At 41.7% G+C, this 72,089-nt stretch overlaps 1 protein-coding gene and 1 pseudogene across 3 annotated transcripts; both read left to right on the top strand.

Annotated features, from left to right (window-relative positions):
* Positions 1 to 15,248: 15,248 nt before the first annotated feature.
* Positions 15,249 to 66,124, top strand: LOC119806624 (broad substrate specificity ATP-binding cassette transporter ABCG2). 3 transcript variants are annotated; one of them, XM_038318435.2, is made up of 16 exons: positions 15,249 to 15,364; positions 32,301 to 32,501; positions 39,624 to 39,683; positions 40,455 to 40,569; positions 41,135 to 41,287; positions 43,399 to 43,556; positions 48,318 to 48,469; positions 50,019 to 50,123; positions 52,457 to 52,707; positions 54,543 to 54,625; positions 57,847 to 57,936; positions 58,873 to 58,997; positions 60,034 to 60,188; positions 63,287 to 63,376; positions 64,190 to 64,278; positions 65,921 to 66,124. In XM_038318435.2, exons 2-16 carry the CDS (start codon positions 32,305 to 32,307, stop codon positions 66,069 to 66,071), a joined length of 1,974 nt encoding a protein of 657 aa, XP_038174363.1. In that variant the 5' UTR covers positions 15,249 to 15,364; positions 32,301 to 32,304; the 3' UTR covers positions 66,072 to 66,124. The 3 variants fall into 3 exon arrangements, with proteins under 3 accessions (XP_038174363.1, XP_038174361.1, XP_038174362.1); XM_038318433.2 differs by having other exon boundaries at positions 15,294 to 15,444; XM_038318434.2 differs by lacking the exon at positions 15,249 to 15,364 and adding an exon at positions 18,600 to 18,933.
* On the top strand, positions 46,412 to 48,436 carry LOC119806625 (annotated as a pseudogene).
* Positions 66,125 to 72,089: the final 5,965 nt, after the last annotated feature.

The following is a 72,089-nucleotide window of genomic DNA, read 5'->3' as shown; positions in this document are numbered from 1 at the left end:
TTAAAAGTCCTCAAATTCAATGAAAGTGAAAACCCAACATATCAAATCCTTGGGACAGGTAAACTTAAGTCAGGCTGTGGTGGCACATACATTTAGTCCCAACACTGGGGAAGCAGAGGCAGGCATGTACCGGCAAGTACCGGCGGTACCGGCGGTTGTACCGGCGAGTACCGGCGGTACCGGAGGTCGGAGGAATTAGGAAGTGACCAAGATAGTCCTTTTATAATAAATCAGTTTTAATAAAAGGGGGAATAAGGGAACTTACAGAACCAAGGGTCCAGCGGAGCAGCGGGTGACGCGGGGAATAGCAAAACGGGCTCCTCCCCGCGCCCCGATGCTATTTAAGGGGTATCCTACCTCGCTGGGGCAGCCATGCCCCTGAATGCAGGGATTGGGCCAGCTACCCCAACACAGGCAGATCTCTGTGAGTTGGCTAGATCCAGGACAGGCTCCAAAGCTATAGAGAAACACTGTCTTGAAAAACCAAAAAAAAAAAAAAAAAAAAAAAAAAAAAAAAAGAGGCAAGTTTAAACCTATGATTTATTGCACTAAAAACAGAAATCACAAATGCATAGCTACTCCTTAGCACCTTGGAAAAGCTAGAAGAATCCAAATCCAAAAGTTGCAGATGTACAGAGATAATTGTGATCAGGATAGAAGCTAATAAATAGAAATAAAACAAAACTAACAAAAAACCAACCAGACAAAAATACAAAAAAAAAAAAAAAAAAAGAATCAACGAGAGGAAGATTTAATGGTCCTTTGAAAAGACAAGACAAATCCTTAGTTGGCTAATCAAGAGAAAGAAAAAGCCACAAATTAATAATAGAGATAAAGAGGGAGACATTTTGACAGACCAATGGAATTCATGAAATTGTTGGGACATACCTGTAAAATCTATATTCTGATCAATTAGAAGAGTTTAAAAGGATTGGATGAAATTCTAGACAATATGACCTACCAATATTAAATCAGGATTAGATATGCCACTTAAACAGAACTATGAATAATGGGACCAAGATAATCCACCTAAGAAATGACTAGTCCTAGGTGCTGCAAAATACTCAAATAAGTATTGTCATTAACCTTCAAGCTCTCCATAAACTAGGAAGAAGAGGAGTGATACCAAAATCTTAAAACAAAAATTAACAAAAATGTTCCAAGAAAGCCAGTATAACCCTAATACCCAGACCAGATAAAATACATAGCACACACATTGTCAGCCAAGATAATTATAAGTCAATCTCTCTACTGAACACAAATATAAAATTTCTCAAAATACTTGGAAACTGAAATTAAGAACATATCAAAATACATGGGAATCAATGCATTTAAGAGAGAAAATTTCCAATCATCTCAATAGATACATAGATCATCTTAGGAAAAAAAATCCAATGTTCCTTAATGATAGAAACCTTGAAGAGATAAATCAAGAAGTGATCAAATCTCAATATAATGAGGGGTATAAACAATAAACCTGTGTTCATATTATACTAAACAAAGAAAAATTCAAAGCTACCCATCTTGTCTAGACTTCTTCAGTATAGTGCTTAAAGTCTCAGAGCAATAGGACCAGAAAAACACATGCAAAGGGCACCAATAGGAATGTGTGATGGTTGGTGTCATTGTCCCAGAATCTAGACTCACCTGGGATAGGGGCTCCTAACATGTCTGGGGGATTCCTTTGATGTGTTCATTGATGTAGGAAGACCCACATTGACTATGAACCAGACAATTCCCTTGGCAGGAACCACACAAAACAGGAAGAGGAAGGTGGGCCCTAAGAGGCATTTCTAGCTCTGTTTCCTGAAGGTGGATGCAATGTGATGAGCTGCCTCAAACTTTGTTGCCTGGACGTTCCTTCCATGAAAGACGGTACCTTGGATTGTGAGGTCAAAGCTGTTTCTGTCATGATATTTTACCACTGCAACAAGAACAGGAACGAAGACACAGAAGAAGATTCAAAGTATCTATTTGTGGCAATGTGATTCTATAATGAAGAGATCCTGTCGACTCCGCCAGGTAACTCTTGGAGCTGTCTTTGAGCAAACTGTTAGGGTACAAAATAAAAAAGACAAAATCAATAGCTTTTCTATATCCCAGTGACAAACAAGTTGAGAAAGAGCTCAGGGAAATAATCTTGTTCAAAATTTCCTCAACAAACAAAACTCTAAAAAACTTAAAATCTGGTAATAAACATAATAAAGGGAAAATACATTTAAAACGAAGCAGAAAGAAACTGAAGGAGACACTTGAATATGTCTTCTTCATGCTTGTGAACTGGAAGAATGAAAGTTGTGAAAATGGTCATCTTATCAAAACCACTGAACAGATTCAAGGCTAGCCCAATCAAAATGCTGTTTTCGTCCTTCATATGAATAGCAAAAGAAATGTTGAAATTCATTTGAGAGCATAGAGGACCTTGGATAGCCTAAGCGATCCTGAACAAAAATAGTAATGCCTGATTTCTTGTTGTACTGCAGAGCCATTACTATGTAAAATCAGTTGCCAAAGAATAAATTAAATTTTAAAAGTGCCAATGAATCTTTCTAAAATTGTTTCAAAAATTGTAAATGAAGTCTTTTTATTGTATGAGGTCAACATTACCCTGATACCAAAACTACACAATAGTATAAGAAAGAGAATCATAGAGCAATGCCTTTTTTAAAAAAATTATTATATGTGTCTTTTACATCATGTATCTTGATCCCATTCATTTCCCCATCCCTTCACTTCTGCCCTCCGCATCTGCACATCCCCCAAATGAAACAAAATTTAAGAGGAAATAAAATAAAACAAAAGGGGTAAAGTTAAAAAGTCTCGACATAGAAGTTGCAGTGTGACACAATGAGTCACCCCGTGTACCCCTTTGTCCATTTATCTTTACTTACTAGTGTTCATGACAAAGAGTCATTGACCTGGTTCATGGTCTCTCGTTTCTACTACACTTCAGATGTTGTGCCCTCACCAGGGCTCCTCCTGAACTTCCTGTTGTTGCCCTGTGCTGTGGAGGTCCTGGTCCTGCAGCTTTGGGTCTACAGGTCAGGTCCCTTTACATGCACTGGTAGATCATAGCTGGGGTGGATGATGGGATGGCCAAGTCATATCCTGGGGTCTGGGCCTGGGCAGCTGTAGGGTTGGTCCACCAGGTGTGAAATGGGGACAGCTCTCTCATGCTTATAACTCTGGGGCTGACTCACCCACACCTGCACTAACAGGGTTGGCTCTTCCACTCTTACGATCACAGGGCCAAGAGCAATGTCATTTGTAAGCACTGGCACAAAAGCCCTTGACAACATACTAGCAAATCAAATTCAGTGACATATTAAAAAGATCATACATAGTGGGGTTTAACTATGGAATGGGAGAATAGTATTTCTGTCTGCTTGCTTGTTTTGACAAAGGTAGAAAAATACATCTAAAGTGTATCTAAATATAAAGGATTTTAACTAGCTAATGCAGTGTTAAAAAAAAACAAAATGAAGAACCCAAACTTTTTATTTTAAAATTTACTACAAAACCATCATAACCCAAACAAAATGAACTTAATGAACCAATACTTTTGTTTCTTGTTTCCAGAGCCTTTTATAAAAAGTTCTTTTAACTACCTGGATTTTGTCATCAAGTAACTTTTTTTGGACTAAGATTCCTTTCTTGTGTGGCCAAGAATATTTGCTATTATTTGACAAGGTTTATACTTTTTGTGTAGGGTTAAGATAAATCCAGGGTCTCCCACAAACTAGGCAACTGCTCTACCACTAAGCTATCCGCCAGATTTATTCCCTTCCACAGACAGACCATGGAAGACAGAAGAGTCTGATGGTGACACTATGGAGAGTCAACCATAAAGAAAATAGCAATAGCAATATTGTTTAACTTAAATAAATTATAAGTCTATTTCCAGTCATAACAAAATAGCATAGACTGGGTGCAAATGATAGGAATTTGTATCTCAAAGTTTTAGTCTTGAAGATCCACATCAGTGTGGTTAAATCCTGTTTCTCTTATTTGCTTGCACATGACCATCTGTGTCTTATGGTCACACATCTTTTCATGTGCAAGCATCACTGGAGTCTTTGTGAGTCCAGATTTCCTCTTGTGAGGACACAAGTCAATGTGAATTAAGACTTACCCTAACCGGTATGAGACAATCATGGAAATTTGAATAATGACAGAATATTTCATGAAATTAAGGAGACATAGTTCTTGTCTGGCATGCATGAGACACAAGTTCATCACCTTCTCTGTTGCTGTTGAAGTGAGATATTAGTGTTACCAGAGCTTTAAGGGTAAAAATGCTGCCACCTTTGCTCAATAGGCCAATTAAACAGACAAGTAATAAGAAAAGCAGGCACAGATTTACTCAGTGTGACCACAATGGGAAGAGAACAAAATAAAGATGCCCAGTGCCATGCCTCCTAACTCCATCTTTGAAGTCCTGACCTGAGGTTTAGTGTAAGTGGAGGGCAATGGGTGTGGATAAGTAATCAATCAATCTTGGTCAAGATGCAATCCTGCTTATCATTGACCCATTTCTGTCTTGTCTCCTGGTTTCTAGTTTGTCCTGAATGTTGTTTGTACTGGGTGCGACCCCTTTCTGAGAAACAGCATTCTTCTTTGGCTAGCACCAGGGCCCTGCTCTTTCCTTTCCCAGCATTAGACTCCTGGGGAAAACTCCATGAGCCTGAAGTCTGACAGCCAAAGAGAGGGTGTTTTTGTTACTTTTCTGTTTCTGTGCTAAAATATCATGACCAAAGATACATTATAGAAGAGTTCATTTGGGCTTAGGATTCCAGAGGGATAAGAGTTCATCGTGGTGGGAAGTCATAGCAATGGGCAGGCATGGTGGCCTGAGCAGGAAGTTGAGAGATCATATGCCATCCACATGCATGAGCAGAGAGAATGATGTGGAAGTAGCATGGGGCTTTTGATTCCCAAGGCTCACCTCTAGTGACATACATTCCTTTAGCAATGCCACACCTCCCAAAGCCCCCCAAGCTAGGGACCAAGTGTTCAAGTGTCTGAGCTTATGGGAGACATTTCACATTTACATCGCCACGGAGGAGGCACAAGTGTTTCTTTTAGAACATCATCTTTCTTGTCAGGATGGCTACATTAGTATTGGAAGTTTGCTTGGGAGATATAGTCATCTTTTTCATAGATATAGCTGAAATTATTTGTGAATTTCAAATTAGCTCTTTGAAATATGTTTCAAGAACAGTTTATGAGAAAGGGGGAAGGAAAAGTAGTATCAATGAAGCAAAGATTGGCCACTAGTTGATGATATACACAAAGTAGTTCTGTATTCTCTTTTCTCTACTCTTGGGAGGTTTTCATAGTCAGGAAAAATGAAAAGGACAGCAGAATCATCCTGATGATTCTCCTCCCTCCATTCTCTTAGCTCCCTCCCACCCCTGCCTACCCCTTCTCCTCCTACAGGTCACTTTCCCATACTCTTGTTTTATTTTCTGTACCCTGCTTAACCAGGGCCATCTGCCTTACCATGGGCACAGAGCCACCCAGTGGTGCCTGGAGTGCTTACCAGTGTGTACACATCTGAAGGCAATGGCTCTCTCTTTTTCAGAATTCCTCAATAGCCAGTGAAGAATTTTATAGTCTTACTTAACATCCCAAGTGAGTTGACTCTAATATAGTAAGCTTGAAGAGCCTTACATTAGCCATTTAAAGGGAGATCATGTCAGTCTGTGAAAGACTCGACCTGGGCCAGCAACATGGCTCAGTGGGTAAAGGTGTCTGCCACACAGACTGCAGGGTAACTAACTCTGAAGCGAAAGGAGAGAACCAAGTCATCAGCTGACCTTTGCAGGTGCACTGCAGCAAGCACACAGCCCCTACACATTCACATACACGGACAAAAAGGAAATGTGATTTTACTTTTTTCCTTAAAAAGAATCTGCTTTGAAGGGCTTTGTGGGGTGGGGGTGGTGGGTAGGGTGTCGGGGAGGGAGTCTCACAAAGGGAGAAATGGCAGTCAGCCTCTGGGATGGGAAGTGGTCCAAGCTGGCAGTCAGCAAAGTCATATGAACCCGGTGTAATCCAAGGGAACTCAATTCTACCAGTGCTTGGAATCTATTTGAAAACAACTGATTCAGATAAGAACCACCAGCAGAAGCCAGCTGGTTGACATATTTGCCGAACCTATTGTGAAATCTGATTGTCAGATTCAAGAGATAGGTGTTGTTTTAAGTAATCTGTTATTTGTAAATAGAAAGCAAACATACCTGCCTTCCATTTCTATAATCCAAGCCCTGGGCTCAAAGGCTGGATTGTCAAACCTGAAATGTCAGCAATCAATCGTACACCTTAGCCTTCTACTGAGCTGTTTGAGCTTCCCAGGGACCCTCCATGGGAAAACAACCACATTTCTTATTCATTCCCCTTGCTCTGTTCCTCTGTTGCCTTACCCATCAGTAGAACCATATTGTCTCAGGGTTTCTCCTGCTGTGATGAAAACACCAAGGCCAAAAACAATTTAGGGAGGAAAGGGTTAATTCGGCTTATCCATTCCTAGCAAGGTCCATCACCAAAGGAAGTCAGGAGCAGGAACTCAAAGTAGGCTAGGAACCCGGATACAGGAACTGAAGCAAAGGCCATGGAGGGTGCTGCTTACTGGCTTATTCCCCATGGCTTGCTCAGCCTGCTTTCTTATACCAGCCAGGCTCTTTTGACCAGGGATGGCACCACCCACAGTGATCTCCAACCTCAACCATCAATCAAGAAAATGCTTCACCTGTTTTCCCACAGACTAATCTGGTGGGAACATTTCCTCAATTGCAGTTCCCTCTTCCCAAATGGCTTCAGCTTGTCAAGTGGTCAACATGCGTATCTCGGAGTTTATTCAGTCCTCTCTCTCTTCGCATGTCTGTGAAGGGGGAGGCTGTGCTCACTGTGGTTTTCATGCCCTTACGCTTATGGTCTTCAGTATTAGGGCCCCTGGGAGGCTCTGTGGTCTGTGTACTTTACTAGTTGTTAAAAGCAAAGCATTTTTTTCCTCAGCCAATTGAGGTCTCAGGTTTGAGAACCTGCAAATGATCCTCGAGTAGACAGGTTAAATAATAGGGGGGTAGTGAAGATTTATCTACATGCATACAGGAGCATACAGATGAAAATGCTCTCTGAGTAGCTAGAGCTAGAAATTTGTATTCAGAGTTAAGAGGAGAACGGATGTGGAAAATGTTCTTCTATGGAGAAAAAAAAAATGGGCATTTGGAGGAACAAATAGAAGGGACCACAGACTATGATAATATTTGGCTAAGGAGTCACTCAAGTAAATGTGCTTAGTCCCCTTCCTGGCACAGATGTCTTCCTGCCAACTTTTATCCTAGTCCAAGAAGTTATGACCTCTGTGCACTTGAGCGCATGCACACTACAGCGATTCTGCTAGAGCGTTCACATCTGTACGCTACTCACCAGTCAACTCAAATTTCTGGAATTGTTTGGAATCTAAACGTCTCAGCTCCAGTGGTTGACAGTGCCGGTGAGCTCTGGTTCCAGCTCTCCCTCGGTTTGTTGGGGAAGTCGTAGGATGCTCCACTCCTGTAGCTTTGCCTTGGCCACCTTGCTGTGGCCTTTAGTTGCTGGGTCTTAACTGATCCTGTTAAAAGTGTTCAGGGCTGTTTGTACCTTCCTCTTTGGCTACTTCAGAAGAGGACCGGGAACAATTAGGAGCAGACACAAGTGTCCGGGTCATGCCCTAGCTGGATAACCAGTAATGCTTGATGTATGGATGAATCTGAGACTACTTTGTGGCTGTTACCTGCCCCATAGTCGAGTCTATTTGGAGGTCCAATCTGCATGTTTAAGCTCTTAGCCTAACTTTAGTGTGCCACATATAAAGTTAATCTCAGATTTGGAATTACCCTAATGCTGGTTTGGGGAAAATGCCAAAAAGTTATCTTACTTTTTTTTTTTTTAAACCAAGCTGGGTCCTCTTTCTCCTCTCCCCATCTGCTCCCATCCCTGCTAGATGAGCTTGGGGCAGAGGGCGAAGCTGACCTGCACCCCCTATGTGGCCTGTGGAGCTACTGGCCACCCTGGTGTCATCCCTCCCAATGCCACCCTCATCTTTGACGTGGAGCTGCTCAAATTAGAATGAAGGCAGGAAGGAGCTCGAGGTGGCTGGAGATGTTTCCTGCTCTCTGTCCTAGCCTGCTCTGCCACTGGGACGGCTTCTCCTATAATCAACATAGATTTCTGTAACTTTAGAGCTATATAGGTTCTTTCTAGCAGCAAGATAGTCGTGAATGCTTTAACAGACACAAGCTAAATTTATTCTGACTAATTTTACCTCCGATGCTGGAGATATCATCACTGAGATCCCACAGGCTCAGTCTTCTAGACAAATTCTACTTCAGATCCATATCTTTGAAACTTTTGACTGAATGGCTAAAAGTTCCCACGGCTCCATTCCTAGGCTCCGTTAATATGTTATGGTGGCTAAGCTGAGTCGAGGAAATGAATACACATCCGGATGAAGAGATACATATCAAGTGATATCTGGGATGCGCCACTCATTCGGCACACAGATGAGTTCTCTTTGTGTCCAGCTGTCCTGAAGCTCTGGACCATGCCATCTTGTGTTTCCATGGAGACTTCATTGCATAGGCACAACTGAAGCATGAACAACTGTGCGGATGAAAAGCAAATGACCACACTTTCAGGTAGATGCTTCAACTTCGGGGAAAAGTCTTAGTTACCATCCCTTCATTTCAACTTTCTCTTTTCCCTAATTAAAACACTTACCTTGGACCACGAGATGGCTCAGCAGCTCTTACTATCTAAGCCTAATAACCTGCATTCAATTGCCTGGAACCACACGGTGGAAGGAAAGGACTGACTCCTTTAACTTGTCCTCTGATCCTCTATATGTGCACTGTGGCACACGTGTATACACACACACACACACACACACACACACACACACACACACACAATTTAACTGAAAAGGAAAAGAACCTGTAGCTCAGATGGTAGATGCCCGCCCACCTTCTCCAGGACCCTGAGCTCTCTTGCCATTGCCACATAAACCTGGGTGCCATGAGTGTCTGTAATCTCAGTACTTGGAAAGGTGGAGGCAGAGGGATCAGAAGTTCAAAGTAATCCTGTGGCTACATGCAAGTTTGAGGCCAGCCTGGGCTGTGGGTGAGACCTGTCTCAAACTAGAAAACAAAAATAAAACAAAACAGAGTGGTGTTTAGATAGCGCAGTGGTAAAAGTAGCTCCAAAACCTAAGGACTTGAATTTTATCTTCACCGTGGAAGCAGGCCGCTGTGGATGCATAGAACTGATTCCTAAATGCTGTCCTCTGATCTCCTTATAAGTACCCACCTGTTCTCGTGTGTGCAGTATATTAAAATTAGACTAAAAAAAACAAAAACAAATACCACTTAACTCTGTGAAGAGACACCTGACTCATTTCCCTTCTGCCACAGTGTACGTAATGCCAGCCAAGTGCTGTAACAGACATACTGTAGTCTCAGCTACACAGGAGGCCAAGGGAATAGCTCAGTGGTAGCGACATTGGTGTGTTAAGGCCCTGGATTAGAGCTGCGGCATCTCTGTCTCTTCCTGTCTCTGTCTGTCTGTCTCTCTCTCTCACACACAGTTTTTTTTTCTCATTTCACTTCTATTCTGCTTTCTGCGTCACTTTCCCAATAGTATAACAACATTATAGGGTAATGAACTTAAAAGGAACAAAGGGCCCTGGTTGTGGTTCCCAGTTCAAGGTTGCTTGGTCTTGGTACCTTTTGCCCTGTCGTGAGACATCGTTGTGGAAGGGTGTGGTAGAGGAGGGCATTTTCCTTATGGCGTCTGTAAATCAAAGAAACAGGGAGGGGCTAGGTCCCCATTCAAGGACATGACCTGATAATCTAAGTGCATTCTTAGGTCACACATCTTAATGTTTCCGCTGTCCCTTGACAGAACCAAACTGAGAGCCAAGCCTTTAACATGTGGGCCACATTCCTGATCCCACATGGTAGCACTAAGGGACCTGATACAGCCCTGCCTTTCTTTTTCATAGCTTAACCTCTTGGTCTTCTCACATGTTCCGGCATATCTATATATCTATGCCAAATTAAAGAAATACGGTCTGTGATTCCCAGAATAGCCTCTAGATATACATCCCCCCACCCTCCCCCTGGTCCCATACTTCCTTAGTGGTAAAACTTTTGGGAGGACTTTAAATCACCTCCATTGAAACCTGTCTCAAAAAAATAAAAAATAAAATAAATTTGTCATCACTTGGACCATTATAGAAAACTTTTACCAAGTACATCAGGAGTCTCTGAAAGCTGTAAATAAAAGCATGGGAGAAATATTGTGCATATAATCCATCTTTCAGTCTTTTTTAAGTTGGAGTGATGCTGAAGACAAATATACTTGCATACAATATTAATATCAAATGCTGTCAGTCCTGTGAGAAGCCCTGTTGGAAACCTGGATCCTTGGAAGTCTGCCACAGTCACTCCTCTCTCCCTTTGGAACATATGACATTCATCATGTTGAAATCCTCTGACACAAGAGTGTGGTTGCTGGTCTGTGTCCTCCTTATGAACATGGTGACATCCTGTGAAGTGCTTGCTGGCCTTAGTCCCTTTACAAGGAGCTTGGTCAGTGCTTGATACGATCCTTCTGATGTAGGGAGCAGGTGCTTTCCTTGCCTAGACAGGGCTGTGATTGCCTGTAACAAGAATTTTCAGTTTATAATCTGAAGACCAGCATACAGACAAAAAGTGAAAAATACCATAGAGCTGAGGGCATGAGAAACAATGGAATAACTGTGTTTTTAAGATGTAATGACGTTCTCCAGAGCAGTCCCTGTGTCTGCTTCCATACCTGCTGGTTAGGTCAGTAGCCCTCCTTACGAATAGCTTGCTCAGCATTTGGCAATAGTTGTTTGATGTAGATAACAGGTGTTTCTCTTGCCTAATTTTTGGCCCTTTGTTTTCTGAGTTAGGCACCCTTACTGAGTTCTAACTCAGAAAACTTTCTTTATCCCTTCCCCACTTCTTTAAAATTTTTTTTAGTTTAATTTTTATTTATATGTTTGAATGTTTTGCATGTATGTATGTATGTATGTATGTATGTATGTATGTATGTATTATGTATGTGGACCAGGTGCATGCCTGGTGCCCTGAGAGTTCAAAAGACGGTGTCAGGTCCCTTGGGGTTCTAGATGGCTGTTAGTCACCAAGCCCAGATCTTCTGTATGAGCAACCAGTGCTCCCAACCACCTAGCCATCTCTCCAGCCCCTCCCTTCCCCACTCTTTCAATCTCTTCTACCCTGGACCTAGAGGAAATCTTAAATCTCCTTGTTACTAGAATCATTAGGGTCAGATCCTGGCCCTGGCAGCCCTCACAGCCCAGGCTTGGCCAATAATCAATGAAAGAAATAACTAAGAGCAAAAGCAGAGAAAGAAAATTTATTCATTGTGTCCACATAGGAAAGATAAAGAAAAAACAAACAGACAGTGACCCCCCCCCCAAGTTCTATCCTCAGGGTCCTGACATGAATTAGATATGAATGGAAGGGGGAAAGGTAAGCAAACCAAGCAGTCCTGGCCAAGTGTAGTCCTGCCCATCACTGTCTGGATCCAGACTCTCCCAGGGTCTGATAAGGGAGAAGTGCGTGCAGTCTTTGTCCTCCTCAGGGTGGTGCCAGGCTTCAGCCTCTTCCTGCTCCCCAAATGAGATTCCTGAGGAAATTCCAATTTCTTGGGGACCATTGTTTCAGCAACAGTCTGACAGCCAAAAGGAATGACCCTCGCTTCTCCTTAGAATATCTTCATTCCTGCCAGGATGGTTACAAGCTTGTCCTGACAGATGGGAAACACTCACTGTCTTGAGTTCTTCCTCTCCCACATGGGGGACATGCAGGTGTCCAATGCAGAGCCTGGCAGTTATTCTACCTCCCAAAAGCAGAATGTTTCCACCTCTCTCCTGATAGGTGCATTGCTCTTCAGCTGCCCTGAACTGTCCTTTCCTCTAACTCCAATGACGTCATCCTTGAGCTCCCTCCTGATTCTATTTTTAAATTATTTTATTAACAAGACCAAGATATGGAAAGGTAACTCTGTCGGGGTGGAGGAGTAGTACGTTTATCCAGCCCTAGTAGCTGTTGAATTCCAAAGGACCGCAACCCACACACTATCAGGGATGAAGTTTACCCAAACTTGTTTCTTAATGAGAACTACAATTTCTCCTGTTTAAAATATTTCATTGCTAAGCTGACCCTTGTAGAGACCAATCGTGCACTTCTTTTTCTCAAATAAAAAATTTACAGGTTTCTGAGAATAATTGAAGGGGAGGCAGAGAGATGACTCAACAGTTAAGAGTGCATACTGTTCTTACAGAAGACAGGAGGTCAATTCCCAGCACCCATGGAAGGCTCCTCAAAAGCAGCTTCAGGGGATCAGCTCCTGGAAGTCCTCAGGCACTGGTACTAACATCCACATACCGTCCCCCTCATAAACACATAAATAAAAATTAAATTAAAAACATTCCTAAGATATCCAACATCAGTTTGGGATTTACAGTTTGAGCACAAAACAACGCAGTGATTAAACAAACAACCAAACAGAACAGAAAAGAAAAAGTGTGCCTGTATTCTCAGGGGCCTGAGATTAGCGGTGCAGTGTGGAGAACTCCTGCTTTTCTATTGGCCCAAAATGAGGCTGTATCGCAGGCTTGGAGGCCTTTGAGGTCCTGGTTGACTTTGAAACCACCTCCCATTTCCTTGTTTCACCTAGAAAAGTTAACATCAGCTCTGTTAACATCACCTGTCACTCCTTGGAATTGAAAATAGCATATGAAAAGGTGGGGATTTATGGTTTTGTTGAGGCCTATTGAGGCAAAGCTATTTCTTGGTCAAAAGAACAGAGTATCTCTGGCCTTGGGATGTGGCATTCTGGTCTGCTCCAGAGATTAGATCATTACCTACTATTATCTCCTCCCTTAAGAGTTAATTCAGGTGTATTTATCAACCGTTCCTCCATGTACCCTAAGCTCTGCCAAGTAGAGAGGAGGGGTCATTGTTCCCTTTGGGAAACAGTGTACACCAGTGGCTTCTCTTGGGTTCTCTAAGGGGTCGCCAGCCCAGTCACACAGTATCAAGCCTCAGCTGCACTCCATGAGCAGACCTTTCTCCTCCAGTGCAGTCCCTAACAGAGCTTCATTCTTGCAAACACTGTTGAACTTCCCCCTTTCTTCATTCTTTTTCTTTCTGATGCTGGCAAAGTCCAAGTATGCTTTTCCAGACACCTTGGGTTTCCCTCCGTCCCCTCCTTACCAAGCATGGCTGCTTGGTGACCTCCAGTGAAAACGGAGTGCCTTATTCTCTTCCTTGTCTGTCTTCCTTCTGTCCACAGACACCATGGCTTCAGCTTGCCTAGCTTATCAGTAGTTATCCTGGCTCGATAGAGTCATGGATTGGGAAGCTCAGGGGGAACTTCAAAGAGGCTGTTGGGGCCATTTACTACTTTGTATTAAGAGTCTATGGTTCTGGTCAGTTGGGGCTGAAAAATCAGCTGTGATTAACAGGATACTAGAACCACTGAATGAAATCTTTGCTTTACTGAGACAGTTGATGGTGGTCAGCTGGAAGTAAGAAATAAGAGGTGATTAAGAAGAGACCAGCATCCTCAGGTAAAATCTACTGGAAAGGGTTTCACCACACTGGAACACAGAAGCTGTGTTTCAAAGGCAGCCAAGGTTGTATGCAGGGCGGACAGCAGAATTTGGTAGTCGACGTGTTACTAGCTGGTACTGGTTTTGAAAGCTTGAAAGGGCAACTGAGGCTAGGCTCCGTGTGTCTGGGGTGGAGTCCGGGAAGAGAGCCTGGGAGAAGCTATTGGTGAAAGCCCTGTTGCAGCTGAAGACCCCAGCATTCTGGAGACACCAGTACCATGGGATGACGGGGAAGGACATCAGTAGCGCTAGAGTGGGGAAGACCTGAGGCCACGAGACCGGCTGTGTGTGCTGTGGCAAGCCGTTTGGAGAACCCCAGAAGGTCATGCACGATTCTCCCATGAATCCAGAAGTCCGGCACTGAGCATTACGTGGTTGGACTTTGGTTTTGTTTTGATCTGATTGTGACTGTGCCTGGTTCTTTCTTTTTGGAGTAAGAAAGGATGGAACTTATTTTGACTCTGTAGGAGCCCACAGTTAGAGACTTTGAATTAAAATTTTTTTTTAAATTGTTTGAATTTGTAGATTCTGTCTGACTTTTAAGTTTGTAATGAGTTTTATATTGTCATATTTATTAATATGAGATATTGGGGAAGTAAAAAGAAAAGGTTATTGTTAAATAGTGTTGTTTTGGTGTGTTAAGTTTACAGTGAATCAATTGTCCGGGCTATTTTTTTGTAAACTTGACACAAACTACAGTCATCTGAGAGGGCAAAGTCTCAGTTGGGAAAAGGCTTCCAGAAGATCTGGCTGTAAGGAAGCCTGCAGAACATTGTTTTTTTTTTTAAATTAGGGATTGATTGGAGGGCCCAGCTCTTTGCAGGTGGGGCCACCTCTGGATTGGTGGTCCTGGGTTCTAAAAACAAGCTTAGCAAGTCAGTAAGCAGCGCCCCTTCGTGGCTTCTGCATCTTCTCCTGCCTCCACATTCTTGCCCTGTTGAGTTCCTACCCTGAGTGCTTTCAATGATTGACTGCGGGGTGGAGGAGTAACATTTCTCCCCAAGATGCTTTTCGATATGGCATTTCAACGCAATAGGAACTCTAAGACTGAAGCCATAGCGGGTGCCTCTTTCAGGATTGCCTGGTTGTAGAAGGTTCACCGTCACGAGAGATGACTTTGGTGTCTTCCAGCTCATCTGTTTTTTTTTTTTTTTCCCTAAGGCATTGAACCACGCTATTCTGTACATCCACTTAAGAAAAGTCCCCATCTTCTAGCATAGGATCCTTCCATTCTTGCCAGTTGCCAGATGAGGGGCCAGACCCTTCCTCTCATCAGGGGCTCCATCTACCCTGTCTCCATAAATCCTCGGAAAGTCCACACCAAGTCCAGCCTGCTACCATTACAGTAATTTGCCTAAACTGCATCCTCAGTATCTTGTCGTTCCTCAAATTCACAAGGGCGAAGGAACTAAGAGTAGATATTTCATTCGAGGCCTCTGACCCCAGGGCAAAGGCTCACCCGGGCCTTGACCCCGGCTCCCCGCCTCCCCGTCTCCGTAGCCCAGGAAGCCCCCCGCCCACGTGTGTCCAGCCGGCCGGTGGGACCGGCTTCTCCTGCGCGCGCTCGGCCGGGCGGCGCAAGCTGACGTCACGGCGGCGGAGCCTGGGGCGCCCTCGGACCGCGAGCAGACGCGCCAGGCGGGCGGCCGTGTGCAGGTCTGCGGGCGTGCGTGCGTGCGTGCGGGCGGGCGAGCGGATCTGGGCGGTGGGGCCGCGGCTCCACCCGGGACAGCGAGGTGAGCCGCGTGTAGGGGAGCCGGGCGAGCGTGCTGGGTGCCGCGCGGGCGAGGGGACCGGGCGCGCGTGGGGTGTGTGTGGAAGTGAGCAGGGAATCCGAACTGGTTCGGTCATTTCGCTAGACACTTGTGCGGCGCGGTGATAGCGGGGCTGCGGTACCGGGCGTGAGGAGAAAGTCCAACCTCGTGTGCTCCCAGGGTTTGAAGAGGATCATTGCTCTTGGATGGAAGGCGTAAAGTTGGGGAGTGAGAGTCAGTACCACAAGTGGGGAAGTTTTCAAGGGGACTGAACAGCTTGTTGCTAATCCCACCCCCGGAGCCTAAATTTTGTCCGTTTTAGGTGTCTTGTTACTGGGCTCCCTTTCGGATGTTTCTGTGAATAGTTAAGTCTTTTATTTCTATTTTTTTTTTTTTGCCTTTGCTTTACATTTTGCTCTTTGGCAGTTTCATATGTGTATGGAAAGCATTCCGATTACTCTTCAGTTGTCTATTTTTTTCAGGGTAGGTTTTTTTCCTGTGTTTCCCGGGTTGGCTGGAAACTTGAGGTCATATAATTCTCCCGCCTCAGCAGAGAACTATTACCTGGCGCTGTCACACCAAGCTCTTGATTTTTAATAATTAACTTTAAAAAATAACCAACTTATTGCAATAGGTACTAAAATAATAGCGAAAGTTTTTGTGGATATCTTAGTCTTTGCTTTTCAGTCGTTCTCCAATCGCAGGGAAGCTGTGAGAATATCAGATTTTGAGCTCATAGTTAATTTCCATATTAAGACAAAAGACATAGTTAGGGAGTGATATTCAAGGGTGGTAATAAATGAGCCGAGCGGTGGTGGCACACACGTTTAGGCAGAGTCAGACAGATCTCTATGAGTTCGAGGCCAGCCTGGTGAGTTCCAGGACAGCTAGGCTGTTACACAGAGAAACCCTATCCCCTCCCCCCCCCAAAAAAAAAATCAAAAATAAAAAAATTAAAATGGAGATGAATAGATATGGATAGACCAAAATTATTTCTCCTGCCCCAGTGATAATTAATCTCAACGAGTATGTTCATTTTCTCAGGAAGGGCAAATGCAATCTTGGCAAGATTAGAGACCCCATAGAACATGGATTGACCCTCTGGATTTGAGCCTGGGGATATGGCTAGAAATTAGTGTTAGGTAACATCAGTTAATTAAACTGTCCTATATTCTTCGAGTTATCCTACAGGTTAAAAATTAAATTTTTAGAAAGCAACAACCTTTGTGACTTCTCTCTGAAGGCATTCTGGGTGAATGTCTTATAGAGAAAGAGGAAGACTCCGCAAGGGCTCTGTGAACCTAAGCTGTCCTTACACAGGGCATCTGTCCTGGTTCCTTGCCCACCATGACTATACTGTAGGCTGGAGACACGGAGGGATGGAAAGTACGGGACAGCAGAGTTATTTTAAAGGAAGAAGAAAACATTTCACCTTCCTTGAGCTGTTCCACTAGTTTGACTTAAAATCCTTCTTAGCCTTGGAATGATTAGAAGGAGCACACTTCAGTGTGCCCTAGAGGCTTCCTGTGTGCAGGTGTGTTGCACACCACTCCTGCTTACACTCAAGCTGCTGGGCAGACATTTTAATTGCACCTTTCTGGGAAAGGAAATCAAGAGTTGCAGGAGAAAAAGACGACTGCCCTTTTATCAGTGTTCACCAGTCTGTCCCTCTCTCCTCCTTATCTTACTGTTTCCCCGCCCATTCTTTTCCCTCCATCCTTTTCCCACCCCTCAGCCGGACCTAACTGTATGGGGGAGGGCAGAGGATAATCTCAGGTGTCCTTTCTCAGGCCACCCGCATCTCGTTGTATTTCCATGAGGCTCTCACAGTAGTCTGGAGCTCACCCAGTAGGCTTGGCTGGCTTATCAGCTGGCACCAGGGATGCCCATTCCCCGCCTGTTGCTGCCTCCCCAGCACTGGAATTACAAGGCAGATCTGACTGTTGACAAGTACTCTACTGACGGAGCTATCTCCGTGGTCCAGGAATGGATATTTTCTATAGATCCTGCAGATCCTTAGTAGCTCACTGCAAAGACACGCAGGGAGAGGAGACTGTATGAGTTGATGGGGAGACAGACCGAGCTTGGGTCTATAAACTGTGCCGTTCCTTTTCTCCCATTAAATAAGTCGCTTCATATCTGTATGACAATTTCTTCTTGAGGCCAGCGAGCACAGGAGTTAGGATGATCCATGTTTTACTTAAGGGACCCTGAATGGGTTCCTGTATGGGCCAGTTGAAATTTCAGGAAAGTAGTACCCTGGGCTGTGGACATTTAGTACTTTTCTCTGACCTGTCAGTGCTAAACTAGGTAGTTGTGTAAGCTTTTATACTGTGTAAGTATTAAACAAATGGAGTCATGCACAACCTGGGAAGAGGTTAAAGTGCTAGGGACCCAGTTCTAGCAGACCAGCAGCTCATATTCTCTCTTGCCGAGTTCAGCTCATAGTTGTGATGCTCAAAGGAGGCGGCATGTTGTTTAGAAACTGTGAAATAGTGTGTCTATCTGTAAATCACAGTGTATAAAATACTATGTTAAATTTAATTTAAAATTACAGTCAATATGAAACTATCGAGACAGCTTTTGTGTACTAATTACAGTCTTCTATATGTCTTATATCATGTACAGCATGTTTTAGCTCACGTTATCCACATTTCAAGTCACTCATAGCTCGTGATACCATTCTATATAACACAGCTCTAGGGGCTTTAAATTGGTACATTGATAGAAGTTGATAGGTTGGCTTTTTGATGTAAAATTTATTTTTAGTTGCAGCCTCTTGCTTTTAATCACTAAAAGTTTGTTTCTAAAAGTTATTCTTTTACACGCAGAAAGAATGCAGTTACAGGAAGAATAGAAACCAAGGAAGTAAGAGCTCCCCATTATTTCAGTGTGTGCCCTCAGTGGTAGGGAAGTCTAAGAGACCCCGCACTTAGTTTTGCGAACCTGTGGTCTGATTTAAATTTATAATCTCTCTCACCCTTGGCTCCTGTTACATAACATGGAGATGTTGTTACTATGGTAAGATAAATAAATATTTATTTGATCTTTGCCCCATCCCGATCAGAGACCTCTAGGAATTCTTAGTATCTTTCTGAGATTTCGTGTCTTTTGCTGTGCTTAATGAGGTTAGGTTCCAGAGATTCATCACTGAGTTACACCCCCAGTCCCAACACTAGTGGCTAGTGAGGTGGCTTAGGGTGGGGCTCCTCGGCAGCCTTTGGTCGGGCTTTTCCTCAGAAAGGCCTAGTGTTGAGGAGTGAGGACCTTTAGCTCCACCTGTGGACCTCTGGAAAGGGAGGAAGAGGTTGGTTGTTCAGCTCTATAAAACGTGTTAAGCAGTAATTGCTGAACAGAAAGCTTCAGTTACTTGGTGAAAGCCCTGACCTTCAGGGAAGGGGCCCTCTCTCAGCTCTGCAGGATCAAAGCTAGAAGCCATCTCGCTGAGGACCCTGACTGACATCTCTGAGGGTAGGTATTTTTCTTGTCGTTCATCTGTGTCCTTTATGACTATCCTTTTATTTTATTTTGTGCTTTTTGAGCCAGAGTCTCACTTTGTAGCTGTTGTTGGCCTGGAACTTGCTATCTGTAGACCAGGCAGGCCTTGAACTTTCAGTCATCCCCTGTTCCTTTCCGTAGTCCTCTGCCTCCCAGGTTAATAGATAAACACTACCTTGCGCTGTTATCAGTGTCTTTTGTTGAAGTCTGTTAAACTTAAGTGTCTCCCTGCATTCTGCGAGCTTACCTATATTTATCCAACCCAAGAGAGGATATGGGAAGTATGACAATAACCAGTTTGAAGTACAGGTGACAGCCTACTATGGAGTGGATGGCTGAGATCGGGGCTGATGACTGAGTAGATAGAACACAACTGAGTTATTGGATATCAAAGCTGGTGTCCACTGCAGAGTTCCCTGGTGTATGGGCCTGTCTCTAACACAGTTCCGGGAATGTTCATTTTGTGAGAGTGTAGTAAAAGAGAAGCTACCTATCTTATATGTCCAATATACCACCTATGATAAATGCTCCAAGTAAAATGTGCACTTCAGAAATTACAGAGCAACAGGCTGCTTTTAGTTAAAATCTAGCAACATAACTTGTGACTAAATCTAGTAGTAGGTTTAATTCACACCTCCACCCTCAAACCTAAACTAAAAGTAGAATTTATTTGGCCCATGTGGTGCTGATTTATACAGCGGATAAGTAGCCTCCTTAGGCGGTGGATCCATTCCAATACAAACACTTTTTGGCCACTTAGTTGATTTCCCTAAATCTATAAACAAGTCATTGTGTCTTGGTTTCCAGATATAGATACAGATCTCCCTTCCTCCAGGACGTGTGCTCAAACTTGCTCACCTGTGGAAGCAGAGTAATTATTCTCCAGTGCCATAAATACTTCCCCTTAATAACTGCTTTACTCTAAGATTATTCAAGTGGCTTGAGTTTTCAACAACAAAAACAGTTGCCTCCCCTTTCTTTATTCTTTACTGTGAGAGGGAAAAGATGCTACGATGAACTGCCAGGTTTTCTCCGTCTTGGTCAGAGGTTTTCCCTGAAGGTTGGTTGGATTCCAGGAGGGGCTCATAACATCATCTCAGCTTCAGCTAATCAGATGTTGAAGTTTCAGGAAATTTTTTTTTGTGTGTGTATATATATATATATGTATATATTTATATATGTATATATGTATATATATAGTAAAACACTACTTTGCAAAAATACATCCGTGACTGATTTTGTACAGATTCAAATTTAAAATATCTTCAAGATCAAAGATTATGCTTTCAAGAAAAAAAGATTTTCCTTTCAATGTAATCATTGAAGAATGTTGTTCACTTTCTTATTTTTCTTAATTTTGAAGCATTTGTCGACTTACTAAAGTTGCAAGTAAACACAACAGTCTAGTCCAGAGCAGTCTGCTGATGGCGCTCATCATTTAATGTTGGTACAGTACTGTAGTGCTGGTCATTGCCTACTCCATCTCCCTTTCTCTTGTCTTTCATTGTTGTCATCTAAGATCATCTGAGTTTGCCACATTATAGCTGACTGCTATATATTTAGTTTCTACTGATATATATATGTATATATACATATATATACACACATATACACACACATACACACACACATACATATATATATATATATATATATATATATCTCAGTTCCAGTATATAAAGCAAGCCTTATTTTATTCATGATCTTGACACCAGAAAAAAATACTAGTCCATTAATATGTATATTGCACCTCCTTTGTGTGTGATACTTTCTCATGACTGGGTTGGTACTCTGTTTTGCGGGAGAGCAACATCATAAAAGTAAAGTGCCCGTCTAAGTACATTCTGTGAGTATCCTGCGGTATGAGTGACGGATGCATCTCACTGATGACAGTCACCTTGGTGAAGGATTTCACTTTACCCTTCATAAATAAGGTCTGCCTTCGGAGACACACGTGAACTGTATATTCTGTTTCTTCCTAGACTTCTCAGTGATTTTGGCACACAGTTGTAGAACATATTGTACGTTATAGTTGTTTTACTGATACATTTTAAAAGGAGTTTTGTGCCTGTATTTCTATTTTTTTTTTCTCGAAGGAGCAGCTAGCTGTGCCTTTCCTTCACTTAGCTCTTTGTGTCAGTACTGACTTACGGAATTTTATTTTGTATGTTGGGCCGTAATCCAGTATTATCCCTATTTGATTTGCTGCTCAAATTGTCCCTGCTTTTGATGCAAGGTTTGATGCTATGCTCTTTTTTATATGTTCACCTCTCCCATCATTTTTGGAAGTATTCCCTTCTCTGGTATCTCACAAATTTATAGGCTCTTGTGGCAAACCTGGCATTCTGGTTATGTTTATTTACCATGATATTAAAAACTGAGTTTGTCCTTGGTACCAAGTATCCTCTGAGACTCCATTTTACGGTGCCTAGAATCCAGGGCCGTGTGCCTCTGTGTAGGCTAGTAGGCACTCTCCCTCTGTGTGATCTCCACACAGACTCCTACACTAGATAAGACCTGATCATAGTCGTCAGTGCGGACTCCCTCTTGAGAATCCAAAAGGGAGACTCTGAGAAAGAGAAAAAACCTGCAAGAGTTAGAAGTTTAAGTGAATGCCCAGTTTTTAAATCAAATATTGACCTAATAAATATTTTAAATATGTAATCCATATGTTAGCTTCTGTTTATTAAACTCTGGTAAGGAACCAGGAATATTTTGTTAGCTGAGTAGCTTCATTAAGCTGTATACTGACTAATAACTGAATGGTTATGAAAGGAAGTTATGTAGAGACTGAGATTTTCAAAGTGTTCTTACGTCAATTACAAAGCTTTTTCTGCTTTAGTGTTATCCTGGGACAAGTCTTTAATCTTGCTACTTCCTTCTCAAAATAAAAGTCCTTGGCAATATTTTTATTCCCGTGCCGCCCCCCCCCCTTTAAGTTTAGAACTGGATGTAGCATGCACAGAATTTGAGACAGGCTCCCTCTATGTTTTTTAACCTGTTGGTTGAATCTAGAGTAGTGAAGTGTTCAGTTAAATTTCAAATAACTATTTACTCTGCTCCTTTTAGCTGCGGAACAGTACCATAGTGATGCACTGTGGTGGGTACGGCCTGTAGAAAGCTAGAAACCAGAATTGGGAAACATGCAGGCTTTTTCCTTCAAAGGAAGGAAATGACGTCTGTTCACCCTGAAAACTGGAGTGGGTGTTGTCAAACCTGGTGATTCTTTGCTGTCCTACAGAGTCAGCCTTCACCAGATTCCAGATTCCCCCAATACCCTAAGCAATCCTCTCAGTCAGTAGAACCCATCTTTATGAATAGTACAAATCCTTTCCCCTAGATCCTTACCATGAGCGCTGTTCATGCCAATAGAACGCATTCTTATGGTAATGGTCATGGTGCTTTGTTGAAGAGATGCACTTTGCAAGGGAATTTTGATGCAACGAAGCCAAAAGTTTTGTTGTGATATTTGTCCCGTGGAAACTTCCCCCAAAGTTTTTCTGTGTTTAAATGCATAGAAAAAATAAGCTGATCAGACTTCAGAAGCTTTAACCCAGCACCGGCTAAAGTCGTGCTGACTTGGGTTTTATTCTTAATCTCACCCTGGTGGTTTCCTGCCTCAGGCTGGAAGGGTCCCCCACAATGCATTATTGGATTTGAGATGATGTGCACCTGGATTAGCGGCTTCTCCTGCTGTAATTACAGGTACCCTTATGTGTAGCACCCGCCTGCACTACGTGACGGTACGGTACTACTCCTATATTGCAGCGCCTGCACTACAGGACCATTCGTGAGCCTCTGGCAAGGGGCTGGAGATTGAAACACACAAAGACACACTGACAGAGAGACAGCACAGACAGAGATACACACCTCTAGTCACTGGTAAAGAAGCCCTTTATTGAATAGTACCACGGTGGCTTATATACCCGACGCAGTCAAGTGGGCCAGCAGGTGAAAACCTCATCTCCTGATCCTCAATCAAGGCCAAGGCAACACGTGCTCAGGAAGCAATGCTGGACACAGCTTTCAGAAGCTCAAATCAGAAGGCCAAGTAAAGGTCACTAGCAGGGGAGAGCAGCTGGAGGCCAGGACTCCAAACGGTCCCAACAATTATGATTTTTGTGGAACATACACCTGACATAAAATACATTTACTGCTGTAGGCTTCATAATTTAGAAACCAGTGCTGCTGTAGACCTCTGCTTTTCCGTTTATGTTTATTGACATCTGATTATGATTACATTTATTGAGTTATGAGCTGGAAGTGAACAGGAATAAGGACCTTAATGTGGTAGATGTGTGTTGGACGCATATTAGGCTCTTGAGGAAGGACTGGGTGGTAGACCCTGTGTGGGGTAGCCGCCTGTAAAATTCTGATTCAGAAATTCAGCTTCATTGTTTGCCTGGTTCTCTTATTTTTTTGCTCTGGATCTCAGGGTCTAAAATTCTGCGACCACCCCCCCTTTCGCTGCTGCTCATCTTCCCACGACGCCATTAGGGTTAGAGGTCTCAGATGGCGTCCTGAAGGATTTCTCCTTACCCTTCACAAATCTGAAGCTAAGTTTCTTCATTTGTGGTATTTTGTTTGTAGTTTAGTAATAATGACTATAATATTTCTCGTGGAGCTTTAACATTTCATTCTTGCCACGATTTTAATACCTGTGACACATTGTGAGTCTTATTTATAGGAATCCTTGAGAATAGGGTATGAGGAGATCTGAAGGATCCAAAGTAATAAACATTGTTAGGTCCCTTTTTTTAGTAGCTATAATCCGCTGGCAAATTCAACTTATGGAATTATGACTTATATTTTTAATTTTGTCTTTTTGAGACAGCGTCTCCTGGAGCACATCTGGCTATGAACTAAGTAGTAGAGGGCCGCGCACCGCGGCCCTGGTCTGCGCTCTATGCGCTAGACCCCAGTTCACGAGCTTCGGACAAGGGGCTGGAGGTTGAGAATACACACGCAGAGACAGACCAACACACAGACCTTTTAACACTGATACCAAGGCCCTTCTTTATTAGCACCATGTAGCCTTAAATACACTGCAGTCAATGGCCAACAGGTGAAAATCCCATCCTCTGATCCTCTAAGCTAGGCACAGCTTCTAGTAACTTCAATTAGAAGGTTCTAGGAGGGAAGAGCAGCTGAAGGCCAGGACTCATTAGTCCCAGCAATAGAGGATGGTCTTGAACTACTGATCCTCCTTCCTCTCCCTCCCAGTGCTGGGATTATATGTATGTCACAGCCTGGCTTTTGTTGCTTGTTTTTATGCGCTAGAGTCCCATTGTACCCTCAGACTTTCCTTTTGGTTGATGAACTCCTGTGGGCCACCATCTCTAGCTCACAAATACAACCTTTAGAACTTGTGTTTTTATTGAAGCTTTAGTGCATTTATCATTTGTTTATTATTTAATGTGTGGGTGTGCCTATGGGTGCACGTACCCTCGTTCGTGTGTAGAGGTCAGACGACAGCTTCTAGGAGTTGGTTCTCTCCTCTTGCTGTTCATTCTGGGGAATGAACTCAAGGCATGTGGCGGGGTGGTGAGTGCATCTAACTGCCGAGGCTGACTTCTAGAGAGTGTAGGTCTGCAGTGTAATCTAAAGGAAGTGCATCATTATGAGTGTGAGAGTTGCGTCTGCAGATAGATAAGAGATGGCTGAGGGTAAAGAACTTAGCAAGAACGTCTTGCTCTGTGACCTTGGCTAAGTTGTTAAAGCCGTAACTCAAATACTTGTACCTGTAATAGTGACCTTTGGAACTGTAAGGAGAGCGTGGGAGGATGCTGGGAAGGGTTACTGTCCTCCTATTGGTATTGGAAATACTGAACAAAATAGTCTGGGATGCTCTTGAATAACAAATATGCTGCTTCACGAAGTTTGTGGTTTCTTTTGAGAGATCAGGTCTAGTGCTGTGGGATTTACCTCATTTGTTTTGCATGAGAAAAATGTTTACTTCAGCAAACAGAGAGTTGTGAAGACAGAAGTATTTCTGTTAGGCAATCCCAATGTCACTCACGTTACAGATTTGTATTCTCAGCTAGAAGAATGTAGTTACCTGGACGTTGCTTATTTTAAATTTTATGTAAACACTTGATAATTTCTAAGGAAATATAATACTGTTTTAAAGCATTTTAAACATCTGTGAGTGTGTGTGCATTTGTGTGAGTTGTGTGCATGTATGTGTGCATGTGTGCAGGCCGCAGTGACTATGGGAGGTCACAGGATAACTTGATGTTTGTTCTTTCCCTGCAACGTGTGGGTTCTTGGGATTGAACTTAAGTTACCAGGCAGCAACTACTCACTGAGCTGTTTCACAGATCTATTTTGTAGTATTTAGAAACTCTGGAATAATTTGATATAGAATATAGAAAACCTTATGGCTGTGAGAGGGAAGGTGGAGGGAACAGGAGGAGGGGAGGGAGTGGGAATTAGGATTGGTATGAAAAATGAAAAAAAGATAGTGTTTTTTTTTTTAAAGAAAACCTTACGGCTTTATAAAATTGTTAATAAGTAATCTAGTAATAAAAATGTATCCTAAAATAATAAATAATGCAGACTTATATTATCTAGTTCAGTATCATATGTAGAAATTGAATTGAAGTTAACTAAGTCTGAATTTCTCAGTCATGTTATCTGTTTCAATTGCTCCATATGCATCAGGTGAATGTATCTGGTAGATAGTGTTTGAGTCTCCCTTACAGTCTGTCTCCAGATTGTTTACAAAGGAAGTAGGAAGAAGCACAGGCAATTTTTAAATTGAAAATAGATTTTTAAAAACTACGATATATTCTGGTACAGTTTCCCCCTCACACAACTCCGTCCAGATCCTCCCTGCTTCCCCACCTGCCCAAATCTGTCACCTTTCTTTCTCTCATTAGGATTCAAACAGGTGTCTGAAAAATAATAATAGTATTAAAATAAAATTAGATAAAATAAAAAACAAACCAGAATAGGACAAAACAACAAGCAGAAGAAAACACACACACACACACACACACACACACACACCCCACAAAAACACACACAAAAAAACGGAAACCATGACATATACACAAAGGACCTGTAAGGTTAAAAACTAAACAAAACAGACAAACCATTCTGAGAACAAGCACCTCCAGAATGGCCATTGAGTTCGTTTTATGTTGGATATCTACTACTGGGCATGGGGCCTGGTTTGTATCCCCAGTGAGATTCTGTTGAAGAAAACTAAGTTTTCATTTGTGGCCAGTTACCACTTGGAGACAGCTTCTGGGTTAGGAATGGGAGATAGTGTTCAGTTCCCCTCTCAGAGCTGGGACCCAGGTAATTTTTAATCTGGTTCTGTGGTATTTAGTTGCAAAACTTAAGACAAGTTCCTTTAAAGACTTCTATTTATAGATTCTTTTACATATCAAGAACCGGGTTTTTGTTAAGTCATTTCTTAAATAATTTGTTGGCTCACAGTTGCTAATTTTGAGCTTTGGTCAATGTGTAGCTGTAGCTGGTGCTTCCTGAACTCCTTAGTGTAGATACAGCCTCAGGAGTCAGTACCTGGCTGGCTTTGCCTGCAGTGTAGTAGAGGAAAACCCTTCTCCCTTCTCAGGTTGAGTATTTGGGGGACATGTGACTTGAACTGAGAAGAACCAGATCAGTGAGGGAAATTATGACTACACATTGAGAGAAAACGATACATCAAAGGCTAAAGTTCGAATTGATACCTATTTATTTATTATTTGAGACCATGCCCAACCTGATCTGAATTCCTGAGATCCTCCTGCCTAGCATGCTGAGTGCTAGGATTCCAGGCCTGTGCTTCATCCTCACCATTCACAATTTTCACAGTGAGATGGGGTAGGGGAGGGGTGGAGGAAACACTCTTTCAGATAATTGGGTCTCGGGCCTGCCTGATGGCTCAGTGCATAAAGCCACTTGCCTCCTCCGTGCTTGATAACCTGAGTTCAGTTCCTGGGCCGCACAGGGTTGAAGGGAAAGAACTGACTCCCACAAGATGGTCTTTGACCTCCACATGAGTGGGTGTGTGCACGCACAACACTGCACACAAATATAATAAAATATATTTTTAGGAAAGTTCTGGGAGATGTGACAGTTCTGTGGCAGGGTCTGTAATAGGAGTGAGCCCCATTCCCGTCTTTGTGTCTCTAGAAAGGTCTTTACTTTCAGGCCAGTAGGGGATTTGAGGACTTTGAGTGCCTTAAGCGCTCAAGGTTACAGTCCTCCTTGTAACCCTGTTTGGCCTCAGGACTTAACTTCTTTTGAGTGTGTCCAGACCTCTCCTGTGAACTCTGGCCCATTTGACAATCTGCTTTATCTGTGTTGGGTATCTGCCAAGGCATTTCATTGATTGAGAAAAGGAGGCAGTATTAAGTTGGTCAGAATGTCTAACTAGAAGGAAGGAGTAAACTGGCAAAATAAGAGCTGAGGAAAATGTCCTTGTTCACAGATTGGTAAATTGAGAGAACATTTGGCTGGGTGAAGAAGGACACAAGATCACTTAGAAGAGAGAAGGCTTAAGATGGGAAACCAAAGCCAGACATTTCTCCTGTGGACTCTGACACTGTCCTGGCTCCCAAGTTCTCAGTTTTCAAACTGTGTGTGCTGATGGCGCTCTTACCGGTATGCTCTGGAGGCTGCAGGAAACCCCACACGGGCATACAGCCCCTGTGGTATCTACATTGGCTGTAAGCCTGTGGACAGTACTAACACTCTGTGCTCTCCCTTCAGCTACATATAAAGTGTATAAGTAGCTATTTTTGTAATATACAAGTTTACATGTATAAAGAGAGTTGATATTTTTATAGGTATTTGTCCGTGATGGCTGACTCTTGGGAAGACTTTCTGGGAAGACAACTTTTACCCGCCTTAGCCCTCTTGCCCTCGGCTGCCCAAAGTTGTGACCAGAGCCCCAAGCTCTTCCTCAGAAGAGTGAAAGTCCTCAAACATCCGGCCTCTCCTAAAGTATCATGTGTTTCCCATGTGTGAAATTTCTATGCAGAGCAAATCAAGCCTTAAACATTTCCCACTCAGTCCCGTTTTACCTGAGAAACCTTTTAATATAATACCTGGTGGGGCATGTGGTTATATGGGTATACAAATCAACATTTACTGATGATAAAACATTAACACAGCTATTTTGTGTTTTAGTTATTATGTTTTGAGAATTTCATACACTGTACTGTATTTCCACTATTTCCATTCCTCCTTTTTCCCTCCAACTCCTCTTGTGCGTCCTCCCTTCTCAAATTATTAATTTCTTTAATTGTATGTGTGTGTGTGTGTGTGTGTGCGTGCGTGTACAAAACCTGCTGAATCCATTGAGTGTTGCTCCTGTGTATACATGTTTAGAGCTGACCACTGAAGATTAGACAACCTATCTGGCAGGGGCCTTGTCCCTGGAGAACTGACTTTCCCTTTCCCAGCAGCCATTAATTACCTGTAGCTCTTCATCTAGGGGTGGGGCCTTGTGAGATTTTTCCTCATCTACGTTGGCAGGTGTTGTCGTGTAGGTCCTGTTTAGGCTATCTATTGGTGAGGTTTCATGGATGCAGCTCCCTGTCAAATATAGAAGACACTATCTCACAGCAGACGTCCTAGTTCTCTGGCCCTTACAGTCCATCCACCCATCATTTGGGATGGTCCCTGAGCCTTAGGTCTTAGAGATGCAAACAGTAAGTGCTTCAGAAAATACACTATCTTCAAGTCCATCCATCCCATCATTTGGGATGATCCCTGAACTTTAGGTCTTAGAGATGCAAACAGTAAGTGCTTCAGAAAATACAGTATCTTCAACAAATGGTGTTGGAGAACAGGTTGACCATGTATAAAAATGAAATTAAGCTAGTATCTATTACCATGCATAAAAGTCAACTCCAAGTATATCAAAGATTTTAATATGACACCTGAAGTGCTGAAAACACTAGAAGAAAACACAGGCAATAGCTCCTAAAATAGAGGTGTAGGTAAGGACCTTCTGAATAAGATTCCATTTGCTCAGGAATTCAGGCCAACAACTGACAAATAGGATCTCCTCATTTAGTTCCAGGACTATATATAGTGCTGAGACCCGTTGTAGAAGATGTGTACAAATAATAAGCCTTTTCCTTTTGCTAATTGGGTCTTTTGTTTGTTGATTTGTATGTATCCATGTTCACATGTGTGCCTATACACATGCAGCCATATGTGTGGAAGCCAAAGATTGGTGTTGGATCTTGCTCAGTTGCTGTTACTGTTTTGAGATGACAGTCTTTCACAGAACTTCGTGTTTGTTGATTTGGCTAGACTGGCTAGAAAACCTTAGGGATCCTCCTGTCTCCACCTTCCCAATGCCAGGATTACAGGCATCTCTGGCATTTTGGTATAGTTGGTGGGGATTGAACTCAGGTCCTCATGATTTAATAGCAAACACTTTGCTCATCGAGCCATATCCCCAGCTCTCATCTTACTCTTTGTTCATTTGCCCATTTTTTATGTATTTATTGTATTGTGTCTCTGTGTACATGTATGCATTTGTGCACGTGAACCACAGTGCACAAGTACCTGTGGAGGTCAGAGGACAACTTCTATAGTTGGTTCTTTCCTTTATCCAGCTGTGATAAGGGGATTGAACTCACATAGTTACACTTGGTGGCAAGTATATTTGCCACTGGAGCAACTTACTGGCCCATTTTGCTTTTTAAAAGTCTCAGACTGTCATGCTTGAGCTCCGCCACTGACTTACATCCTCAGCCTGATGTCGATTCTATTCTTGACTAATGTGGATTGGTGAGAGGAAAAAGGCTTTCACCTTTCCTGAAACAGCCTTTAAGGAAATTTAAGAGGTGGGGGAGGATGACTCAGTGGTTGAGAGCACTGGTTGCTCTTCCAGGAGACTTGTAGATCTTCTCAGCACCCACATGGCTGTTCACAGCCATTTTGTCTCTCCTGTTCACAGGGATTCAACACCTTCTCTGCCCTCTTTGGGCACCAGGCATACATGTGGTACACAGACATGCATTCAGGCAAAATACCATGCACATAAAATTTTAATAAAATTAAGTTTTAAATAAATAAAAGAAAACTTAAGGAACCAGAGATCTGGTTCAGCAGTTAAGAGTGCTTACTGTTTTCTGGAGGACCTGATTTAGTTCCTGGCACCTGATTTTGGGCAGCTTACAAGCCACCCTGTCCTCTGACCTCCACAGGTACTCGTGCGCTGTGGTCTACACGCACAAATGCATACATGTACACAGAGACACAGTACAATAAATACACAAAACGTTTCCAGCTCCGGAGGATCCTGTGTGCTCTTGCCTCTTTGGCACCTGCTCACAAATGGCACGCATACCGCCCCTTACCAGAGATAAAAAAAAGTTATAAGATCTTAAAGAAGAAAAGAACATGCAAGGTGAATACACTTTTGCCAAAGGAGGACTCAAGAGGATAAGGCAGTTGCTCATCCAGGAGAGTCTTGTTCATGGTTAGTTGGTTTTAATGAAAGTTCATCCCTCTGAACCCTAGAAGCTGAGGTCCTTTCTGGTAATACTCATATACACCCTCCCTCTGCAAGCATGTCCTCCCTAGCTTTCTGTAAAACTGACCCTTATTTCTGCGCTTACTTCCTAAGCTCATCCCAGCATTCACCATACAACAGAGTGTTCTTTTAAAACCACGTTTAGTATTAGGAGCCTCAAGTATGTTTATTGAATATATATATATATATATATATATATATATATATATATACACATATATATATGATTATATATATGGATAGATTTACAAAATATTTAGAGTAAAGCTGTAGAGTGTCTCCATCCCTTGTGTCTTCCTTTTAATTGCTTCAGGAGAATAAAACTTTGGCTAATTTTCACTGTTTATTGTGTTCAGGTATTTTCCTGTACATCTCAAGGGCCATATACTTGAAGAGAGTGGTCAATGCTGAAGTTGGGGCATAGAAACATTATTCAGAGATTATTATGCTTTTTGTCAGTTTTGCTTTGGCACACCTTTGAATTCTTTTGTATTTATACTGCTTGTTGTTTTTGGAACTTCATTCTGAGATTTGAAACTCCCATCTGTTTGGGAAAATACTGTCCAGAATTTCTGTAAATATTGATTCTCCTCTGTCTTCCCTTTCCTCCCTTTCCCTCCCCTCCCCACCCCAGGTCTCTGGTTAGATGTATGAGAGACTATTTTACTCCTGTCCCTACCCCACCACCTTTTTGTGAAGTTCCCCATAAATCCTTCACAGTAACACTTTCACCATTTTAGAAATTTAATCCTGGATGATGTTTATAGGAACCAAAATCTTAGGAAGGAGGGGACAGCAATCAAGTAAGTCCAGCTCCCTGTGTCTGCACTGATAAACTTTACACGGAAATCATAAAAATAAGCAGAAAGTTCTTCATGGATCAGTGTTCTTTCAGCATGAACACTAATTTTATTGAATGGAAAGTCAAGTCTGTTTCATCATCTCAGTTAACCTGAAGGTCTTTCCTCATCAGATATCTAAGGGGCTTTTAATAGTGTGCATTGACAAATATCTTAAACCTGACCTGTAAGCTTAATTCTCATTTTTTGCTTTAAAGCCCTGAATTTTTTAATTGGTCATTTGATGTAGTTAATAATTCTCACAATTTATTGTACATTTTCCTAGAATTTCAATTATTTTCCGTTATGACTTTGACACTGGACACAGTTTAGGAGGACAAAATGACCAGAGTATGTACTCTGACAGAGTTCTCCTGAGTCTGGCTGCACAGCCAAGAGCTGTGTTATAAAGTGTAAGAGCAAACAATGACAAATGAGCTGATGTGGTATTTATCATGTGGTCTGAATTTATGTTTTATTACATGCCTTTAATGCTAGATAAGATGAAACTTACCCATCTCGTTTTCTCCTTGATTAGTTTTGAGTACTATTCCTATTCAGTTGACTAATTAGGGTCTTATTTCTTAGGCATTTGATGGCTAGTGGGATTGAAGATTTCAAAATTATGTCTGCTCTTCATTAACTGATCTCAGGTCTTTCTTCTCCCAGTGCTGAAAGAAGAGCGTTCATCTGAGTCTACGAATTAGAGAGCAGTCTAAAGACTGTTTTTTTTTTTTTTTTTTGTTTTGTTTTTTTTTGGTTTTTCGAGACAGGGTTTCCCTGTAGTTTCTAGAGCCTGTCCTGGAACTAGCTCTTGTAGACCAGGCTGGCCTCGAACTCAGAGATCCGCCTGCCTCTGCCTCCCGAGTGCTGGGATTAAAGGCGTGCGCCACCACCGCCCGGCCCTAAAGACTGTTTTAGAAGTACTGTTATCTGCGTTGATGAGCTCATTTATTCATACTATTAATTTACCGTTGCTTTTCCTTCTGTAGAAAGATGTCTTCCAGCAATGACCACGTTTTAGTACCAATGTCTCAGAGAAACACCAGTGGCCTTCCTGGAATGAACGCCAGTGACGTGACGACGCTCACAGGAGACGTGTTGAGTTTTCACAACATCACCTATCGAGTGAAAATGAAAAGTGGGTTTCTAGGCCGGAAAAAGACTGAGAAGGAAATACTCTCGGATATCAAGTATGTGTGTGAACTCTTTAAAGACTGCTTTGTTTGCCTGTAGTACCTTCACAGGGCTTCTGTTATCAGCAAGTTAGGAGCACTTCATGTCTTTGTACCTATGGATATAGACACATACTTTCATTTCTTCTGTCTAAACTAGGACATAAATTGCTGTATCTCTTGTTAGGCATATATTTTGCTTGCAAAGGAACTGTCAAAACTTTTTTTTTTAAAAAAAAAATGGTCTCATCTTTTTGAATATTTTAATGTACCATTTTGTCATGACTTGTAAGTCTTACGTTTTAGTGGTAGAGGTCTGACTTTGCAATTTACAGTGTGTTTGATTGAAAAGATGTAGTTGTACCCTCTGATTTAGTTATTCAGTCTCTGGAATAGAAGGCCTGTACACACACACACACACACACACACACACACACACACACACACCACACACGGGGAGAGAGAGAGAGAGAGAGAGAGAGAGAGAGAGAGAGAGAGAGAGAGAGAGAGAGAGAGAGAGAGAGAGAGAGAGAGAGAGAGGAGAGATATTGTGTGTATTCGTATTGAAGAATAGAGATGGCATTATTTGAATAGGTCCTGTTTGAATAGACGTACGGTACGTACTGTGAGTTGGTACTCTGAGTGTGTGGATGCATGTTGTGTGCGTAATGTTGAGGATTAAACTAGAACTTAGTGAATGCTGGACAAGTGTTCCCCCTGAACTGAGCTGCCAAGCTCTTGTAATTCTTTTCAAACTCATTACACACTGAGTGTATCATGTGCCCCAGGCTTCACAGTGTGCTTTGGTAGGATGGCACACACATTAGCAAAGGAGGAAACAATTATCTTAGCATCTCCTAGACTAATAAAGTGGAGGCAAATCTTGGTTTTTTTCTTATTTTTAGTTCTTTTTTTTAGAGTCAAAAGGGACAACTAGGATTAATTAGTATTCTTGCTCACTCACATCTGGTTTGAGTTTGCACGAGAAAGGTCTTTCCTTTGCCTAAAGGGTTTCTAATCTTTCTCTTGCCCCCGGGCTTAAACTAAGAGGTGGTGCAGAAAGAATTGCTTTTGTTACCTTATTTTTTGTTTGTGTTTGATAGTAGCATCACCATTCAAAATGGTTATCATATTCCAAAAAACCTGAGGAGAATCAATTTTTCTTTGGATCTTCGTTTTATCTTTTCTTGTCTAAAAAGAAAACAAAATCTGTTCATGAGAATGCCCAAGATTTTTCTCCCTGGTGTCCAGCCTTCCTCTTACACTGACTTTGTCTCATACTTGGCCCCTGAGCTTTCCTTCAGTGCTGAAGATCTCTGGAAGAAATCACCATCCTAGTACACGTGTCTGTCATATGACTGGGTGGGTGGGGGAGGGGATCCATTATACTCTTGCAAATATCGTTAAGCAAATTATTTTGAGATAATTTCAGAATTAAACGTATAGGAATGTGGCAATCCCCCCAGCCCCCCCAGTTCCGGTACTGCTTCACTGACTGCCTTTTGTAGACCCTGTCACCGTGGTTTTGGGGATCCTTTGAAAACTCGGCTATCCACTTGGCACTCTTTCTCTTCAGTTCCTCCAGTGTAAACTTTCTAGAAGGAAGGACCTTCTCTAATGTTGCTGCTCAGCTGACCAGCAGCAGGCAGGTGGAACTGTGTCCTCACGACAAAGGCAGCCATGCCTCTCTTCCTCTGACCAGCTGCTAGATCCTGTGGGTTTATTTTTCTCCAACCTGATGTTTCTCTGTTTCATCCAACTTGGTGTCACAGCCACTTAAAATCGATTACCTAGTGATGTTACTGTCTGTCAGGTTGTACTATAATGTCACATTTGACTGTTTGTACTTGGTTGGTCCTGTGTGGGAGAGTCTCCTGACATTCTTCCAGAACCCCATTCCTCCCTCATTCAGCATGAACTTGTGAGTTGCTGTCTCTGTGATGACTTCTGTCTGGCTGTGGCCACTGCGGTTCTTCCTGCCATCTTGTAGTTTGCACTTAACATCTCTTCTCTCATGTGCTGTTGTGGTTTGAGTGAGAAATGTCCCCCATAGTCTCATGAATCTGAACATTTAGTCCCCAGTTGGTGGCGCTGTTTGGAGAGGCTATGGGACCTTTAGGAGGTGGGGAATTGTTGGAGGAAGTGAACTGGCTTTGAGAGGTGATAGCCCTACCTCACTTCCTTCATTCTCTGTTCCCTTGTTGAGATGTGAGCACATAGTTTCCCGCATCTGCCTCTATGCCTTCCCAGATGCTGTGGGCATCTAGGCCTCTTATGCCAAAATAAACCTTAAGCAAACTGAACTCTTAAGTTGCGTTTGGTCATGGTTTTATATCACGGCAGCAGTAGAGTAACCAACACAGCCGTATGTACTCCTGGGTTTCTGTTTTCTTCACTGGCATTCAACAACAATGCATTATCACTATTTGTGATGGTACTCCTTTGTTCCCAGTTTGGTTGCAGGAAATCCTTCAGGGTAATTTCCACTTCTCCTTTACTACTTTGATTTAGACCTCATTTTTAATATTCCTTTTTTTTTTTTTTTTTTTTTTTGGTTTTTCGAGACAGGGTTTCTCGAGACAGGGTTTCTCTGTAGCTTTTTTAGAGCCTGTCCTGGAACTAGCTCTTGTAGACCAGGCTGGCCTCGAACTCACAGAGATCTGCCTGCCTCTGCCTCCCGAGTGCTGGGATTAAAGGCGTGCGCCACCACCGCCCGGCTAATATTCCTTTGATAGTGAAAGAAGTTCCAGAATCACTGCTGACTTATCCTTCCTGTGACCTGGACTCGGCCAATGTTCATTTTTATAGATAATGGTCTTTACATCCAGGATCTAGGTACTTGCAGTTTTCATTGTTGTTGCAGTGCCATGGCCTCTGTGTTTCTGAATGGGAAGAACGAGGTAACTTATGTATGCATGTATAGACACAGATAGACACACACGTATTTTTGTTTGAAAAAGAAACCCTCTCCATATTGAGATGCATATAGACCTTGTTAGGTAGAATGAGACCGAAGTTGGTAGTGGGTGAGGCTCTGGTGAGGGAGCCGTTAATGGGCATCTACCCTCATCCACACAGGTACTTTCCTAGTGTGCTTTTCTGTAGCTATCTATATATAGATAACACCTAATTACTCACTAATATATCACTTGTAATCCAATACTTTACATTTGATCTGCATTCACATGTTTTCTTTCCCCTCAAGATTGTATAAAATTTAGCTACCATTCATTTCTTTTCTCCCTTCTATCTTGGGGATTAAACCCAGGGCCCTGGCTATGCTAGACAAGTGTTCTACTACCAAGCTGCATCCCCAGCCTTCATTATTCTTACTGAGCAGCTCAACTGTTCTTATTCTGTCGTAGTCATAGAATAATGTATCTGGCTTGTGGCTGCCTCTTCTCTGGTTTCCACCCTCTTTGAAGCTAATGTTCTTGAGTGCTAGTGTTGGCTGTGTAGAACGTATGTAGTCTTTCTGCCGAGAGGGGGAAGAGAAGGAGTCTAATAGAAGTTGCAGGGAGTTGTTAATGTTGAAGTTTAGCTTTTGAAACAAGGTTTAATGAATCCCAGATTTACCTCAAACTCACCATGAAACAAGAATAGCTTGAATTATTGATCTTCCTGTTTCTATGTCCCAGGCTCTAGGATTAGATGTGACCACAACATCTCTCTAATAGAAAGGATTAATACATTATTTGAATAAAAATAACAAATGAGTTTTGTGGGCAGATACTTATTTTCACTAAGTGGTTTCCAATTTCTTAATATATTAATAGAACTTAGTTTAAATGACACATCATAACGTGAAGATGACATTTACTAATATGATTATCTTAAGCTGAGGCTTGTTTCATCTTCTTTTAGTTAAAAATAAAAAATGACTTTCTTAGAAGTATCAAGCTGTAATCTGACCAGTCAAGTGGCTGAGAAAGGAAGGTTTTGTTGTGTTGAAGACCAGTTGAGGCTACATAGTTAGTTCTAGGCCAGCCTGGACTATAGTATGAGCAACTGTCTCAAACAAAAGTCTCAATAATAAAAATGTAGATTCCTTTATTCAGTAATTTTTGAATGCCTGCTGGGTTCTTGATGTCACGTAGATTTTTTGCTGCTCTCAGAGACTTTATATTGTAGTTAGGAATTCAGAAACTGGAGTAGTGGCACTGTGTAAATGTCTACTGTGACAGAGGATGAAAAGATACAAAGTAGCTTTCGCTGAACTGGAGGAATGAGTACATCAGAAGTGAGTGTGTGTGTGTGTGTGTGTGTGTGTGGTGTGCGCGCGCGTGTGCACATGCGTTTGTGTCTGATAGGAGGGATATGCCCCTCCATCAAAACTGACATTCACAGCCTTTGTCTAGAAACAAAATAGGGTGGAAGGATTCACTATTGCCCACGAAAACGCAATAGAAATGACAGGGATCCTTCAAGGAGCAAAGTCTTCATGTGTCACAGTTCTTACTGAAGGCTCTTATGTGCTCATGAGGGAGGACCACACACGCAAGGGCTGTAAAGCAATAAATCAGAGTAGGTAAAGGCTGAGATGGTTGACAGAAGGGTGGAGGGCAGGGTGGGGAAGTCAGGAAATTGTAGGTCACAGTAGAATAGAGGTCATCAGCACACACTTTCTATAAAGAGCCGTATCATAAATGTCTTCAGCTTTATGAGCTATACAGCAATGTTGCAGCTTTATGGCATGAAGCTGATACAGCTCTGTCCAAATCACGCTATTGATGGGAACAGTCAGTAGGTGATCAGCTGTAGTCTGCTGATTCAGGAGGACCCAGACTTTCTTTTGTCATTTGTTTACCTGCTTGCTCTCTTAGCTTATTCCATCTCCTACTAAAGGGTCTCTGTGTCCATAGCATATATCAAATAATGGTGAGCGAGTGGAGCTGGAATTGACCACTGGCCCAGAGGAGAACTCTTGGGGCCCAGCTTTGTTAGTTTTTTTAGTGTCAGAATTCAGTGTAAGTATAAGCTAACCTCAGAGACCCAGGAAACTACCCTAGCACACTAATGTTCAGTTTCTGCTTACATCACTCTGGATTACTTAATTTTTATTTAAGTATGCATTTTTAAATACTGAAAGACTTTTGTGTCAGTGAATATTTACTGAATAAAAGGTTCTGTTCATTTTTGAAGCAGTTGCTGTTGATAAAGGAGATGCATCAAGAGGTATAAATAGATACATGCTGAAAGTTTACCCAGGCATCTCTGCCTTTGTATGTTGGACAAGTATGTTGGAGAGTAACACATTAAAAGAATAAGAGATTTTTTTCTGTGTTATAACTTGATTGCAGCTTAATGACCTGTTATTACGTTTTTGTGATATTTAATTGAGAGGTATGTCAGTTAAGAGCATAGGGACAATGTCCATTTCTCCTTCATCCCCTCTAGCTGTTTTGTAACTGTGATATAACAGACAATAGGTGGTGAGTTCCTCTGTATTTAAGTGCAGTGAGGCAGACACACTAGAGAGTTTATTGCTCATGACAATGTATGATCATAAGAAAGGTATTTCTAGTCATCATCTAAATGAAATAGTTGGCAGTCTTGACTTTCCACTTGGAATATATGCTGTGTTCTTTGTGGAATACATCTTGACCTATTCACCAGTTCTAGAGTCTGACATGACACCAGCATATTGGATAGACGAGCTAAGGCTTCTCTTCACCATTCCTGTGCAACTGTGATGGGCTTGCCCTTAATTCTCCTCTCTCTTGTTCATTTTCTTTAACATTTTACTTGTCACCTTTAGGATAAAATTCATACTCTCTTGAATATCATCACAGTCAACAGTGCTGTAATTTTCCCATCTTGGTCAAGCTAAATATCCATTTAGTTTGTTGAAACAGATGGCTATGTATTGTGTGCCTGTAAGTCAGTATTAAACACTCCACAGTAAAGGTGACAATTTCTTCCAAGAGTGTGTGTTTCCCTCTCTAATTAGTAACTTTGTGTGTGTATATGTGTGTGTGTGTGTGTGTGGAGAAAGAGAGAGAGAGAGAGAGAGAGAGAGAGAGAGAGAGAGAGAGAGAGAGAGGAACAAGAAAGAGAAAAAAAAACAGACAGACACCAGGACAACCATGGAGGTCAGATGACAATTTTTGGGAGTCTGTTCTCTCCTTGCACCACGTCTTCTGGGACTTAAACTCTGGTCTTCAAACTTTCATAGCCAGTGTTTTGCCTGCTGAGGCATCTTGTCTACCTGAGTTGTTTGACTGTGTGTCACATACTGCATTCATCCTAACATTGGAGCTTCTAGTTAAGGTACTTTGACTTTTTAATCTGATTAGATTTAATAATGAGAACATCGCTCCCTGCTATTCTACATGTATTGATTGTTCTGAACTTAGCTAGGTGGTGAGTGGAACAATTTAAAGATACTAAGCATCACTCAAAAGCATTTTATGTGCTTTATGTTGTTTTGAAGGCTATAATAAGAATGCAAAGTCTTTGAGAATCTTACTTCTTTATTTCAGGAATCTGTTATTTTAAGAATCTTATAGTAGAATCTTTCTTACGTAAAAGAATTTAAGTTGCTGTTCCTGGGATTGAACCCAGGGCCTCAGGCGTCACAAGCATGGGCTCTTCCACTGAGTACAATCCTCATCTCAATGTCAAGGAACCTGGAACATTGGCCATTTTCAAAAAATTAAGTTGTTTTAAGAGCAACTTACAAAACAATAGTAGAGGGGGCTGGAGAGATGGCTCAGAGGTTAAGAGCACTGGCTGCTCTTCCGGAGGTCCTGAGTTCAATTCCCAGCAACCACATGGTGGGTCACAACCATCTGTACTGAGATCTGGCGCCCTTCTCTGGCGTGAGGGCATACATCGAGGCAGAATGTTGTATACATAATAAATAAATAAATAAATAAATCTTTAAAAAAAAAAAACCAAAAAAAAACCCCAAAACAATAGTAGAAGAAAGGAATTCAGAAGGACCTGACTGTTTCTCATAGGAACTCGTGGTTGATAGTCTTTAGATTAGACTTCTAACATCAGTGATGCTTTGTTTATCTTCACTAGGTTGTTCTATTTGCAATTTTATCTTCCTTTATTAGTGCATTAAGTACAGATGTTAAGTTTAAAAAATTTCACTTAAAATACAACATTGAAACAATATGGTTTTGTTTCTAGTGGGATCATGAAACCTGGCCTCAATGCCATATTGGGACCCACAGGCGGAGGCAAGTCTTCGTGAGTATAACATACCTATAAATAAGCCTTTTCTGTTTATTAACTATCCCATATATGTGCACAGGCATTGGCTGATTATTTGCAGTGTCTATCTGATCTGGTCTTAGGTGCTGTGGTAACGTGGGGTTGATTTTGTGGTAAGGGCCAGAAATACTCATTAGGTCAGCTTTAGTAATAGCACATGATGATATGGTTGGGATAGAGTGGTAGACCATATTGTGTATTTGTGAGGAGGTAAAGAATGAAGTAATATTGAAAGTGAAGATGTGTAGGGAAAGTATGATTGAAGTCGCGAATACTAGTTAAACCACATGCTGTTCGTGTTGTGATCTCCAAGTCCATTGGCCAAGAGGGTCATTTGGGGGAGGTCCTGCTACTTAAAGCAATGTTTTCTTGCTTTTATAGTTTGGGATTGGTGGTAGCACAGAATGAAAAGGAAGCCGAGAATTTAAAACATGGAAACCTGGTTTTTGTTTTGTTTTCCTTGTTTGATTTTTGAGGCAGCATATCAACTATGTAGCTCTGGCTAGCCTGGAACTCACTATGTGGACTGGGTTATCCTTAAACTCACACAGATCCTCCTGCCTCTGCCCCCTGAGTGCTAGGATGAAAGGTGTGTGCCACCATGCTCAGCCTATAAATTTGTTTTATATAAATGTATCACAAGTTAAATTTGAACCTTAGCAGAAGTTGCATTTCGAGCAGCTAAGCAGTATGGCCTTATGTAGAAGGAAAGACTGTCCTCATAGTGTATGTACATGTCCTTCTCAGGTTATTAGATGTCTTAGCGGCAAGGAAGGATCCACGAGGATTATCTGGAGATGTTCTGATAAACGGCGCACCTCAACCTGCCAATTTCAAATGTACTTCAGGCTATGTGGTTCAAGTGAGTATAAGTGGATCAGGGCACTATATGTGAAAGTGCATTTGCTTATAGTGTAGTTTGCTTCCAATTGAATGGGTAACATATTCATAGGACCAACATATTGGCACCAGATTTTCATAATCTTCCTTTACATGGGGGATGGTGTTAAAGGGAAAGACAGAGATGACCTGGAATATGACCCTTGTGGAGCAGTGATATCAGTTCTGGCTGCTATGTAATTTCTGAAAAATAAATAAAAATAAAGTTTACCCTTTCTTCACCTTCTTTCTTCCCATTATATATGTCTGCCAAACCCTTCTACCTGGCAGCTTTAAAATGTCTAGTAGCAGTCACTATATTACATGTGTTCTGTTGGGTGTACAACCAGGCAATGCATATGATAACATTGTAGGTGTCTGTATATGCAGGTACTGCAACCTAAGAGAATGTGCAGGCCACCAGTAGCCAGAATTTTACCCTGGATGCTTTTGTGTGTGGATCGAACTATATGTACTCAAATGATGTACTCAAATGATGGCCTTAGAAAAGACTCGCTTATCTCACTAAAATACCACCTTCCCTTAAGGATGACGTCGTGATGGGCACCCTGACAGTGAGAGAAAACTTACAGTTCTCAGCAGCCCTTCGGCTTCCAACAACTATGAAGAATCATGAAAAAAATGAACGGATTAACATGGTCATTAAAGAGTTAGGGCTGGAGAAAGTAGCAGATTCCAAGGTATGAAAAATCCCTCATAGTATCATAGCTAGAAAATAGCTTTGTGCAGGCAATGTAACCTTAACTTCACGTTTCCTACAATGTCTGCAGCCAAAAGTAACTGCTTTCTGCATGATGTGAAGTAACTGGTTATGTAAGGTAAGGTAGAAATTAATATGGGAAAAAAAAACCCTAATAATGGCTGATTCCTGGAAATGGAGTATGGTCCCTTATATGGGGAGAAGTGTCCTTCATGTGGCTGCTTCTGTATGCCCTTCCACCAGCCCCATCCTTCAAGTCACAGCTTGCTGTGTATCGGCTCTAACTGCTCTGCTCCTTCTTGAGGAGTCGTTCTGAAACAAGAAAGACAAGAATCCAAAGGTCCTTGCTCTGCATACATCATTTTCTGCAATTTGGCTTCTAAAATTGTAGTTGGTCACATTAGGATTTACTTAGCAATTTGTCCAATGTTCAAGTTTCTTTTCTGTAGTCTGTCTCTTGACAGTTATATTTCTCCTCCTTTCCTTCCCACTCTCCTTTCTTCCTTATCTACTGTCAGTATTTGTTTCCAGTCTCCCACATGCTAGGCTGTGTTAAGACTTTAGAGACTTAAAACAAACAAACAAACAAATGGAGACGCTGCTTCTCCTTTTGAGAGTTATGCAGGATCAGGAAGGGGAATGGAGACAGTGGATGATGATCACCCCATACCCTGGCTGAGCAGACATTTGGGTGAAAACAGAATGGCTGTAGCTTAACCCTCTCCTGCCCATCCTTACTTTCCTCTCTAGAGGCCATGGATAATGGCGATTGCACGGAACTCTTGCTTCTCTCGGTACTTGCTAGCAGTCTTTCCTGTGCTGTGTATTTTGTTGAGAAGAATAACCTTGCAATGACATCATTTGGCTTTATTTCTGAATTACTGTGTTTGCTTTGCTATGGCACTGTTTGCTTGATTTTGTCTTCCTAGGATACTTTTTCTTGACTCTGTTCTTTTTTTTTCTCTTCGTATGTCCTTGGGCCTCATTCATGCTTGGCGAGCGCTGCACTCCTAGGCTTTCCCTCCGTCATGTTCTTCACCTTAAGCAGTCTCTGCTAGAAGTTACCTGTTTGGATTTCCAGAAGAAATATAGAGAGATACTTATTACTGACTTTTTAGAATTACTATCTCTAAGTTATTAAAATATTTTATTTTATAAAACAGTGAGTGTAACAAACAGAAAATCATCTGTTTACTGTAATGTTAAGATTGTTAGATAAAATAATGATATAATTGGCGATACTGTTCGTGTAGATTTCTCAGTTGTTAACACCTCAGGCTGTGCTCTCTTCAGCTGTTTCTTACTGGAGGACATAAAAGAAATCCTCATAGTCCCTCACCCTCAGTACATGCTGCGTTCCTGTAAAAATCATATGTGAGACAAGGCATGCAGCTCAGTGGTAGAACATGTGCTTAGCATGTGCAAGACCCTAGATTCTATACCATTATCAACTAGCAAAAATGAAAAAAATCATATTGTATTCATTCTCTTGTCAAATTGTCTTCAAAAGTCTCTTGTAATTCATTTTTTATTAGGACCCAGTTAAGGTTCAGGAATAGTAACACCGGGTTATGGCTCCTTGGATTTGTATGATTCCAGAGCCATTTGCCACTTTCTGCGTCCCTTCTCCCAGCCCTTCCTACTGCCGTCCCCACATAAGGACGGTGGTTGAAAGGTTGGGCCAGTTTTTCTGTGAAATACCCCACCTTCTGGGTTTGTCTAAAAGGACAAGTCAGAAATTCTGCAGTGAATTAGTGTAGAGATAGACAGCATCAAATTGGAGCCCGAAAAGCACTTAAAATGGTGGTGTAGAATGTGAGCTTTTCTCTTCCCCCTCATCTAAAGTCTAAATCTGCGTAGGGACCATGTGGGGGAGCATGAGGGCCAGGTGCTGGATGATGAATTATTGTCAGCATGCTCCCTTTCCCTCTTTCTTGCCTATTTCAGACTAAACTTTTACTGCATCTTTTAGTGTTCTCATTCATTGGTGAAGCTGGAGGCAGTTCAGAGACAATTAGGGCTGCACAGGTCTGTCTGACAAATGCTGGCGATGGTGTTCACTCTCGTTGATAAAGATGACACTTGCTTTAGGTTGGAACCCAGTTTATCCGGGGTGTCTCTGGAGGAGAAAGGAAGCGGACGAGCATAGGAATGGAGCTGATCACCGACCCTTCCATTCTCTTCCTGGATGAGCCCACAACTGGTTTGGACTCAAGCACAGCAAATGCTGTCCTCTTGCTCCTGAAGAGGTAAATGCTACAAGAGCACTGATCTTTCATTTCTCATATCTGGTCACTCATATGTGACTGGTGGTGTTCTGTGTGTAGGAGAGTCAGACATAAACGGAATCTTTTCCTACTTCGTTAAGGGAAAGAAGTGATAAGAAAGATTAAATAAGAGACGGAAATGATGGCTGTGGTGGGCCTGGGTTGCTGTTTTAGATAGCAGGAAGGTCAAGGAGGATCTAGCGCGTGGACTTAGGACCTGGGAGTAGGCATGTGAGACCTGGCTATATCTAGCAACGGAATCTGGCTGGAGGGAACAGCCAGTGGCCCCAAGGCAGAAGATGCCTGATGATATATCTGGAACATTAAATAGACATGCGAACCTAGTTACCGTAGGATGGTACATATTAGCTATTGTACAGTTAAAACGAAGCACCACAGACTGGTGGCTTAACAAGAGAAGCCAGTCTTTTCTAAGCACTACTGTGCAAACTTACCACCTGCCCTCCCTTTGGTAAACAATTATGCTTCTGTAGGTCTGAAGTGGAGTCCTGGAGTCTTCACTGGGGACTCCTAGGGGACATGCTCATTCCGCTCTCCCTAGTCCTCAGACCCACGCTGAGGATCAGGCCTCATAGCTCTGTTCCTCTGGGTAGCTCCTGTTGCCTTCTGGTTCTTACAGTTCCTGAGTGAATGTTCGTCATGAGTTTGTTTGCTGCAGTCTCTCTTCCCCTTTTGATTTTTAAATTTCATTGTACACGTTCATTGTACCATGGCACCATGTTGCAGAAGGACATTTTCACACATATACATATTGTATGTTGAGCACACCCATCCATAGTCCCTCACCCCCCATTTCACATTTGCACTCCTGTTCCCTTCTATGCCCTAGACAGTTTCGCTTCTGCTTTTATATAAGTACATGCATGATTTTATGTGTCCATAAAATTTGAGGACCCCAGATGAGAGAAGACATAGGATATTTGTCTTTATGAGACTGGTTAATTTAATGTGATTTTCTTTGGTTACATCTACTTTCCTGCAAATGCCACATCTTCTATTCCCCTTTGTCTCCCCATTTCTGTCTTTACTTAGATTCTTCATCTAGTACTATGCACACACAGCTTCTTATGTTATAATCTCTGGAGTGTGTTCTTCTACCTTAGGTACCTTTCTCCCATAGGTCGCTCCTGTGGGACCATTGATGTTCTACTTGATAAGCTTTACACCGAGCTGCACATTTTATATTTGGCATCTACAAAACTCCTAGATGCATCTGTTGTTTTGTTTGGATTTTTTTTTTGGATTTTTGTTTTTAAAGTCCTGGCTGACTTAGAACTCACCCTGTAGATCAGAAAAGAAAGACTAGCCTGAAATTCAGGGATACTTCTGCCTCCTACGTGCTGGCACGAACTATCCAGCTCTGGCTTGTTTACTATGCCATATACCTTTGGGCACATTGTTTTCAGATAATTGGTACTTAAAAATATGTAAGTCAAATTATTTCTCACAAATCATTTCCTAAGAACAGTTTTAAATGGTGATTTGGCCTTAAACAGTGATTTTCCTGTCATAAGCAATAACTCCTCTGAATAGGTAGTTAGCATTGTTTCTGCCTAAGATCAAATCTTACCCCTTGCTTCTTATTTATTCTAACAATGTGGCCAGTTACTTGAGCTTTTAGCCTAATCAGTAAATGAAGGAAAACAATAGCATTGGAAGTGCTTATAACAATATTATAGTGACTGAAAATGAGATTACCTGTAAAGCACTAGCAACCATGCGGTAAGCGCTCACACATGCTTCTTTACTACCAGAGTAAAAGAATGGAAACCCATTTATAACAAGCCAGAAGCTAAGGGCCTTTCGGTTGGTTTTCTTTCCTGTACTCTTCATCTAATAAGGGTAAAAGTGCACCAGCTCTTTCCCTGACTACACTCTGGTAGATATGGCTAACTTTGTCTATTTCGCATATGCTACCACACTCACATAGAGTATTTCAAGGGTGCATGCTGTCATCACAGGACTGGATCTTTGTCATCTTACTTTATCGTGGTCCCTTACAGCAGCCCTCCTCTTAGGAGCTCTGAACTGCTGCCCCTTCTGTATTGCTCTTTTGCCAGCTCCAAAGCGTTTAGAGCAGTTTTTGCCTCAAACCCTCTGACAGCTCGTAGGGTACCTTGAGCGGGAGTGGTGGGGTGAGGCTGTAGGAGTTGACAGACTCTCTGGTAGGCAGACATAGGAAGAGGGGCTATGAATATATTATAAAGACAGAGAGCTTCCGAGATTGCCCAGCTTCTTCCTCACAGTCCTGACCTGAGACAAAAGACTGACAGCTTACAAAGGCCTGCTAGGTTTTTACTCTTTCCAGTACCCTCTCATCCTTGCCTGTGGACCATTCTGACAAGTTCAAGACCAAATCAGGATGTGTTTACCCTCAACTTGTGGACCCATTAGCTTCCCTGATTCTATTCAAACTGACCAACCCTAAACGGCCCCTTCAAAAGTTTTTTTAAAATTCCCCATTATCAATGAGAAGCCAGGGTTTGGTGTCTGTGTCCCTAAGTAAGTAGGGGTCCTTCTTTCTGTGTACCCTGCCATATGTCTGTGTGTTTCTTCACCTTAATAAAAAGCCTTCCTTTGCTGTGTGTGCGTGTGAGCATGTGTGTACATTCATGTGTGTGCGTGCACACGTTCTCCCAGAGATTCTGATCTGTGAAAACTGTCTCAGTGACTGCATCTGTCAAGAAACATTCTAGTGGATTTTGTTCTGCCCCAGCTCCTTTCTTAAGAAGTTGTGGCTGGCTAGTAGCTTGAGGTGTCAGCGGGAGCTGCCGAATGGCATGAGCAGCCATTACTAGAGCCAGAGCCTGATTAAGATGACAACCTTCCCAAAGCACCTAAACTTCGTGGCAGAGCCCATGGGGGAAATGCCAGTGGGGAGCCTGGCCAGGATTGATGAAGTCCTGGGCAAGAAGCTGGAGGAAAGGGGCTTTGATAAGGCTTATGTGGTTCTTGGCCAGTTTCTGGTGCTATAGAAAGATGAAGACCTCTTCCAAGAATGGCTGAAAGACATGTGTGGTGCCAATGCCAAGCAGTCCCGGGACTGCTTTGGGTGCCTTCGAGAATGGTGCGATGCCTTCTGGTAGTGCACTCTGGGGACTCCTCAGTCCCCCCAGCCACAGAATCTAGTCTCCAGAGTCGGCAGCTGGGTGGGGCTCCTCCCTGTCCCTATGAAGGAAAAGATTGCTGTTATCACGGTCACCTCCTATGTACTCCGGGGTCTTTTGGGAGTTCTCTTCCCCACAGCCTTTCATCCGTTTTTGAATTCTTGCCCTTGCATGCCTTGCCCCTCCTCCCCCTGCAGGTCCATGGCAACAGCTACCAGCTTTCCTGAATGGATTTCTGGCCCCTTTCTCCCTCCCTTCACCATCTGTTGGATGCCCTTTGGCTCCTTTTTTTCTTTTGGCAAAAATAGTCACTCTCCTTATAAATATTTCTAGATTAATAAAGTCAGTGGCCTTCCTGGTTGGTCTTCTGTGTTGGGAAGCAGGTGGACTGGGAGTTGTGTCTTCCCTGGGGTTGAACCTATCTACCTCACTTCTTATCAGTGCAGACTGAAACTGGTGGCTTCCCTTTCCCCTCCCAACAGGGAGCCACCCTAGCCATGTGTGCGTTGGGCAGGTGCCCTAGGTGTCCCAATTCCTAAATAATGTGGGAGAGGCTGTGGGTTGATTTCTCCCTGGTAGCCAGGTAGGCTGCAGGCTTCCAGATGTCAACAGCTGATCAGGCAGCAGCTGGTGGAAAAGTCAGTAGGAGTCAAAGTTACCAGGAAGAGGGTGGCTAGGATGTAGGTAAGAGGTCACCTGCCAGTCATCATGTCATGTGCTCTTCGCCTCTGGGAAGAACGGCTGGGACACTTGCTGTTTGTCCAGCTACCATAGAAATGAAACAGTTAAACCTGAAAGCTAAATTCCAGTCCCACTGTTGTCAAGCTCATGTGAGCAGCCTGAAACTGACGTCTTTGTAAGCATTTTTTTATTATTTCATTTTGGAGGGGTGAAGAGATTTGGGGCTCAGAAAAGTAAATTTGCCCAGGAACTTGCTGCAAGAAAATAGCCACTTGAACTTAGATTGTAATCTGGTAGACTGTTCTGTGTCACGTAACCAATGATCTCTGAGGCTCAGCTTCCTCATATGGGTGAGGGCTGTGGGGACCAGGTGCAATTATGTTTACACTCACTCCTGCTTGGTATTCTTTCCACCACTGATGGGGGAGGGCCTTGGTCCTGCCTCAGAGTGAAGTGTCAGGCTTTGTTGACTCTCCATGGGAAGCCTTATCCTTTCTGAGTAGTGCAGGGAAGGGTGGAGAGGGAGTGGGAACAGGGATAACTATGTAAAATAAGAAAAAAAATGTATTTAAAAATTTTTAATTAAAAAATGTAAAAAAATTAAAAAAAAGAAATTGTGGCTGGATTTGTTTGTCTTGGGTTTTTGTTTGTTTGTTTATACTGATTAAGTCCAAGGCGCTTCACGTGCTAAGCACTTTATTCACAGCTGGCCTCCAAGACTGCTGTACTCCCAGCTGCTCTAGTTTTTACATCATCACGTCTCACTTCCCTAGGTATCAGCAGATACCTTGAGGTGAGCTGATGCTATATGTGTATATGAGAAAATCAAGTTGAAATTGCGGCAAATGTTCTAAGAGCAGGAATAAAGTATTTTTTAACAATAAATGTAAGGCTGAGAATCTTAATGACTCGTTATTTTCTTCCTATAACGTAGGATGTCAAAACACGGTCGAACAATCATCTTCTCCATCCATCAGCCTCGGTACTCCATCTTTAAGTTGTTCGACAGCCTCACCTTACTGGCCTCAGGGAAACTCATGTTCCATGGGCCTGCGCAGGGGGCTTTGGAGTACTTCGCCTCAGCAGGTATGGTTGGTTGTTTCCCATGTGGTAGGTCCTTCCTTCCCAGTGGCTAGAACAGACGGTCCACAGGAGTGCTGTTGAGTCTCCGTGCTGGCCTTCCTCACCTAACACGTTTGCTCAGTTCTGTGTTAGTATGGCTCTTCATTGTGCTGTTTGAATATCTGTGGCATTTGTGTCTAAGTGTATCTCTCTAATGGGCCTGGGCTGCTTCTGTTTCCCAGTCATGGTGGCCTTGCCCTGAAAGTGCAGTGTGTATCTGTAGAACCACAGTTAGCACTTCGGTCAGTTGAACAGTTTTGGGAAGGACCTAGGATTGTTGTCTCCTTGACTACAGGGCAGGTCCCAGCTTTTCAAGTCACCAGGCATGTGATCTTGGTGGGCTTCCCAGAGGACTCATGGAATGATGCTTAACTTTCTGGTGACGTTAGGTTGACAGTTTAGTCTGTGAATGGGTCTGAGTGACTAGTCTCAACTCTCACTTTGATGAGCCTGCATTTTTGGCACTTCTGAGTTGCTTTCTTCTAATTTCTGCTAATTGCAGATTAGATTTCTTTGTATTTTCACGAGTGTCTGCATTATAAATGTGTCCACATGTAGGGCTGGTACCCTGAGAGGTCAGGATAGGGCACTGGACCCCTTAGTACTGGGGTCAAAGAAGGTTCTGAGCTGCCATGGGGGGATTCTAAAAGCCAAACCTGGGTCCTCTACAAGAACAAGTGCTCTTAACTGCTGAGCCATCTCTTCAACCCTGTGAGTTTGTTTTAAATGCAGTGTATATAATCCTTTTCATTTTAGAGGTACTTAGATGATTCTTCATGACCTCAAGTAAAATTATAAATATTTGTTATCTATCATCCTTAAATTTTAAAAAATTAATCTGTCATTTAAAATAAGTGAGCATATCTTGGTTAAGAACCCTGGCTTCTCTTCCAGGGGACCATGCATTCAGGCAAAACATCCATACACATTAAGAAAAAAATATTTTTGAATAAAAAAATAGAATAATTGAGCCCACATGAGTGGAACGTTCAGGGGCTATTGTTTTGAGACGACTTCAGGCCAGTTTGAGAGGACTGTGAAGTTGAGGTCGGTGGTTAAGGTGTGCTGTACTGTCCATGTTCTCTGAGAATGCGGACCAGAGCTTGCATTCTCTTTGGCGCTGTGGCAGTATGACAAATGAGAATTGCAACCTCTCCACTCAGCTGAAGAAGCGACAATGATGTGGAACCTGACGTCAGATAGCACAAGGACTGCTAATGTTTTCCTTTACTTGGATTTAGATCTTGGAGGGAAGAGTAGCAAGCACCAGATTGTATCAGTAGCCCTTTGCAGGCCATAGTTTATGGTGAACACCAATGTAAGATGATCTCGGGTGTCCAGAATTCCTTCTGAGTTATTGGAATATTTGTTAAGAGAAATGGTGTATTGGTGAAGGGAAAGAGTGAGAAGAGGGAGAACTTGTTAGGTTCTGCCTTCCCAGGTCTCCACTCTCTCACCCTCTGTGTTTTCTAAGACCATCACGTTTGTGTCCTTACATTGTCTTCTCTTCTAGGTTACCAGTGTGAGCCGTACAATAACCCTGCCGATTTCTTCCTGGATGTCATCAATGGCGATTCTTCTGCTGTAGTGTTAAATAGAGAGGAAGAACCCCAGAGAGGTGTGTGACTCTTGTAGAGTTTGCGTTGGTGTCTGTTGATTTGATGACCCATGGGAGTGTGACTCATGAATACATGCTCTCATAGGCCAGGCAGGACTACATAGTGAGATCCTGCCTCAACAAAGCAAAAAGATGCTTTTGAAATTCATGTTAATTCAGCGTGAAAGTTGTCAGTAGGCAGACTGTTGTTTGTAAGTGCTTGGGTGTTTATCTAATTTGTAAATGAGTGTTTTCCTGAAAGGGTCAGTTGTGAGGCAACTTTCCACTTTAAAATGGTAATTTTTATAGTGTTAGTCAGCGTTCTCTAGAGGACTAGAGCTGATAGATTGGATATGTATATATGTGTGCATGAGTGAGCGTGGTTTACAGGCTGTGGTCCAGCTAGTTAAAAATGGCCGTCTACCAACAGAAAGTCCGAGAACCCAGTAGTTGTTCAGTACATGAGGCTAGGTATCTCACCTGGTATGTTGGAACCCTGAAGTAGTCTCTAATGCCAGTGATGGAATGCCTCAGTGGCAGGATGTATGAACCCATCAGTAAGACTGAGGACAAGCAGGAAGAAGCAAGAGCTTCCTTTTTTCCATGTCTTTTATATATGCTGCCACCACGAGTTATAGCCCAGATTTAAGGTGAATTTTCCCATCTTAAAGATCCAGATTTTAGGGTTGGTCTTCCCACCTCAAATTAGTCAACCCGGAAAAATCACTCAGGTATATCTAGCCATTTGGGTTTTAATTAATTCCAGATGTAGTCAACTTGACAACTAAGAATAACCATCACAAGTATTTTATAAACGAACTGAATAGGGTATCTCAATGCTTTTAATCCGAGCTTGTCATCACTTGAGAGGCAGAGCCAGGTTCTACATAACCCGTGAGTTCAAGGCTAGCCTGGTCTACATAGCAAGTATCAGGCCAGCCAGGACTGCATAATGATATCCTATCTCAAAACAAACAAACAAACATACAAGAAATGGCAAGTTTTGCATTTGAGCATAATAAAAGGCAAAAAAATTTAACTCTGTACAGTAGTATAATGTTTATTTGAATAATTAGGGTCTAAACTGATAGAAAAAGTCAGTGAGTTTTCTGTATCCATAAGATGTTGTCATGCACAGATCAATTAGCTGTTTCTATGATATGTAAATCAATAACAGAATAACTATTATTTTGAGAGTATTTTACCGTGTAGCCCTGGCTGTCCTTGAACTCATTATGTTATGTAGACTAGACTGTCCCCAGATTCACAGAGATCCATTTGCCTCTGTGTGCTGAATGCTGGGATTAAAGGCACATGCCACCACGTCTGTCACCACTCCATGGGTAGTGGGATCTGGGAGGATGGAGCAGATAAATGAGGTGAACTAAAGGTCTCATGCACTGGCCAACTTTATCCGGGGCCTCAGACAGTTTTTACTCAGAGGGCTAAGAATAGTCACAGGAGTAGAGCTCTGATGTGTTCAAGCTGCACACAATCACAAGGACAAACCTCACATGGCAAAAAAAAAAAAAAAAGCAAAAACTGTGTGACATTTAATTGAATAATAGCAGGAAGCAATAATGAGTAATCTGAAGTAAACTCACTCCTATCTGCTACACCTGGGAGGAGTACACATTCCAAGAAGAATTCCATGTTTTGAAGAAACTGAGGTCACAAGGTGTCCAAGGTGTCTTAGTTAGGCTTTTATTGCTGCGAGGGGACACCATGACCACAGCAACTCTTATTTTAAAAAGCATTTAATTGAGGCTGACCTTAATTTTGTTGGTTCAGAGGTTTAGTCCATTGTCATCATGGTGACAGGCAGACACGATGCTGTAGAGTAGCTGAGAGTTCTACATCTGGATCCACGAGGAGCAGGAAGAGGCAGAGCAGATACTGTGTCTGGTTTGAGCTTCTGAGACCTCAGAGCCCACCCCCAGTGACACACTTCCTCCAATAAAAGCACACATATTCCAATAAGAACACACCTCCTAATAGTGCCAGTTCTTATGAGCCCTTGGGGCCATTTTCATTCAGACCACCACCACAAGACTAGGTTTCTTGGAGTGTTCTCTCAAGCACTTAGAATTCTCTTTACATGACTCCATTCCTAGACCATGTTCAGACATATGCCCAGCCAATATTTTATTTATATATATATATATACACACACACATATATATATATCACATGCAATATTATATATTTATATGTATACACATGTGCAATATTATATACACATATGTACACAATTCTAGAATTAAGGGATTATAGAATTATGGAACCATAGAAAAATGAATTAAATTAGTTGTTATGTGTTAATATTTCACTTCTTTATCCACTTTTATCCAAAGAAAACAAAACTGAAGAGCCCTCCAGGAGAGAGAAGCCAATAATAGAAAACTTAGCTGAGTTTTATGCCAACTCCTCCATCTACAGAGAAACAAAAGCTGAATTAGATCGACTTCCAAGGAGTCAAAAAAAGAAAGGAATATTAGCCTTCAAAGAGACCACGTACACTACCTCCTTCTGCCATCAGCTCAGATGGATTGCCAGGCGTTCATTCAAAAACTTGCTGGGGAACCCTCAGGCGTCCGTAGCTCAGGTAACCTGACAGATGCGAGCTGTGCTATGCAATACTCACAAGGACAAACGGCTCCTTGTCTTCTTCTCCTGCTACTATTATTTATTTTCTAGTTATCCTTCTATTTTTCAGTCATTTCCACTGTATGATATGATAACACTTTTGAAGAATTGTATTACACCTTTGTTCAAAACTACAGAGGTCAGATGCAGAAATCTCATAGATACGCTCCTTCATTCTGTTGTACAAGACTTGGCATAGCTGTTCCAAGTTTGCTTTTCTGTTTGCTGTGGTAAAACACTGGCCTAATGAAACAGTGGGAGGAAAGGTTACAGGTTAGAGTCCATTATGGACGGCAGGAAGGCAGGAACTGAGGCAGAGAGCATGGAGGCAGTTTTTCAATGAAGGTTCCATCTTCCCTGCTGTGTCAGGTGGACAACCCACACTAGCCACCGTAAAAATAAAATATAAAATAAATATAAAAGTAAAATATGCCAGGGTAATAGGCTTTCCCCATCCTAAATTTCTATCTTAATAGCAAAGAGACTTGTAATTCTCTCGTGAATATGGTATTTCCAAGTCTTCAGAGCACATACTTCTCTTCAGAGGACCTGCGTTCATTCCCAGTCACCTTGAATTCAAGTTCCAATTGGAGCTGACACCTCAGGCCTCCTTGGGTACATGCTCTCATGTGTACTAGTCTGTATGCATTCACACACACACACACACACTTCATGCTTTAAACCAGAAAAGTTGACATTTTCATAAACACAAATCTTATGTATTGATGAAGATATATAGACTATTAAATGTATGCGTATAACCAGTTCTGTTCATGTTGTTCTGATACTATTAAAGTATTAAGAAATTTTTGAGCTTTGAAATTTCAATATATATAAATGGATATTTCATTTTCTTTAGATGAGCATTTCATACATTTAAAAAATTACCTGTTAGTAATATATTAATAAATAGAACCCTCCAAATAAATAACATTATGTAACCATTAGCCCCTTGCTTCTTGAACCATCCTTAAAAGACTTCTTCTCCAAAGTGTTGCAGGTACAGTCTCCTTGGGGGAAGTCTGCGCAGATCGGTTAGGTGAGAGGAGGTGACTATGAGGGTGCAGAGCAGGCATCTCGGGTGTTGTGGGGCAGTAGGCCCAGTGGGTGGATGGAGAAGTGGTGAGAGAGGAGACGATAATGAAAGCCCCTGAATGTCCCACAGAAACAGGGGGTTTTGTTTTGTTTGTTTGTTGTGTTTTTTTGTCAGTGATGCTGTATGTTCCCACGCTGGCACAGACTTTCTAGAAGCTGCCGAGGTGAAGCTCAGCTCACCCTACTTCTTTTGCATGTAAAAATCCATTGTCAGAATTTGGGGGTGTGTGCATTAATTGTTTTGTCTTTAACGTTAAAAGACAAGGCATCCTGTTCTCACTTGAACCTCTTGCATGAAACTTTGTTCATTGGCACAAAAGTCTAATTCAGGTCAGTTCAGAACTCTTAGTCACTTGGACTTTGGTTTGTCCTCAAATTAACCTCTTCAGGTTTCCCTATGTAACATTCACGGATCCAGTGTCTGACCTGGCACTTCCCTGACTGGTGGAGCAGTGGAAGGAATCTTAGGGGCTGTTCTGTTGACTTGTCAATTCCCTGACAGCAAATGCTTCGTTTCAGTTTACTCTAGAAAGCAGTCTAATAATATGTTCTATCCCATACGTTCCCAGGAACCCTATCATAACCAAGGGTATAGAGTGTTTATGAGATTGGACTTTATATGTATATTTTAAAATAATAAATAATATGCAAGCATTTTAATCTCTAATGGGACCTCTTTTCATTTTCCTTTTTGAAAAGCTAATTGTCACAACCGTACTGGCACTGATTATTGGTGCGATTTACTTTGACCTGAAAAATGATTCCTCTGGAATCCAGAATAGGTAAGTAAATGTGGATGCCCCCCATTCTGTAGGCTAGAAATGAATATGGACTAGTTCTAAGCAAAATAAAAGTGAAAAGTATAGTTTAGAAAAGTAGTACAGAAGTCTACTACAGAGACAGAGCAACAAAATTTGGATCTTGGTTTTGAAAAAAAAAATAGTGTTCATTCTTTAACCTTTGAATATTGATTAAGGATTTAACCTTAATACAAGTTCAGGGTAAACGTCACTATATCTTTGTAGGTAGAAATGAGCTGGTGAATTGAAAACTTTACGAGTTGTCTTTTTCATACACACAAATGTATATGTATTGATGTAACCGTACAAAAGATTAATAAATACATTCTTTTAACAATTTTAAGTGTTCAGTGGCATTAAGAACATTCACACTCTTGTGACAACAGTTGACAACCTCCAACTCCAGATGAGATTTTTTTCCTTAACGGAGCCACCTTATCCATTATATTAAATCCATTAAAGTAATTACTCAGTGCCCACCTCACCATCCGATTTTGCATCTCTAAATGTAACTCTTCTGGAAGCTGGCTATATGTGGCATCATAAGTATTTGTCATTTGATGACTGACTTATTTCCCTTATATAATGTCTTAATGGTTCATCCATTTTGCAAGTTGGTCAGAATTTCCTTTGTAAGGCTGATTTAGTCTTGTGTGTGTGTGTGTGTGTGTGCGCGCGCGCGCTCACTTTCTGTATTTATGGCCTGTTTCTGAACATTTGTGTTGCTTCGCCCTTTGGGTGTGTGAGTGAAGTTAGGGCTCTGCAGGTTGCTTTGGCACCCCAGCTTTCAGCTCTCTCAGGAGCTGTACCAGTAGAATTGCTAAATTATGATAAGTTTTTAAAGAAATGGGAAGTTTGTCTCCCTGACAGCTTCGTCGCTTTCCACTCATGGCTGTAGCACACAGGTGCTTCAGTTTCTCCGCACCGTGAGTAGTTATTTACTTCTTGATAATGAAGGTCAATTTAATCTTTGAGAAATATTTATTTTAGTCCTTTGTCTATTTTTTTTAATTTGTTGTTGAGTTTTAAGAATCTTTTATTTTTCTGGTCTATTTTTTCCTTATCAGATAGACGTTTTATGAGTATTTTCTCTAATTCTGTAGGAAGTTTTCTCTGTGTTGGTAGTATCTGTTAGCGCATGCATGCTTTTGATTTTGGTATTGTTTGTTTTTGACTATTGCTTGTGAGACAGCTTCCCTGTATAGTTATAATTTATTTGACTTGAAAGTTGAGTACATATGTGAAATCCAGTTTATTTGAGCTCTATGCTATGATAATGTGTAAATTCAGTCATAATTGTGCCCTTAAATTTGTCTAAAGACTTGGGTGTGTTTGGGGGTTCTGACTATGTGTGTCTGTGGACCATAGTGTGACCTGGTGCCTGAGGATGCTGGAAGAGGGTGTCACATTGTTTAAAACTGGAATTACAGATGTTTGTGAGCAGCCGTGTGGGTGCTGGAAATCAAACTCAAGTCCTCTGGAGGAGCAGTTGGTGCTCTTAACTGCTGAGATATCTCTCCAGGACATCCTTGACAATTTTTGTTTCCATAATAACTTAATTTTTTTTTTTGAGATGGTGGTCTTACCGTGTTTCTAGACTGGCTTGAACTTCTCATCTGGAGTTACTGAACTTCTTGCCTCAACCTCCCAAGTAGCTGCTTCTAAAAGCAGGTGCTACTGAAACGAGCTTTACACTGAGGTATTTTAATTGCTGGTCGTGCTGGGAGTGCATACGCTGAGTAATAGCACTGACCTCAGAGTCCTAATCATGTCATGATTCACATACTGAGAACCACACCTTGCTGTAGATACTGAGCTCAGTGTTTGGCATCCAGAGGCCACTATGGGTAGATGGCATTTTTCCTATTTTGTTATCAAGAAATGTTGAATTTATTTTATGTCTGAGAAAGGCTGATTCTTTTGTAAAGAACCCATAGAAAAGTCTATCATTCAGGTCAAGTGAGTTTTCTTCTGTGTAGAGTCAGTGTTATTCTAGTGAGCTATTTTCAGCATTATATCATTGTTTGTTTGTTTGTTTGTTTTACCTTCCTTGAAGGTTTAGATAGCAAGATTGTTTCCTATTGCTAGAGATTGATGGTTCCTGTGGGTGTTATTTCTTGAGCTAACCCAGCATATACATAGGAACTGAGGTTGTGGGCTCCGTAGTTGTGCAGTATTGGGGGAAGTAGCTGAGGCTGAAGCAATGACTCGGAGGTCAAGAGAACTTGCTGCTCTTTAAGGGTCCTGAGCTCAGTTCCCAGTTTTAAGTAAATTTACAATTTTATGTTTGGCTGTATCCTAGTTTCGTTTTTTTATTGCTTTGATAAAATACCATGACCAAAAAGCAACTTAGAGAAGAAAGGTTTATTTCAATTCTAGGTTAAAGTCCATTTTGTGGGGACGTCAAGACAAGAACTTTTAAAGCATCATGTCTACAAGTGCAGGGAGGGAATAAGCACACAGGTCCTCACCTGCTTGACTCAGCTAGCATTGTCTTTCCGTAAACATGCCAGGGCCCAGTCAATGAAATGGTGCTGCCCACGTTCAGGGTGAGGTTCCCACTTGAGCTCACACTCAAGATGAAACCCTACCCCCTTCCCCTGCCACCAGCCACCAAGACTCTTCCCGGGGATTCTGGGTTGTACAAAGTTGACAGTGAATGAACCAGTACCAGCCGTCTTCTGCTGCAAGCAGGGCACAGTTGGACGTGCCTGAAAGGCCCTGTTTCCCATATGAGCATATTAGGAGGCCACTGCTTCAACAGGAATTTTACAGGAACAAAACAATTTAGTTCACAACCATCAAAGACTTAAGAGTTTCAGCATGTGCTTTAACAGGGAGTTACTAGAGTCACTTGTTATCACTGTAGAGGTATAGACACAGGAACAAGACCCAGTTGGGAACAGGGGGGGGGGTCATTCTTCCTTCTATATGTGTATGTGTGTGTGCGCATGTATGTGCATTGGTGCTCTTGTGGAGGTCAACTCTCTTATGGTGGTCCTGAGGATTGAACTCAGTTCGCCACTTGTACCTGCCGAGCCATCTCCTAGGGCCCTGCTGAGCCTAGGGCCTCTCTCCAAGTTAACCAGAACAGTTTTACTTAAAAAGAGAAAGTAGCATGTTAGTGGTAGATCATTTGTAGACTGCAGACCTCAGCGCACAGAGTTGACTGTGGTGTTTTTGTCCCCATTCTGTCCCGGCAGAGCTGGGGTGCTCTTTTTCCTGACCACCAACCAGTGCTTCACCAGTGTGTCAGCTGTGGAGCTCTTCGTAGTGGAGAAGAAACTCTTCATGTGAGTAGGCCACTGTCCTAGCTGTGTGTCAGACTGGTCACGTCCAAAACTGGGTCAAAATAGCATCCTAATCTTATCAGTATCTCTTATTTATTTGCTTCATTGGGAAATATAAACCGCATGCATATTTATAAGATTCAATGTGAATTTTTAAAAGTGTGTAGGACTATAGTATTAAGAAAGAGGAGTCTTGGCAAGGGTGGAAAATTCAGAGCATATGGTGCCTGCTAGCCAGAGAAAGGTAATTTTCAAGTTTGGGTTGAGGTTAGGAAATCCCAGTGCTGAGAGAGAAAGCAGCATCAGCAGGGCTGAAAAAGTAACTTGTTTTGATTAATCACAAGTTGATAACTAACTCCAGCACAGGAAGTGAGGGGCTTCAGAAGAGGTAAGTGGTCCAGCAGCTAGAAGTGGGAAGATGAAGATTGTGAAGGCAGAGCAAGTACAAGCATGGCAGATGGAGGCATGGAAGGAGCCAGAGGACAGGTTCACTTTAGGGAGCTGGCTGGATTTTCTCCCATGTTGTTCAAAGGTTGCAGAGATTTGTCCGCCTTTATTTACCAACAAAATGAATCAACAGAGATCAAAGGAACAAAGACACTGGTGGAAGAGTTTGGAATAACTGGAGAAAGATGTTGGGAACAGGAGGGATTAGCTGGTAGCTGGAAGGGGCTATAAGGTTGTATGGTATGCCTAATGAAGGAAGAAGTTTTGTTCTGATGCCCGAGTTCACAACAGCCAGAGGAAGTGCTGGACTGAGAGGGTCACAGTGTAAGAGCTGCCTGAAGCTGATAGCCCAGGAAGGGTGACACCTAAGATGGCGAAAGGCTTGGGGGTCAGCCTGGAGCATGTGGGAGGACCCTAGGAGTGCAGCAGGTACCCCATCTTCTGTTCCGTGTCTTCTAGACTAATCTGAGATCTATGCTCTGTGTTTTATAGACACGAGTACATCAGTGGATATTACAGAGTATCTTCTTACTTCTTTGGAAAGCTGATATCTGATTTACTACCCATGAGGTTTTTGCCAAGTGTTATATTCACTTGTATATTATACTTCATGTTAGGTAAGTAACAGGCCAGATGAAATTGCCTTTAGTCTTGGATGTGAAGTGAATTAATTTCTCTGTGTATATTTTTATTGATCTTTTTCTATGTGTCTATATTAAAAAGACACAGAAAATCTTAATAACTACACATACTCTGATGCATATTCTCTAATAAGAAAACCATGTTGAGTTTGGGGATTGTTTATTTTATTTACTAAAAAAAGAAATCACTGAAAGATATAGACAGATTTATTTTTACATTATGTCCAGGCTTTGACCTTAGGATCACTGATTCAAAATTTCATGTGCACATGCATACATACTGGTAATTCGATTTTTACAAAGCACTATAGTATGAGAACCACCGATAGAGCTTAAAACTTCCATTTTATATGTGAGGTTTAGCATAATGAATATGACATGGCATCGAGAGCCTAAGATTCCTGATCTTTTTTCTTGCCAGTGTTTCAAAATCATCAGGTTGTATGACATATACATAGTCATATATGTATATATACACATATATTTACCTTACAGTTTATAAAGTACTTCAAGAACTTAATCCCATTTTTTATGTCTAGGGAGACATAGGTGATAAAAGAACCCTGCCTTCCTTTGTAATTAAACCCTGAGGTCATTGAATTGTGAACCAAGTTTCTTCCCTAATGTAGTTAGAGCAATACTGAGAGATGTGGGGATGTCTGGGTAAATGAGTGTTTTCTATTGGTGAGCTTCCTGTGGTGGGAGAAGGCATAGTATTGGAGCCAGTATGTTTCCTGTGGCTGTTCATTTAAGGAGCTCAGAATTATTCTTGCTACATATAAATAAATCTACATGTTACCTGAACTAGTGCTCTTACAACAAGCATGGGAAAGGAAACTGTGTTAGCTGATCAGTGACACAGAATAGAGCAATGACATTGGAGACCCAGGGTAGCTCGACAGTGGGTGGCCTTTTCTCTTTAATTCTGATGGTGATTGCTACAGTGTCATTTGCACAACAGACAAACCAAATACACGAGGCAACGGCGCTGATTGCTTCTTCTCTTTCTAAGGACTAAAAAACGAGGTGGGGGCTTTCTTCATCATGATGTTCAGCCTTATGATGGTGGCTTATACAGCCAGCTCCATGGCACTGGCCATAGCTGCAGGCCAAAGTGTGGTATCCGTGGCAACACTTCTCATGACAATCTCCTTTGTGTTTATGATGGTGAGTATGAACAGTGCTTCTTCGAGAAGACACGCCTGGCCTTGTTCTCTCTGTGTATCCATCTGTTGTAGAAATCTGCTTTCCATTGGGACTGTGACCCTTTTAGAAAGCCAGAGGCTCAAATAAAGTGATTATTAGGGAAAGTGATGGCTTTGCTCCCAACCTCTATCAAGTCCCTTGTATTGCTGCTAAATGTTGCTGTGACTTTGCTGACAGTGCCTCACTAACAGGCTTCTAAAAGCTGGTTTTTACCCAGGTGTGGTGGTGTATATCTGCAGCCTGGCACTCAGGAGCATGGCTGTGCTTTCACGCCAAGCCTGAGCTACAGTGAGACCTTGTCTCAAAACTGCTGGCATTGAAACCATTGTACCTTGTGAGTTTATTGTTATGCAGTAAACTCTGTTGTCATGGAAAAGGGGAAAAATCACAGAAATGGAAGAAAATACTTCTTGCTGATCTGATGTTAGACAAACTTTGGATCATTGAAAACAGGGATTAACATTGACTCCTTAAAAAATGGCAACATATCTTTTATGGTGTCTACTGATTAGTAACCAGAAATGGTTTGGTTGAATTCCTGCAGAGGGGAAAGTGAAGCTCGGGAGAAGTTAACTGTATACCATGGAGTCTGTCTTGGGTCCCTCTTATAACTTGAATATTGTTTTAAAAATAGTAAAACATAAAAAAGTGTGGTAGTGTTTGTTCATAATCTCAGCCCTCGAGATATTTTAGAGGCAGAAGGAACAGGAAATTGAAGTCATCTTTAGCTACATAGTAACTTTGAGGGCAACCTGGTCTACTGGAACCATATCTTTAAGAAGAAGCTAGAAGCTTTCACAGTCCACCTACCTTCAGTAGATGCCTATTTATTTCACATTGTTTAATGTGTCCTCACTCCTAATCTTGTATATGTCCCAATTTTGCACCCGTGATAAATCAAAAGGACCAGCTCCCATGGGTTTTCTCTTGCATCATTAAATAGGAGCAGCTAGCACATTGGCGCACAGTCCTCTTCCAGTGAGACGGCACTGAAGTCTGGCTAAGCATTAGTTCCTTCATTTTTCAATTTTGAAACTGCCAATGTATATATTCTTTAGAAAATAATCATCCTTGTTTATATTCTCATCCAATAAATAAAATACCTTTAAACAAGTAAAAAAATATGTTTTAATTTGTTTGGGCTGACTGCTATGTAAGTGTTTATTAGAAACAGGACTTCAGAGCCAGTCTTCAGTCCGTGTTTTACTCAGAGATGGTATGTCTTAAGAGCAGTCCTCAGTGCGGTCCTGAACATGCGCACACAGCCCACCAGCACTGTCATTGTCCTGCATATCCCAGCGCTCTTAGTGTGGCAGAATACACTCACGAGAACCTCATTTTGCATAGTTTTAACCTTGTGTGGTCAATTCCTGGCATCACCGCTGTGGTTCTGCTTTGGGGGTAGTCTTTTTTATTTATTTTGATTTTTGAATTAATTATGTGCATGTATGTGCATCTGTATGCAGTGACTCAAAGGCCAGAAGACAGTGCCAGACTCTGTGGAGCTAGAGTAGTTGTTGTGAGCTGCCATAGGGTGCTGAGGACCAAACTCAGTCCTCTGCTCGAGCAGCGATGGCGCTTGACTGCTGAGCCATCTCTGGCCGCATGGGTAAGCTTACATGGAGGTATTAGTTATGCCTTCTGCTGTACATCAGCACCACGTCATGGTCTCATCTGTTCTAATTTGGAGGTTATGTTGTACCTGCATTCTGAATCTAAAATAGTTCCTACAGCCATGGCTATAGAATATAACCTGTTATAAATCACAAATCTCATCTGGATGTACAGCAACCTGCTTATTCTGAATTATTCTAGAGTGGTCTATATCTCTAGGATTATTAGGAAGAGCGCATATGGGTGACATAGAATCACATAGCAGTCTGTTTCCCATGTCCGTATCAAAAGATTCAGCTGGAAAAAAAAAGTATACTTTTCTTGGGTACGCATGACACTTTCCTCTCCATGTCGTTATTCCTTAAAGAACACTATAATTCAGTAATGGCATCTTGTATTTGTAATTCTAACATTTGGGAGGCAGAGTCAGGAAGATTACTCCAAATCTGATGCCAGGCTCATCTACATTGGAAATTCTAGAGCAGCCAGGACTACATAGGGATACTGTCTCATCCGTTTATTCCATTTATCCATAAATAATAAATGAGTGTACCAACTTTTTATTCAGCATTCGTGTCATATTAGGCATTTTAATCACTCTGCAGATAATCTAGGATCGTTTGTAATGTGTCTATTTGAGTATAAAGGCTGAGCTGGAAAGATGGTTTAGCAGGTAAGAGCACTGGCTGCTCTTTCTGAAGATCTAGGTTTGATGCCCAGCAATCACAGGGCAGTTTACAGTGTCACTAATTCCAGTTCCAGTTCCAGGGGACCTACCACTCTCTCTGGCCTCCCAGGGTTTCAGGAATGCGTGCAGTGCACTTACATACAGACAGAACACTCACACAAAATAAAAATGAATAAAACCATAAAAACTGTGTGCAGGTTACATTAAAGTACTGTGTCATCTTCAAAATGAGATAATTGTGCATCTGTAGAATGTAGTTTAGTGTCGGAGGCCTAGAACCAACCTTTACCCATGGGAGACCAGGGAATGGTTCTGTTCCATTGCAGTTACACAGAAAGTTGAAGACATAGTTAAACTATTAAGGGTCATCAAATAACTTGAATCTGTAGTACTAATTATAGGTGCATTATCCTACCTTAATGCCATAAATAGCCACGATAGAAGTACTCACATAGGAAGTACAATAACTGGAAGTTTTCTTTCATACTGCCTTGACCTTAGCAGTGATGTTTAGCAGATGTAGATTATTTGTAGGGGAGTTTTTGTTTGTTTGTTTGTTTTTGTTTTTGCTTTTGAGACCATCGTGCCAGGTATCCCAGGCTGGCCTTGAAATTGTGATCCCTCCGTCTCCGCCTCCTAGGTTTGATTACAGGCATACACCATCACATTTGTCTACTTGCAAGGCCTCGAAGGAGGTCTTATCTCAAGCTGTGAAGTCGCTGGACTGGCTCTAACCTATACGTTTTGCATCTTGCAGATTTTTTCTGGTCTTTTGGTGAATCTCACAACCATTGAGCCTTGGTTGTCCTGGCTCCAGTACTTCAGCATTCCTCGATATGGCTACACAGTAAGTTGTCCTTGCTTGTCATGGTGACCAGAGTCCCAAACTAGGCATGGTGGAACGAAGCCTAACCTTGTCATATCCTCAGCCCCAAGTGCGACCCTGTACCATCCAGGTTTCTTCCCAGAAACAGTGGCTAATAATTTCTATTAGTCTTTGTTATTGGAGGGTCAAGGAGTCATCTGGGGTTTTCCATAGTCAACCCATTAATAGGTAAAAGAATAGGTAGAAATCACATAAAAAATATCGACTAATTGATGAAAAATATGGTTTTCTGTTCAGTAAGGAAGTAAATGAAAGAGGATGGGGGCTGTACTGTATGGTTTATATTGGAACTGAAATCTGAAGAGAAGTCGACTGTAGTACTCAGCAACCGTAATAGCTTTAGCAACTAATCAAATACAAAGAAAACCACTGTGTCTTAAATTCAGTATAATGAAATTTCCGATTTCCATTATTATTACTTTTTTCCTGAAAACAAGAAAAGGTTGTTACTACAAATGAACAGTATTCATTAAGCATCATTGTATCATTTTAATTATAAAAGTTACAGGTTATAAAATTGGGATGAGGGTGCTCTGGGGTAGTCACGAGTCTTCTCTTTTGGCTAGTTGGAAGTTGCATCCCAACCCTGAGTTTCTTGATTACCTGTTTTGGTGTTTAAGAAAAGAGGAGAAAGAAAGATTGTGCATAAGCAGCTTGGTATGCTTTTAGAAATAACAATAAAGTTTAAATTTGAGCATGAGATTGTGATAACTCTTTAGAAACATTTTGGAATTTAACACTACTGACATTGCCGCGTTCTTGTATGTATTCTAGGCTTTGCAGTACAATGAATTCTTGGGACAGGATTTCTGTGGCGGACTCAATATGACTGCCAACAACACCTGTGGTGACAACTATATGATGTAAGTCTGTGTCCAGTGTCACAGTGTGTTTGTGTCTTCCTGTGGCGTCCCGTAAAGCAGCTACTGTGCTTAGAGGCGGGAGGAGTCAAACTTCCCAGTCTGTGAAGGGATCCTTTATACACTATTTCATGTGACCATGTTGAAGCTCCTATAACCTATACCAGTCACATATTTAATGTGAAAAAAAAAAAAAAACTTCTCTGTGTATTGAGTGAAGTGTTTTAAAAGTTCCCTTTGGTATTTTTCTGATTGGGTTTGAATTCTTACTTTTCAGAATTTGGGGGTTAATAAATGGGCTGTTTTGATAGTTTAGAAGGGACTTGTGGTCTCTGGTCCGGAATGGATTACAACCCAGAGCCCAGAGTGGAAGAGAGTTGCAAGCATTAGGGCAGTGAGGGCAAGAAGGGAGTCACTGATCACTGTGACCCTGGTACCACTTTCTGCCTCACTGCCTTTGGGAACATCATGGAACTCAAGGCTGCCAGCTGGTGTGTGTGTGTGTGCGTGTGCGTGTGCGTGTGCGTGTGTGTGTGTGTGTGTGTGTGTGTGTGTGTGATCGTCTAAACTGATTTGAAACTCTCCCTAAAGAGGATGCACTCTTTCAAGACTTAAAATAGAATTCAGGTTCTAATAAATTAGATGACTTTATTTTAAAATGTTAATACTTTTATGATAGATATTAACGGCTTGGGTTTTTTTTATTTAAAGATTAATGAAAGAAAAGAGTGCTGATCTCTCAAATATCTCCTCAATGTTCAGTTGTAAAAAGTACTACTAGTTAATAGGATGATTTTCTGTGTTGGGTTGTTGACAGACAAGGGGTTGTTCCTTGAGCATTTTTCTTTGCCTGCCCACCTCATTTTGGTTTGATTTGGGTGTGGATTGTTCCTAACACAAAGTCCCTACCAGCCAGGGAGGGAGTAGACAGGAAGAGCGGTAAGGCAGGAGGAGGAGGAGTCATGGCAGGCTTCATGCTCACTCACAAAAGGATGGAATGTCTGATTTGAAAGCTGCTGAATCCCACCATGCACAGGAAAAACAGCCACAGTAATTGTGGCCACGTGGGCTGGATTTCCTGCTAAGGCCACTCCATCCTGCCCTGCTCTCCTTGCTCCTTAAGGCTGTTAGATGTGCCCTCTGGTTGAATATCTACAGTGCAGCGAAAGCTGACAGACGTGACTCTGGCTGAAAGCCACTGCGCCCCTCTGGCCAGATGTAGCTTTCTGACCTGTTACGTTCACTGTGTGGGTGAGCAGACCACACGTGAAGGACTGAACCTGGCACAGCAACAGCTGAGGTAATGAATCAGTGAAGAGGCACGTGGTTGGTGTTTCTCCCCTCAGACAGCAGCATTATAGATTTAAAACTAATGAGTCTGAAGAGACAAGAAACTTAGTTCATACTAAGACTATGTTAACTTGACCAAATTTGCTAAACCACTTAATAGTTATACTCTCTTGAATTCTTTTAGGAATTAATTTAATTAGGTACACGTTGCTTAGCATAGAATCTAGTAAGTTACAGGGGAGAGTGTTGATTTGACTAACCTGTGGGTTTCTGTAACAAAAATACTGAATATACTTATTAGTATTTGACAGATACGAGGATGAACCCGAATTAATTCTGTACATTTAAATTTCAGGACTTGTACTGGTGATGCCTACTTGGAAAGACAGGGCATCGATCTCTCACCTTGGGGACTGTGGAGCAATCATGTGGCTCTGGCTTGTATGATTATTATCTTCCTCACAATTGCCTACCTGAAACTGTTATTTCTTAAAAAGTATTCTTAAATTCCCCTTTACCATACTATTAATTGTACTCCTATTAAATGCAGACACTTTGATTGGTGTATCCAGTGTTCTTTTTTGATGTACATAAAATTACTAACTCTGAAAACTTAAGGACATTATGTATTATGTACTAAGCTCATCGAATAGTAATCATGAGGAAAAAAATCCAGTTAGATTTACTGAGCTGAAAAGGCCGAGTTGAGTTCTAGATGCTACTGACATGTCACTAATGTGTCTGATATAGGTTATCATCTTTAAAGTTGATGTGCTAAGCCAGGCATGGTGGCACACCCTGGTAGCCCCTGGCACTTGGTACACAAAAGCAGGGCTGCTATTCAAGGCTGTTTTGGACCCTGTGTTAAAATAACTGTAAGAGAGGCAATCAGGTAGGTCAGTGCCCTTTAGTAGCCCGTGAAGTTATGATCTGCTATTTGATAACTAATAAATATATTAAAGCTGTATTAGAAGTCTGAAATCTATGTCAGGAAAACCCCTTTTCCCCAGGGGTTAAAGAAAAAAAATCAATGATCATAGAAAATACCATTTGATAAACTTACTGATAAAACATAAAATTATCTTTGCTGATTAGAGACTGAGTTATAGGTGTGGTAGAAGGCCAGAGGTCTTATGATACAGCTCTGTCTCATTTCTGGGACATTCTAGTCCTGAACGGTCACTTACCCTGTTTGGTATAGCTCAGGGATATAATCTGAATATAGGCGTCGTCTTAGAAATATTATCAAGACACAGACGTAAGGTCCTGCATCTGCCCTGCTGCCCCAGAAAAAATGCACCACTAAGGGACTTAGTAACTCCCAATCTAGCCCTTGAAATTAAGACTGTGACTTAGTAACTGTTTATATACATTCCTATACATGTTCATTCCCCTTGTCCATCTCATTTCCATAAGCTCTCTTCTTTCTAACACTGACCAGTAACACATAAGTATTTACCAGATAATGTGAGAAGTTTTTTAACATCTTTTTAATTAAAAAGCAACCTCTCCACTATTGCTAGGAGTCTTAGCTGGGGTCATCCTTGTGGATTCCTGGCAGTTTCTCTGGCACCAGGTTTCTCTCTAACCCCAAAATGGCCCACTCTATCAAGATATCTTGTCCCCAACTCGACCAGTCGATCTCTCATGTTCCCATCCCCCTATCCTTCCCTCCCACCCCCAGTTTACCCAGGAGAGCTCATCTATTTCCCCTTCCCCCTGGTGATCCATGCATCCCTCTTAGGGTTGTCCCTGTTACCTAACTTGTCTGGGGCTGTGGGTTGTAGCCTGATTACCCTTTGCTTTACATCTCATATCCACTTATGAGTGAGTGCATACCATGTCTTTCTGGGTCTGGGTTACCTCACTTAAGATGATTTTTTTTCTAGTTCTATCCATTTGCCTGCAAATTTCACCATGTCCTTGTTTGTTTTGTTTTGTTTGTTTTTCCACTGAGTAATATTCCATTGTATAAATGTACTACCACACTTTCCTTATCCATTTTCAGTTAACGGCATCTAGGTTGTTTCTAGGATCTGACTACCCTAATTGTCATCAGAGAGCCTTCACCTAGTTCATGATGGAGCAGATGCACAGATCCACAGCCAAGCACTGGGCTGAGCTCCAGGAGTCCCGTTGAAGAGAGGGAGGAGGGATTGTATGAGCAAGGGGGATCAAGATCATGATGGGAAATTCCACAGACACAGCTGACCTGAGCCGGTGGGAGCTCGTGGACACTGGACCAACAGCTGGGTAGCCTGCATGGGACTGACCTAGGCCCTCTGCATGTGGGTGACAGTTGTGTAGCTTGTCTGTTTGTGGGGCCCCTAGCAGCAGGATCAGGACATGTCCCTCACGTTTCATCTGCCTTTTGGAACCTATTCCTCATACTGAGATGCCTCTATCAGTCTTGATGCAGGGGAGCAGGGGAGTAGCTTGGTCCTGCCTCAATTTGATAAGCCATGCTTTGTGGCCTTCCATGGGAGGCCTGCCTCTTTCTGAACAGAAGCAGAGGAGGATTAGATTAGGGGGAGAGGATAGATGGGAGGTGGAGGTAGGGAACTGGAGGAGAGGAGGGAGGAAAACTGTGGTTGGTAAGTAAAATAAATGAAAAGATTTAATTAAAAAAGGCAAGGTAACACAAGGTACAGTTCACAGAATCACTATAAACTGAAGACTCACGTTCAACCACTGTTACTGCTCAGAAAATAGGACACAATACACAACGTTGATCGTGTCCCACCTCCCGGCTACACCTTGTCTGTCTCTGGCTCGTTTCTGCACTAACACTTGTATACCCCTCCATGTGACCATTACTAGAACATTCCTGGAGCTCAGTTTTATGCTCATATACACACATATGCTCATGTAAACACAGAAATCTCCTTTTTTTGCATTTGCTTTATTCTTATTTAAAACATTTTTACTTTATTATCATAATATAATTTGCATATTAAATAACACCATAATAAAATGATTTGATGTATTTGAAAGTAAAAGAAATTTGAAGCAAAAGAAAAACTTAAGGTTACAAAACCCATCCACTAGAACACTTTTTTTGCATTTATTTCATTATTATTTTTTGAGAATTCCATACATGAGTCCTGTATTTATATTATTTCCACCCCACTTTTCCCATCTTTCTAAGTCCTCCATGCTTCCTGTGGTGGTTGAAAGAAAATGGCCCACAAAGGGTGTGGCCTTGTTGAAGGAAGTGTGTTGCTGTGGGGGTGGGCTTTGAGGTTTCTTTCTAAAGCCTCCTTCAGTGTGACGACGTCTGTTGACTCTGAGTTAAGATGTAGCCTCTCAGCTCCAGCACCACGCTTGCCTCCATGCCACCATGCTCCCCATCCTGATGATAATAACTAAACCTCTAAAAGTGCAAGTGGGCCATTTCAATTAAATGTTTTCTTGATAAGAGTTGCTGTGTCTCTTCACAACAACAACAAAAAACCCCTAAATCACCCCCTCTTTTCTCATCCTCATGACCTTTTAAAAAGTTACACACAGGAATATAATCTGCTGAGTTCATTTAGTGTTGCTCATATGTGTGTGTATGCATATGTATACATATACAAATATACATATTTAAGGTTGACTACCCATCAGGGGGCTCATCCCTGAAGAAGGCTGATTGTCCATCTTTTCGCAGTCTTTCATTGCGTATAATTCTCCATGTAGAAGTGGGGCCTTGTTCCCCTGCCCATGATGGTGTGAACTGGTGGTGTCATTGTGCAGGTCTTGTTTAGGCAGCCATATTGTTGAGATTTCAAGGACATGTATAGAAGATACTGTCTCACAGCAGATATCATGGTCCGCTGGCTCCTAACATCTTCCTGCCCTCTTTTCTACAATGTCCCCCTTGTCATTTGATGTAAGGGTTGTGTTGTAGGTGTATCAGTTAGGGATGTGCACCCTACAGCAAGTTATTCTCTGCATTTCAACCAGGTGGGGCGATATGTAATTGTCTCCTTCTGCAACAAAAACGATGCTTCTTTTGTGAGGGGTGAGAGCTGCACTTCCCTTTGGCTATAAGGATAGATGTTTAACATGAACCTGGGAATTACACTGGGTTAATGGGGCAGTAGTGGATTCTCCACTGAGGTACATGACCTCACCAGCAACAGGTAGTTGGAATTATAGTACCAGGTGTGAATTCCCTCCTATTAAGAGGCCTTAAGTCCTCCTTTGGGAACTCAGATACTGGGAGAGATAGTCCTCCTGGAGGAGGCTTCCAGACCTGTTCCAGCTGGATAGATACCCCAAGTCCCGTGTCCAAAGTGCATGGTGTCTTCAGCAGTAGGGTTCTTTCAAGCAGTGACTACTCTTGGCTGGTTCCTGTTGGTTAATGGGATTAAAAAGAAAGTAAAACTTTCACAGTTACTGTGTAAAGGGTTCACACATGTTGAGTTCCTTTTAGATACAGAAGTACTTGTTTCTGTTTCAGTGCACTGAAAATTGAAATTATATCCCCATCATTGAAAAGAAACATATAATTGAAACTAGAAGAAAATAGATTTTTATCCACTTTAATTTGTCCTTTCTCTTTGCCTCATATTACCCTCTCTTGATCCCTTGAAATTTTAAGCTTTACCCACACCTACAGCTGTTTAAATGCATGAGTACATTATAGGCTGGGGTTCACATGTGAGAGAAACACTCAGTTTTTCTTCCTGAGTTTGGATCGTCTTATTTAATACTATTCTTTCTAAGTCCATGAATATTCTTGCAAATTTCATGATTTCATTTTCTTTACAGCTGAATGATATGTAAGAATAACACAAATTTATTATCCAGTCATTTGCTGATTGACATTTAGGCCAGTTCCATTACCTTGCCATCATGAATAGCACAACAATAAACATGGATGTGCAAATATCTTAGTAGCAGGATAGGGAGTTCTTTACCTATATACCCGAGAATGGTATAGCTGTGTCATATAGTACTATTTACAAGATTGTGAGAAGCTTCCAAACTGATTTGCATAAGGGCTGGATGAATTTTTATTCCTTCCAGCAGTGAATGACAGTTGCTCTTTCCCCACATCTGTTCCAACATATATTGTCTGATCTATTGATTATAGCTATTCTAACTAGGGTGAATGGTATCTCAGAATAGTTTGTTTTTCCCTAATGCCTGAAGGTGTTGGATAACACTTCTAAGATATATTTATTAGCCATTTGTGTTTCTTATTTGGAGAACTGTCTTTTCTTTCCATTAGTCCTTTTGTTGATTGTCAGTTTTGTTTCCTTGGTGTTCATTTTTGCAGTTCCTTGTAAATTCTGGTTATTAGTCCCTTGTCTCAGGTACAGCTGGTAAAGATTTTTCTGTTAGCCTGTAGGGTATTTACTGATAGTTTCTTTTGTTATGCAGAAACTTTAATCCCATCCATTAATGCTTGGGGCCAGTTACTTTGCTATTGGAGTTCTACTGAGAAAAGTCTTGCCTACCCCAAGATCTTAGGAGTACTCCTTAATGTCCCCAACAGTTTCAGAGTTTGGAGTTTTGAATTGAGGTCTTTGGTCCACTTTGAATTGATCTTTGTGCATGATGAAGGTATGGATCTAATTTTATTCTTCTTCAGATGGCCAAACAATTTGCTGAATGGACTGTATTTTCTGCTGCATGTTTTTGCCACCCTTGTCATAATGTCCTTCCCTTGTCAATTAATTTCCAGGCTCCTGGCCTGTTTTATCAGACTGTCTCTTTTATGTCAGTACCAGACTGATTTGGTCACTTATAGCTCTGAGGTTTAACTTGAGGTAGGTATTTTAACCTTCACCTCTTTTTGTTTTTAATCTCCTTAGGATGCCTTTGACTACTCTTGGTCTTTTGTGGTTCTGTATGAATTCTTGGATTTTTTTCTCAATCTAGGAATTATGGTGCTGAAATTTTGATGGGTATTGGAATGAGTCTGTAGATTAGTTTTGGTAACACAGCCATTTTCACAACACCAATTGTGCCAGTCCCGAAGCATGGGAAGTATTTTTGTTATCTATTGTTTGCATTGCTTTCCTTTTTCTTGCCTTAAAGTTTTCATTGTAGATCTTCCCTTTTTTAGTTAGGTTTATTTCTGGATACTTTATTTTTCTTAGAACTGCTATGAATGAGATATTTTATCTAATTTTTTTCTTAGAGAGCTCATTGCTAGTATACATGAAGGCTATATTGATTTTTTTATATTGATCTTGCAACTTTAAGTGTTTTTTTTAGAGTTTTCTAGTAGATTCTACAGGATCTTTCAGGAATAAAAGCAGGTGCTCCAGACTTTTCTTGGTGTGGAGACTGTTTATAGCTTTGACCTCATTGCTAGTAATGAGTCTTTGAGTTCCTTAGACGTTTTGGTTTTTGCTTTTAGAAGTTCATTATTTCAGCTTTTTAGAATTCAGTTTTCAAAGTATTTTCTAATGATATTCTGGATTTCATTGATGTCTATTGTAATACTATCCATTTTAATATATTTATTTAGTCTTTTCTTTGTGAGATTGGCTAAAGGTTTGTCATTTTTTTATTTTGGTCTTCTC

Source organism: Arvicola amphibius, chromosome 2 (assembly GCF_903992535.2).
Source record: "Arvicola amphibius chromosome 2, mArvAmp1.2, whole genome shotgun sequence".
Taxonomy (NCBI): domain Eukaryota; kingdom Metazoa; phylum Chordata; class Mammalia; order Rodentia; family Cricetidae; genus Arvicola; species Arvicola amphibius.
This window is presented reverse-complemented; position numbering and strand designations above follow the sequence as displayed.

Excerpts from the sequence above, each read along its gene's own strand:
- LOC119806624 (XM_038318435.2), top strand. The coding sequence starts at position 32,305 with ATGTCTTCCAGCAATGACCACGTTTTAGTACCAATGTCTCAGAGAAAC. Across the intron at positions 43,557-48,317 it reads GTCCTCTTGCTCCTGAAGAG|GATGTCAAAACACGGTCGAA; the intron begins GTAAATGCTACA and ends CCTATAACGTAG. Across the intron at positions 50,124-52,456 it reads AGAGGAAGAACCCCAGAGAG|AAAACAAAACTGAAGAGCCC; the intron begins GTGTGTGACTCT and ends TTTTATCCAAAG.